A 72,089-nucleotide genomic window follows, 5' to 3' on the forward strand; every position below is an offset into this window, starting at 1 on the left:
ACCGGCACCGGTCTTCACACCGAACATCGCACCAATCTTCATCAAATAGATGTCACACACGCTTTTTGTTCCCAATAAGAAACCTATTCTGAGCAGGATTCGAGGGCAACATGCAATAGCTATATATAGGAGTTGTTAGGTCATTTTTCGGGGAGAAAAACATTAGTTTTAATTAGGGCAACATACTCTTTCATCTTTTCACATAACCTTGGAGATCAAGATCAAGCGTGAGGGAAGAGATTCAAGGAGCCCAAGGGAGAAGTTGGAGCTAAACACTAAAACTTCCTTTCTCTAACTATTCTCCTTTATACTACTTCTTGAATTGGTGGTTTAATTTCTTCATTATATTGCATTAAACTTTTTTTAGGGTTAGGGTTCTTATGAAAGAGATTTGATTGATTCTTTTAATTAAAGTTCTTGTCTTTTGCTATGATTTATCTATCTCACTTTTAATTGCATACTTATGCTTGATCACCATGAATATGACTTTTGGATAGTATTGAATTACGAAAGGAGATATAATCGTGCGCTAGATAGATAGACATATTTAACCTAATATTGCGAGTAGGTTAGGGTTTGTATGATACACTTATATCACCTAAGTTTTTAAACTGTTTAATTGAATACTTGCAACCTTGAGAGAGACATAGGATTTGATTAGGCAGAATTTAGATATATCGAGAGATAATCTAAAATATAACTGTGTGATGCATTCATAGTTTGACAAGAAAAAGAATTGGAAATTAATTCAAACTCTGGATTAAAACCTGAACCCTAGGTTTGCACAACTATTGCTTTCTTACTCCTTATTAGTTTAACCAAATCAATTGCTAGTTTTTTCCGTGATAATACAAATTCTCTACAAATTTAATCTTTTTATAATAATTAAAGTATTAAAAATTAACTCGTCCCTGTGGGTTCAAACCCTGGAATACTTTAAGTAATTTACTACAACGATTGATCATGTGCACTTATAGGAATTCGTTGATTAAGTTTTGGCACCGTTGCCGGAGATGAAACTTAATTTTTCTACTTTAGTTGTTTCTCTTTTAATTTTCGTTTGGATTTTTGTTTTTATTTACTTTATATCTCTCATTCTTCACTTTATCTTCAACCCTCTTGCATAGGAATTTGGTGTATGACCTAATCATAAAAGGATGATTTATTGTATGATTCTGAGATAGAGAAAACTGCAAAATATCATAGGAAACAAGCTCATTTGCATAGGCAAGTAGAACACCTACAATCACCGGGAATCAATAGTGCACTAGAATTAGTAGGGTCAGCAAGTTCAAACGAAGAAACAATGGTGGAAAAGAATCGAGGCAACAATAACAATGTTAACAACCAGTAAATTGTGCCACCAGTAGCTCTACCTGTTGGGTTTCATCTGAGGAATATCCAGTATTCCATCATAGCAGCATCCCCACACTATATCAGGCTAAGTGAAGGGGCCAGAAACTATGAGCTAAAGACCGTGCACTTTAACATGTTACTTGATTTTCACGGTCTGACTAATGAGGACCTGCTTACTTTCACTCGAGAGTTTTATTTTGTAGCATAAATTTTTCCGTTAAATGGTCTATCAAAAGATGAATTGCAAATGAGGTGCTTCCCGTATTACCTTAGGAATCGAGCGAAGTCGTGGCTATTGAATTTACCAGAGGCATCATTGGTAATATGAGAAGATGTGTACAATATCTTCATGACTAACTATTACTCACCACAGAAGACTATTGATTTGTTGAATAAAATATGCACGTTCTCTCAAATGGAAGGAAAACCTATTCATGAGGCCTTTGAAAGGTTCAAACTGCTGCTTGCTCAATGCCCTTATCACTAGTATCCTTTGGCACTACAAGTGCAGTTCTTTTATGATGAGTTGACATTTACTATCCCAAACATGGTAGATTTTGCAGTAGGAGGATACACTAGGAACAAACTCCAAAAGAGTTAGTTGGAATCTATGAGTTGTTGTCTTGCATCTCTCAACAAAAAGTGATTCGGGAAAAGAGAGCAAGTGTACATGAAGTGTCTACACAAAAAGACTTGGGGTCACAAATGGCTAATTTAAGTAGACAGATGCAGCAAATGTAATCCTTGCTTACCTGTAAACCTCAGCAATTGGAGCTTTGTGCTAATTGTAATATGTATGGGCACTTTGCTGCGGGTTGTTATAACAGAGAGCCCTCTACTATGATAGAAATGTGACCTTTGTTGGAGTTTATGGAGGAGGTTAAAGAATGCAGCAAAGAAATGGTCCCTTCTCAAATACTTACAACCTAGGATGGTGCAATCATCCAATTTTTTTCATAGAGAGAGCAAGGGAACAAACCTTTAGGGCTACTAAGGTTCCAAAGTTAACCTCAATAACCATAATATCCTTCCCAACCCGTTCAAGAAAAGAAATCAAGAATAGCGGATGTCATGCTTCAATACATGCAGAAGATGGACTAAATGGTCCAGACCCAACAAGCATCCATTCAGAGTTTCGAAAAACAAGTTGGCCAACTAACATGGGCTATGACTGAGAGGGGACAGGGTAAATTTCCAAGCACCATTGAGGTAAACCCTAAAGAGATTACAATGATAGTTACATTCAATCAGGAAAAATGCTGGATGAACCAGTGCACAAACCCAAGGAAAAAGTAAAGAAGCAAGAAGAGCCGTTAAATGAGGAAGAACAAGACAAGACCAGAGAAAAGGGGCCTAACTCAGCTGATGCAATTTCAAATGATAATATTTTGGTGAAATTGCCTGAAATCAAACCATATGTCCCACCTATTCCATTTCTGCAAAGGCTTAAGAGGAAGGCAAATGAAGGTAGATATCAGAAGTTCTTAAAAATGTTTAAAAAGTTGCAAGTGAACATCCTATTTGCTGAGACCATTGCCAACATGCTGGCATATGCAAAATTTCTCAAGAAAATCTTGTCCAATAAGCAAGGTTGGAAGAATTTGTCACTGTGCTATTAGCTGAAGAATGCAATGCCGTAGTTCAACATCATCTTCCTATAAAGAAACAGGATTCAGGAAGTTTCACAGTGCCTTTTTTTAGGATATTCATGTTAATAGGTGTTTATGTGACCTAGGTTCTATCATCAATTTAATGTCATTAACTTTTCACAAGAAATTAAAATTTGCTGAGATGGTGCCTACAACGGTAGTTCTTCAATTAGCTGATTGTTCAGTGAGATCTCGAGTAGGGGTATTTTTTTATCCAGAATTATATGGTTCTCAGGAACTTTTATTGCATAAACTGCAGTCTCAATTTGCTCAAGCAGGGCCTCAAAATTAGCTAACTTCAGCACTAAAGTTTGTGTTCTGAGTATACTGAATTACTCTTCGTTTTCTCCCTCAGGATTCCCATATACAATAGACTGATAGAGGTCCAAGTCTTTCAATGTCAAGCCTGGAAACCTATGATAACTGGTGGACCATGGATCAACTTTAACAAATGGCCATCTCATTGCTTCTGCAACTTCACATTCCTCCCAACCGTCACCAATGACACAAAACTGTACATTTGGCCTGCTAAATCATTCTCTTATCCATGAAAAGCACAGGAGCTTCCCCACCTCCCATGAGCTATACACATTCTCACAAGCAATCAAACTATCTAGGCAAAAGAGTAAGCATTTGGCAAGGCTAGGAATCAGTGATCCAAAAGTCACTAAGACATTTACATGATCACATCCAGTCCTTGCATAATTAGATCTATGAGTTGAGTCCATAGGGGGGTATGAGGTCTGTGTTCCCAATGGCACAGTGCTCCAAGCACACCCGAGCTGAAGACAACCATCTATCTGTATATCTGTCAGTTGAATCATAGAGAATATCCCGGGATTTCACCATGCTAGGTCAATGATGTTGTGTAACCCTTTTTTGTACTTCTGAGCTATAACTCGATGGCAGTATGCTAATTTTCTTTTATCGACATCATCAAATGGGGGCCCAAAACCATCATGATGGAAATCATAATCAAAGAGGTTTAGGCCATCATCATATTCACACATGACATCCAAATATGGTTGATTGCAGTTTTCAATTTGTTCATAGAAGAAATAATCATCACTTATTTGAAGAATATGATTCTCTCACATCTTCCCCATTTCTACACCATTTTGTACATTCTTTACACCATTGAAAGCTTCAGCAAATGTTCCATTTATCAAAGACTTGAGCAATATTAGAGACTCATCCATGTCCCATATATACACATTCATATTCTGATCTCTTGGTGGATATGCAGAATCTTGAGCCTGCTTGGTTATGGGTGCAGATTGGGTAGGGGTAATTGAAGACATACTCATAAAATTCGGTAAATTTTATTTTCTTGCTAGTTTCTTTGTACTTGAAATGGAAGAAAATCTCAATATGCCGATTATTTTGGGTAAAGCATTCATGGTTATAGGTGGGGTATTAATTGATGTGTGAGAAGGAAAACTAATTTTGAAAGTAGGTGAGGATAGGCAAGAGTTTAACGTGTTTAAGTCATTAAAATGTCCTTTTACCAATGAAACATGTTTATATATTGATGTGTTTAACTCGGTGTTTGATGAAATTGTTAAACATGAATATTATAGTGACCTTATTGAACATACTATTGCTTTAAATCTAAATGAGCAAGTAGAGAATGTTAATTCGTTAAAGTGAGTAAAATGTTTGGAAGGGCAAGGGGGATTATCTCTTGCTAAGAGTCAACAATTTGAAAAAATTACTGCTCTAAGTGACAAATCTTGCCATCAATTAGAACTGAAATCAATACCTTCCCGCTTAAAATATGCTTTCCTTCGTCCTGTGATTATTTCCTCTTCTTTGAGTTACAATGAAGTTAATAAATTATTAAGAGTACTCGGGGATCATAAATCAGCTATTGTCTACAATATCGCTGATATTAAAAGCATTAGCCCCACTATAGTCATGCACAAGATATTGCTAGAGGATAATACAAAGTCTCCAATTAAAAATCAAAAGAGACTTTACCCCAACATGAAGAAAGTAGTAGGAGCAAAAGCAATCAAATTACTAGCTATTGGAATTATTTATCCTATCTCTGACAGTCCTTGGGTGAGTCCTAAACAAGTGGTCCCAAAGAAAGGAGACGTGATAGTGTTAAACAATGATAAAGATGAATTAACACCAACACAAACTATCACTGGATGGCGGGTTTGCATTGATTATAGAAAATTGAACGCCGCCACTAGAAAAGATCACTTATCACTACCGTTTGTGGATCAAATTTTAGAAAGATTGACAGGGCAAAAATTGTACTATTTTTTGGATAGATATTTGGGATATAATCAAACTCCAATTGCTCCAGATGACCAGAAAAAAACTACTTTCACATGCCCGTATGGCACATTCACTTACAGAAGAATACCATTTGGACTCTACAATGCACTTACAACATTTCAAAGGTACATAATGGCTATCGTTTCAAACATGATGAAAGACATCATTGAAGTTTTTATGGATAATTTCTCTGTTTATGATTCCTCTTTTGATGTTTGTTTAAATAACTTAAGTCTTGTCCTGAAAACATATGAGGAGTCCAATTTGATGTTAAATTGAAAAAAGTGCCATTTTATGGTATGAGAGGAGAAAATTTTGGGCCATAAGATTTCAAAAAAAGGTATAGAAATAGACAAAATTAAGATCAAGGTAATTGAAAGATTACCTCTGCCTAACTTTGCCAGGGCTATGAGAAGTTTTTTTGGACATGCAAATTTTTATAGAAGATTGATAAAAGATTTTTCCAAAATAACTAAACATCTATATGGCTTGTTAGCTAAATATGTGACTTTTATTTTTTATGATGCGTGCCTACAAGCTTTTAATAAAATAAAAAAAAAGAGCTTATATCGGCACCTATAATCATTGCACCAGATTGAAATTTGCCTTTCAAACCAATGTGTGATGCCAGTGATTCTGTTGTAAGGGCTATACTAGGGCAAAGAAAAGATAAGAGCTTGTATGTTATATATTATGCTAGTAAAATTCTTAATGACACACAAGTAAATAATACCACCACTGAAAAGGAATCACTAGCCATAGTATTTGCTTTTGAAAAATTTTGCTCTTATCTTGTTGGTTCAACGGTTATTGTCTATACTGACCATTCTGCCATTAAGTATCTTTTGTCCAAAAAGGGTATGAAACCAAATTGATTAGCTGGATCTTGTTTTTCCAAGGGTTTGATTTGAAAATTAAAGACAAGAAGGGTTCGAAAAACTTGGTGGCAGACCACTTGTCAAGGTTACAACAAGGGAATACACAGAATGACACCCCCTATCTAGGATAAGTTCTCAAATGAACCCCTATGATCCATCCAGAAGATCAAAATACCTAGGTATGCTAATTTTGTCAACTATCTTGTTACTAATATTATATCAAATGATTTGACATTTCGGCAAAAGAAGAAATTTTTAATTGAGATGAGACATTATTTCTAGGAGGACCCTCTATTATTCCAGTGTTGTACTGATAGCGTCATACGCAGATGTGTATCAGAGAAGGAAATGCAAGAAATTCTTGATCACTGTCAGTCTTCTCATAAAGAGGTCACCATGTGTTAGAAAGAACAACCGTAAAGGTGCTATAGTCTGTTTTCTTTTGGCCCACATTGTTTAAAAATGTTAGGACATGTATGCTCAAATGTGATAAATGCCAAAGAATGGGTAACATAGGTTGTCATCAAGAGATATCTCAAACAGTATTCTAGAAATAGAACCATTTGACGTTTGGGGTCTAAACTTCATGGGGCCATTTCCACCATCATATGAGAATCTCTATATTTTGTTCGCAGTGAATTATGTTACAAAATGAGTTCAAACAGTGGCCTTGTCGGATAACAAAGGGCCAAAGTGTAGGAAAATTTGTCAAGAAACATATCTTTGCACCCTTTGGGGTGCCCTAAACTATTTTAAGTGATCATAGTGTTGACTTTGATAATAGTCAATTTCGGGAATTATTGACAAAATATGGAGTGAAATTTTGGACAGGGTCATGTATCATCCCCTTACTAGTGGACAAGTGGAAGTGTCCAATAAAAAATTAAAGCAAATTTCGGATGAGATAATAAATTCATCTAGAAGGGATTGGGTAATAAAGTTTGATGGTGCATTGTGGGCATACCGGACTGCATGTAAGAGTCCTTTATGCATGTCCTGGTATCAACTAGTGTACAAAAAATCATGTCATATACCTGTGAAATTGGAGCATCAAGCATATTAGCATGGTCAAAACTCTTAATTTTGACCTCAAAAGTGTCAAAAAGAAGAGGATAATCTGACTAACTGAGCTAGATGAGATTCATTGAAAATCTTACGAAAATGTTCGAATTTATAAAGAAAGGACAAAGCTACGACATGATAAGCAGATAATACGGCACGAATTCAAAGTTGGACAAAGTGCTGCTGTTCAATTCTCGACTCCAGTTATTCCCTAGCAAATTGAAATCAAGATGGTCAGATCCCTTTATTGTCACACAGGTTTGTCCATATGGTGGAATTGAGATTCAAAAGGAAGGACAAGATCTGTTCATAGTTAATGGCCAACAACTAAAACTCTACTTTAAAGGTAATCAAGTTGAAATAGCAAAGCGAATTCAATTTTTTGATTAAAAGAGCAGGCATTTTGTCTGGCTAAAAATGTTAAACTTAGCGCTTTTGGGAGGCAATCCACACTTTATTATTTGTGTTTTTATTTGAATTCACTTCATTAGTAGTGCTAATTTCATTTATTGTTTTGCAGGTAATAAAAAAAAGAGTGGGCATGGCCAGCGTCGATCATAAAACTGGACATGAAACCGGTCATTGCCAGAAAAAAGAAAAAAATATGAGCGCCTTTGAAGAAAGTTTCTGGCAAAGACCGGCGTGGGGTATCACGCCGGTCTTTATCGTTTCAGCACCTTTAAAGCCACTTTCCCACTTTTCTTTTACCATTCTCCATTCTTCTTCTTCCAAACACAAAACCCCTCACTTCTTCATCCTAAATCACATGCATACACAACAGAAGCAACACTATTTTTTGCATTTTATGAATCTCTCATCTTGTTTGTAGGGATTATAACTAACTTTGAGGTATTTAATTAGTGGAATTTCAAGTTCTTGGGGCCAACACACATGAAAATCTAGGTGGTCAATCCGATAAATTGGAATGAATTGGAGGTTTAAAGCAAGGGGCTTTTGCCACAATTAGTGCTTGGAGTAATTTTATTTCCTAATTTTGGCCACTTCAACACCTATGTCAAAATCACAAGTTTAAGCTAGTGTGTTCTTGATGTACTGTGTGACAAATTTTGGTGATTTTTTTAGCGAATTTTGTGAAATTTTTCTGGTTGATTTGGCTCCATTTGATGTGTCGTTGTTATGAATATTATTGCTCAGGAAGTTGTTCAATTAGAATTCAAGTGTGTTAAGTATACTTTTGGTGGACTAGTTGTGATTATCCCCTATTGTTCTTGAGCAATTATCCATTCTACAAGTGTGACAGTGATACTATTGAGTGCCTTTGATGCTCTTTGATTGGTAGTAAAATGGTGAGTGCGAGTTGGTGGGGTGTTTTTGAACCTATACCTTTCATTGAATTATTGGTGAATTGAGTATTGAAAGATGCCTTCTAGAGTTAAAAATGCTGGTAATACAGGGACTTCTCGTAAGCGAGTGAGATCCACTGGAGAAGAGGGTAGTTTGTGCCAACCTTCATTTGATGCTCTTCACTTCTTCAATACGGAGAATGAAAAATGATACTTAGATAGGTTCAACAACACCGTATTGGTGGAAATAAACATGAATGAAACTTTCAATACTCAATATCACTTCCATGATTTATTTGTTGCTATGAGTTGGGTGCAATGCTAAATCTCCCTATAGATTACTGCCCAGGGTTGTGATGCAGTTGAGCACGAGGCTCATGGTGCTCAAGTAAACCCTGTGAAGGTGCCTCAAGACCCAGTGACACGAGCACGAGCTAAGAGATTCAAGGAGTCGCTTTAAGCCTTGGTTCGTGCCGTCCAAGCCCAAGAGAAATCACCCATTGAAGGAATGGAGTTGGAAGATCCTTGCAAGACTACTAAAGTATTGCTGACAATTGAAGTTGTAAGTGCTCAAGCTCCAAACGGCAGATTGGGGCATTGAGCTATACAGGGGTCTCGCTGCCCGGTTAGTGAGTTGGGGGTCCAGGAGGCAGTGATGCCCCCAGTGGGGGTTCGGGGGCAACGCCCCCAAAGCTTACGGTCTATGTATTGTTGGGCCAACTTCTACCAAGTAAAAGAAATGGGCTGGCAGAATTTCCTTATTGTTTTTTCAAGCTTTATTAGGGTTTAGTCAAGGCTATAAATAGCCCTAAGTGATGTTTTACATTCACATTTTCGATATTATTCAATAAAAATTCCAGAATTTCGTCCATTGATTGTGGCAAATACCTTTAGCTTGTGAAAGCTAGTTTGAACATCCTAGAGTTGATCCTAGGTTGTTTATAGACTTATCAATCAAGCGAGCACACTTGATTGTGGCGTCCTCTACCGTTGAATTCGTTCTTGCGTGGTCCAAGTTCGGGTTCAACTCCATCAAATCGTCAATGTGTCCTCTAAGATTCTAAGATAGCTTCCGCGCTCACATCAGGTTGGTTCACCAATTCTATGCTAAGATGGAGCATAAGACCCAGTTTAGCACCTCAGTTGTGAATAGTTTTGTTAAAGGGAGAGAATCTCCCTTACTTGTCAGTTTCTGATAGATCTCGTAGGTGTTAGGAATGAGGGACCACCTTTTGAGCATGGAAAAACCTCAGTTGTCTATGATTCGGAATGGGTATTTAAAATTGCCTTGCATAAGTTCTACTATGGATGGCAGTTTAGAGAATGATTGGCAAAGGGTGGTAGGGCAATCAAGGACCGGTCATATGTAACTATTGGTTTCTTGAGTGATTGGTGCAGTTCGCTAGTTTACTTGCTTAATCATAACATTCTCCCTGTGTCAAGTAGCAAAAATGTTATGCGTGTCGTGGATTGTTATTTCATGGATAAAATGGAAAACGGGTTAGGTGAGATAGCAAGCATACCACTAGCTACCATCATTTTTGGTACCATAACCAACACTATTCGGTATAACCACAAGGATAAGGCATTCCCATAAGCTTGCTTATTGACCTTTGTCTTCTAGAATTTTGGTGTTGATTTTTAGGGTGGGGTTAGTGAGATATATCACCACAACAGAAGCTTGACATTGTCTACTATCAGCCACATAGCCTATGCTAAAGATGCCTAAGGAGATGATAGTGAGGAGAAGACGGATTTTGAGCACTAGGAAGCAGCACATGTGGGAGTAGGAGAAGGACTTTCACAGCAAGTTCTAGCACCAAGCATCCATTAACTACTGCAAACGGTGTTGGCCGAGGTGCAGGATACGCAGGAGTCAGTAGAGTGCTTAGAGGGCCGCATTACGAGCATTGAGGAGGAATTAGTTGGTTGGTGTCCTTATCGGCAGGGCCCCCCATGATTTCCTTTTTCTTTTAGTCTTTTTCTCCTATGTTATTTTCTTCATTTTTGTGCTGGGATTTTTGGTGGTGTTATTTAGATCATGTTTTGCATTTTGATAGGATTTTTGGTGATGTATTGACTCCCATTTGTAATTGTTTGACTTTTACTTTGAAGGATATTGCTAGCGGCGGTTTATTTTCTGCATGCCTCATCTCAATCATTCGTGGTTACTCTTTATCACGTTTCCAGGGAAGTGGCATTTTCTTTTGATTTGCTTTGTTGTTTTCTTTTTTTTTTTTTTTTTGATTTCTTCCCAACATTGAGGACAATATTGTCTTCAGTGTGGGAGGATGTTCTGTGGTTAAAATTAATTGGCTAGTATTGGTGTTGAAAAGCAATGGCTATTTTTCACAACTTTTTATTGGTAAAGTGTATCAAGTGTTGATATATGAACGGCTCAGATTACTTCTCTGGTGAATAGTTGATAATTGAGACTTTTTCACTTTTTGGCTAACTTTTCTAGGTATTGTAAATGTTCTTCTAGCATTTTCTTACAAATTTGGCCTAATTATTAATCTTAATTCTCCATATTATTGGGATATGAAGTAGGCTTTTATATGCATAGTTGTGCTCATATATTTTTTTATTATTTGACTATACTCCACTAGTTATTGTTGCCTAGTAACCGAGTGTTTTCACCTAAAAGTATCAACTTTCGCGTTAAAAAAATAGCGATAACTATGAGTATATGATTCTTTAGCAGTGAAAAGTTGATTAACTAGGCTCCTTCATTGGGGAGATGTTGAAATTCGCATCAAAAGGTTTGAACGGCTGAAAATTAAGTGCATTCTCCGTGTGAAAAATGTGAAGAAACTTAAGTGTGGGGGGGAATTCACAAAAAAAAAAAAGAAAAAATGAGAGAAAGAAAAAATGGGAGAAATATAGCATGATAATAGTCTGTGGATCCATGAGAATAAGTGTTTTAAATTTTGCTTAATGATTGGACCATTTATAGAGAATGCTTGTTGAATATTTTCAATACTTAGTTTGTTAGCCGAGTTGAAAGAGTGATGGTGTTAAAGGCTAATCGGAGAAATGTCTCTTGAGTTTCACTGCTAGCATTTGACACTTGTTTGGTAAACTGCTAATGTTGTAATAGATCTTCAAAATTGCCATTGTAAGCTATTAATCGGGTTTATGCTTGAGGACAAGCATTGATTAAGTGTTATATGCTTAAAGTGAAAGGAAAGCTGCTCATTTGAAGTTATATTGTTGTAGGGATTGAATTGAGTAATTGAAGGAATTGGGTGGAAAAGGTGAGAAGATTTCCAAGTTCGAGGGCCAAAAGAAGAATTTCTGGAAATAATATCAATGATTAACACTGGACATGGCATCGGACTTCACAGCAAACATCACGCTGGTCTTTATCAGATAACTATCACGTGTACTTTTCATCCGCAATAAGAAACCTATTCTAAGGTGGATTTGAGAGGAACATGCAATAGCTATAGATAGCAGTTGTTTAGGTTGGTTTCAGGGGAGAAAAACATTAGTTTTAGTTAGGGCAACATACTCTTTCATTTTTTGACATAACTTTTCTTGGAGATCAAAATCAAGTGTGAGAAAGGAGATTTAAGGAGGGCAAGAAAGAAGTTGGAGCCAAACAGTAAGAAGTTCATTTCCCTCAACTATTTCCCTTTGTACTACTTCTTGAATTGGTGGTTTAGTTTCTTCATTATGTTGCACTAAACTTTTTCTAGGGTTAAGTTTCTTATGAAGGAGATTTGATTGATATTTTCAATTAAAGTTCTTGGCTTTTGCTATGATTTATCTATCTCATTTTTAATTGCATGTTTAAGCTTAATCACCATAAACATAACTTTTGGGTGGTATTGAATTGAGAAAGGAGATACAACTGTGTGCTGGACAGATAGACATATTTAACCTAATCATGAGAGTAGATTAGAGTTTGTGTGACACTTATATCACCAAAGTTTTAAAGGGTTTAATTGAATACTTGTGATCTCGAGAGAGACGTAGGATTTGATTACAATTTAGTTGTATTGAGAGATAATTTAAAATATAATTGTGTGATGCATTCATAATTTGACAAGAAAAGAAAGAATTGGGGAATTAATTGAAATTTTGGATTAAAACTTGAACCCTAGGTTTGCACAACTATTGCTTTCTTATTCCTTATTAGTTTAACCAAATCAATTGCTAGTTTTTTCATGATAATTCAAATTCTCTACAAATTTAATCTTTCTATAATAATTAAAGCAGCGAAAATTAACTCGTCCCTATGAGTTTGATTCCTCAAATAGTCCAGGTAATTTATTGCTACGATTGACCCTGTGTACTTGCAGAAATTTGATGATTAGTTAAAATGACAAATTACCCTCGAAGATGCAATAGAAAATAAGAAACTAACCCATAGCAAGTTTAAACTTAGTTTTCACAATAAAGAGATGCAAGGAGTTGTTTCTACAAGCTCAAGACACTTTATCTATAAAGCCTTGAGTATTTTCAAGTGTTTTTGCTAGTTTGTAACTAATTTTCCATTATCCACACTTGAATAGACATCAATTAAGAGTTTTGAGAGTTATGCTATCATGCCCCAAATCCAAGTCCTAGACCGGATTTGTAATATGGTACGCCATATCTACAAAACCTTACTCCCATAAATACAAAGTATCATGATCATAACTTACAAAATTTTTCTAAAATTTAAATCTTACAAATACCAATGAAATACATACACTTCATTAAATTGCATCCACAAATTGCTTTACTCCAACTTCCTAAAATTTAAACATCTACCTATTTACCTCTCTCACTTATCTTCTAAACATACATGAGTTTGTTTTCTTGATATGCAAGAAAAAAATAATGAGAAGTGGGTTGAGTGACGTAGGTCAAGGACTAAAAAAGATTTCATGCTTTGATCACACAACTTCTTTTTCTTCATTCTTTTCTTTCTTTTCCTCTTTCTCATCAAGCTTTACTCAAGTAGGGAATTTGTCTTTTGACTCGAAAGCAAACATTAGTAGATGAATGCTCCCAGTTACTTGATCAAATCACAAACTCTTGTTGCTTTGTACAGTCTTAATTCTAGTACTATTTTACGCAAAATAGTACTAGAATTAAGAGTGCACAAAGCAACAAGAGCAAAATAGTACTAGAATTAAGAGTGTACAAAGCAACAAGAGTTTGTGATTTGATCAAGTAACTGGGAGCAGTCAACATTGCAAGATGTCCTTTTTTAGAGATTTGCACTAGGGTTTCCTCTCTACGGCTATCGTCATCCTTGGGCAGCACGTCAGTGAAGGATCAGCGTCGCCATGGACGCCTTTCAGCCTAGGGCTGGAGGGCAGCCTCCCTCACCTTTCACAAAGTCGTTCGCCTCTCTCTTTGCAATCGAGGCCCCGTCACCAATTGATCTCAAGAAACCAGCAGCGCACAAGGGCGAGCCTGCGGTCTTCTTCTCTCGAGAGGACATTACGAAGCTGGCTGCTCCATATAAATTCTCGTTGGTCAGTAAGTTTTCTCACAGTAGGCCGAAACTGGATAAGGTTCGCAGATTCTTCACCACATTGGATCTGAAAAATTCGGTTACCATTGGGCGCTTAGATGTTCGACATGTTTTGCTGCGATTCTCTCTGGAAGCAGATTTCGTGCGTGTGTGGACTCGGGGGCTTTGGCATGTTGGGAGGAGTCCTATGAGAGTATTTCGATGGTCACCAGACTTCCATGTCCACCGAGAGTCTTCACTAGCTCCAGTTTGGATTGCGCTTCCATGTCTGCCTATCCATTTTTTCGATAAACATAGTCTGCTCTTCATTGCCAGTGTGGTTGGCTGGCCCTTATTTGTTGATGCAGCCACCTTGTCGCTATCTCGGCCCAGCGTGGCTTATGTGTGTGTAGAGGTTGACCTCTTGGTTCCTCTCTCACAGCGGGTTTGGGTGGGCATGGCTGGTGAAGGGGATGGGTTTTGGCATCCAATTGTGGCTGAGTATCTTTTGAAGTACTGTAACAACTGTTGGCATATAGGTCACGCAAGAGAGGAGTGCAAGGCTGATGATCTGCTGTTTAGAAAGAAAAGATTGGGTCAGGAGCTTTCACGTGAGGTTGTGGCAGAGGTGAAGGAGGATAACAGGACTAAGCAAACTAGGAAGGCAGTTTATGTACTGAAAGTGGGCGTTGTGGAGGGGGAGCGTCTGGGTGAGGGAGATGGAGAAGCAGGTCAGGGGGCTTGGGGGACCAGGTGTTAAGGCACTCGGAACCCAGGGATTTGGATCAGTCGTCGAAGGACCATGCTCAGCAGGAGGACCGGGTGGGTGTCGCGGGTTGTAGGGGTTGTGGGGAAGGAGTTAGTGTAGAGTCACAGGGGTTTCTGGAACTCATGGGTGTGGGAAAATACGATCATGGGGGAGAGGGTGCATGTGGGTTGGCAGCAAGCGAAGGAGAAGAGATGGAGTTGGCTGCTTCCGAGGTTGGAGCTGAGTCTGCAGTTGGTAGTGGCGAGCTGTTGTGGAAGCAGGGGGGTCTGGTAGGCTGCGGAGGGATGCACCTGCTTCTGTGTCACCTTCGCGACCATTGGAGAAGCCTCGGGCAGCTGATAGTGTGCCTGGTGCCGGGGTACAGCAACAGGAGGTTGATCATTGCTCGAACACCAGCAATAAGGAAGAGCTTCAGATGATGGAGGTCCACAGTGCAGTGGAGCTATCCCCCCGACATGGTGGAGGGCTGCCTCGCACGCAGCACAAGGTGGTTTCCTCGATGGCAAGCACACTTGACAGCTCAGTAGCAGTCCGGGTTATGAAACAGAAAGGTATTCGTGCAAAATTTCCATCTGATAGGCTGTTGGACTCTCAGTTAATTAATTCACAGAATTCCTTCCAAGTGTTATTAAATGATTAACGGTATGTTTTGGAATGCTCGGGGCATCTCCAAAGCTTCGACTGTTAGAAGGTTGAAAAATTAATTCAATTGCATAAAATTCATTTCCTTGCTATTTGCGAACCTCGAGTGGAGGTTGAAAGGGCCGAGAAATTTCGTGGTAAATTAAAGTTCCATAGTTTGTTGCATAACTTTGTAGGATCTGTCTGGTTTTTTTTTCATAAGGATTTTTCTGGTAGTATTGTTGGTGAAAGTGATAAGTGAATATTTAACGTACATTTTGTACAAATTTGGCATGAATTTTTGGTATGTTTTGAGAAAATTAAAGCCATATTTGGACTCTTTTGGTGATAATTGCTTAAATATTGTTTAAAGGTTCAAAACTTGATAAATGAGTGGATTAATGCGTTAATTTGGTGAAATTGTGAAGGTTATTGATGTATGAAATTCATGCACGAGCTGAAAGAAATGTAAGGGTTATCCAGAGGACAAAGTACACAAGAAATTGGGAGCAGAAATGTAGAAAATGGGAAGAAGTGAAAAACTGGAAAATTGCTCAACACGGATCCGAGCTCGGATCTGTGTGTACAAGAGGGATCCGAGCCCTCGTCTGTACTTCTGGCGGAGTGTATCCGAGGTCAGGACGATCCGACCTCGGATCCATCATGGGAAGTCCTCAGATCCACTGATCCGAGCTCGGATCAATTTTCAGTCCTCGGATCAGAGACTCGGATCTGTCTCTCTCCTCAGCAAGTGGCACAGCCGTTTTTCTTTACCTTTCTCACAACTTTTCCAGCTATTTTGAGGGCCATAAATCGGTGGCACATGCTTCTGCAACAAAAGAGAAGACCAAATGAGTGTAGAAAAAAAAGAAATATCATATCTTTGACTTCTTTTTACAAAATCTGAGTGGAAGAAATTATGAAGGAAAAAGAATAGACTTTCTACCACCTTTTATGCAGAAACACAGAGGAGAAGCAAGAGAAGATAAATAGCTAGTTTTCCTTCTTGTAACAAGTTTTCTCTCTAGCTAAGAGTTCTTAGAGAAGCATTTGGAGTTTCACTTGTAACCATCTTGTACAAGAACATAGCAGGAATTGGAGAGCTTTACCTTCAATTGGCTAAGCTTTCTTTTACCTTTCTTATACTTGTACTTCATGATGTTTTGCATTAATAAACTTGTGAGTTTGATTGTTAAATCATTCATGAGTAGCTAATTTTCTTTATCTAGGGAGTAGATGAAACTTATGGCTAAATAATATGAATTGAAGGTGATGTACACTTGTTAGATCTTTTATTAACTTGTCTACTTGTGTAGCTGTGATTACTTGTTGTTGATTGATCACCAATAGCTTGTTATTAGTTGTTATTGTTCAATGAGGATTGGTAATAACAATGGAAACACAGGAGTAGAGCTTGAGTTGTATGTTCATGAAAATAGAGATACACTTAGATGGATTATTTTGCATTTCATGAAATAAAACAGAGTAGTAGTAGTATTTCACCATGAAAATAGGGAAATCTATATTGTTCTAGGCCATTTCATCATGAAAATGAGACTTGATAATTTTGGAAATGAATTTCTGGTTAAACAAGAATAATAGCAAGAAGTAAATCCATTAATTTGTGTTGTTTATTGCCATAAGTGGAATCTACATCCTTAGAATCTTCCTTAAGTGAAATTTCGCTATTTGCATTCACCATTTGTTAAACTAGATTTGTAGATCAGGTTTGTAGATTACAGCATTATATTTTCTCTGCTCAAATTAATTGTAAGTCTAAATAATAGAGAAAACAAGGGCTTAGTAATTGTTTAAATTGCTCCTCGTGGGATCGACCCGATACACATCTTGTACTACAATTGCGACCTGTATACTTGCAGTCCAACGGGTGTAAATTCGGAATTAAACTTGCATTGAAATTAAAAATCCCGTCAAGTTTTTGGCGCCGTTGCCGGGGAGCGGCAATATTAGAGCCTAATCATCTTTATTAATTTAGACAGTGTATTTTTATTAGTTGAGCTGATTATATTTAAGTCTACATTGTAATCAATTTTTGACAATTGAAGTTGCATAATATCTCTTATTTCTGTTTGTAGTGTATGCACCGGGTATCTCGGGAAATTACACCTTTCGATCCAGAAATTGAGAGGAAACTACGTAGACAAAGGAGGCATCCACCACAGCAAGAGGAACAAGAGATTTGGCAACCTATAGAGGAAATCTAAATAGATCTACCATTTGAGGAAGAGATGGCCGAAAATGAAGCAAACAGGCGAGTTCTACGAGATTTTGCTGTACCGGGAACACAAGGATCTCAAACGAGCATAGCAAGGCCTTCGGTAAATGCTAATAATTTTGAGATTAAACCATCACTTATCCAAATGGTTCAACAGTCTCAATTTGGAGGTAATGCAGTAGAAGATCCTAATACACACTTAGCTACATTCTTGGAAATTTGTGATACAATTAAAATGAATTGAGTTAGTGATGATGCTATAAGGCTAAGATTGTTCCCATTTTCATTGAGAGATAAGGCCAAACTTTGGCTACATTCTCATGCTCCTAATACTTTCACCGGATGGGATGATTTATCAAGAGCATTCTTGAATAAGTATTTTTCACCAGGTAAGACTGCTAAACTTAGAATGGATATCACTAGTTTTAGTCAATTGGAAGGTGAATCATTATATGAGGCATGGGAAAGGTTTAGAGATTTGCTTCGAAAATGTCCACATCATGGACTGCCGGTGATACGAAATATGGGCCGCTTATGGGCCATGTTTTGGGCTGCAAGAGATTGAATCTTTTAGTAATAGTTAGTAGTTTATTTTCTAGATTTCTATTTTATTTGCTAGGAATAAATTCGGTCCAAGACCTCATGTTGAGTTGGATCCGATTTATAGAGTCTAGGCTCACTATAACTTAAGTTGGTTAATTAGCTTTTATTGGGTTATGTTGGGCCAGCTTAAAGCTTTCATTGGATCGATTATAAGCTGACCATTAGATAGTGGATTTGAGTAGTGGAATCGGGCCAAAGGCCTAGCCTAGCCGATTTAGGGTTTTCAAGTCACTTTAGGTTTTCAAGTTGTAAGGCTATATATAGCCTAGGTTTTCATTCATTAAAGGGAATTCAGATTTTATAAAATATATGTGAGTTATTTCACTCTCTCTTGCCTCAAGAGAATTTCCTTTGAATACTTGAGAATCAATCTCAAGCTGTTCATTGAACTTATCAATCAAGTAGTCTCCTTGATTGTGGCGTTCTTCTATCCATACTTTTGGTTCACTAAATTTGCTAGTCGTGGGTTAAGGAATCTCCTTAGTTCGTGGCTCGTGATTCTAGAAGGGTCAAAGTTCCGCCAATCATCCCAACTTGGTGTTCGTCTAGATCCGTCTCACATCATAATGGGGCTCAGGCACGGGTTGGTTCAAATAAGTAATTTAGGTTCATTATGTCAAAGGAAACACCATTGACCCCACTGCATGAATCTCAATTTCATCATTTATTCCATTGATCTTTCCAAATCCTAACCGTAACTTTCCCCAAAAATTAGCAAGTGCAAGCACAACTAAGGACTTCACCCATTTTTCTCAACAGAACACACATAGACAAAAAACACTCTTTTTTCTCTTTTTTTTCTTTCTTTTTTTTCGTTTGTTTTTTTTCTCTTTTTTGTTTGTTTGTTTTTTTTTGTTTTGTTTTTTTCTCTCTCTCTCTTTTTTTTTTGTTTCAAATACGCCCAACTACATGGGGATATAGACACACTTGCTAACTTCAATCATCTCCTTTCAACCCAATTCGAAATGACCATGCACTGAAATCAAGACATTCCTTTGACACGGGGTAGAAACAAAAAGGGTCGAACACAAGAGATTTAGGGGTGACAAAATGAGTTTTTAAATAAAGAAAAGGTCCAGGCTCAACCATGGTCAAATAGGGAAGATTTGATTTGGCTTGGTCTTTAAAAAGCTAAAAATGGTGAACCTAAGTGCCCTTATCATTTTAATGCATCAAACTCAGGGATGTGACCTTGACATGCACAACAAAGCAAGTTCTAGAACAATCAAATCATGTGTGATATCACTCAATGAAAGAAAATAGAGCAGTTATCAATGCAATGCTCATTGGCTCGACAGCTCACAAAATGGTTACTCATCGCCAAGTCTTGCAAAATTCATCATTCAATTCCATTATCAAGAAGACAAGACATTTAACCAAGTAATATCACTGCTTATGCTTGTAGAGTAATTGCAATCATCATCATAGCATCAAGTTCTAGACATTTTCAACTGTAGCCAAACGAACTCATCATGCATCTATTTTTTCGTTTTTTTGTTTTGTTTTTTTTTTCAATGTAAAGAGCTAGAACTACTCCCCCCATACCAGAAACCTACATTGTCCTCAATGGAGCAAAGAAAAATAAAAACCAAAAAGAAAGGAATTAGAGCTTCCCTAAAGGCCGAAAGAATGCAACGAAAGCACTATAGGGGAGGAGGATGAGACGGCTGAAAGCCAACATGGGCAAACAAGGCTGCCAGATTTTGTGTCTAAATGGAAGAGTGGACTTGCAAGGCTCTTTTTGTTCCTTTCTCACAATAATTGGAAGGCGTGGGCACGCTTTGGAACCCATAGTTTGCTGTTCATCAAACTCTAATCCCAGTAAAACGTCATAGAACACACCCAGGACCTATAATAAAGATTTTCTATCAATAGGAATCCAAAACAACCTGATCTTGAACATGAAAATATGAAATAAAAACACAAAAAATAACTAAAAATTGAAACTATTGGGTTGCCTCCCAAGGAGCGCCTTTCTTTAACGTTTTTGGCTAGACAATACCACGTGCTCAATCTGGATGTAACTCGAATTTCTTTGCAACTCTTGACATCTTGTGCGAATCAAAATTGCAATTGATTACAACCTTCAACGTATCTCTACCATTTAATTCAAACTTTTGCTGCATGAAAGGGTCAATTACATCTATAACAAAAGCAGAATGTGCCTCACTGAAACATTTAATGGCATCACAAGTATTGAATTTTATTATGTCACCATCAAATTCCATTGTCAAGGTTCCTGAATAAACATCAATTTTTGTTTTAGATGTCATTAAAAATGGCCTACCTAACAAAACTGGGGGTGAAACAGAAAAATCATCATCCATATCTAGTACATAGAAATCTACAAGAAAAACCAATTTATCAACTTGAACTGGAATATCCGCCAATATCCCATCAGGATATGCATTAGACATATTAGCAAGTTGCATAATAACACTCGTTTCTTTTAATGGTCCAAGATTCAGAGAATTATAAATGGAACGAGACATAATATTTATTGCAGCTCCTAAATCTATCAATACTTTTTCGACCTTAACATTCCCTATTTTGCAAGGAACAGTAAACATACCTGGATCCTTATGTTTACAAGACAATTTCTGTTGTAGGATCGCTGAAACATTTTCTCCTATATAAATCTTTTCAAAGTCCTTCAACTCAACTTTGCGAAAAATGTCAAAAACTTCTTGCTCTTGCTCCTTTTTCCTGGATTTTGCACATCGACTGGAAAATGGAGGAGGAGGTGTCACTACTACTGGGGGTGTATCTCTGGGCTCTTTTCTTGGAAGGGTTTGAGTTGGAGATTTCATTGTTTCTTCCTCAACTTGCTCTTTAAGATCATGTTTAGATACTGCATTTTGATATTCTTGCAATTCTTTGCCACTTCTCAAAGTAATTGCACTCACATTCTCCATTGCATTGGGAATCACTTGAGCTGGTAGCTTCCTTTTACTATTCTCAAAGTTGCTCAATGAAGACGCCAGTTGTGACATTTGCGCCTCCAAGGTCCTAATGCTTGCGCGTGTCTCTTGTTGAAATCTCTGCGAGTCCTGTTGAAATTTCTGTTGGTCCTGTCGCATTTGACAAGTGCTGTCAGCTAGTGACTTAACCATGTCTTCCAGGGACATACCTGAATCAGATGTGGATGGTTGTTGTACTAGTGGTCTCTGCTGGAATGGTTGTTGAAAACTCGAGAGTTTTGGAGCATAGCTGAAGTTGGGGTGGTTCCGCCACCCTAGATTGTATGTGGGTGCATCGGATTGTTTCTTCATTGGGGTGGTCCAGGCGAACCTCCCGCAGCACTGGCTTGCTCATGGGGGTCTTCTTGAAGGGTCCGGCACATATCGGTCATGTGTTCAGGAGCAGCACATATTCCGCATGCTTTAACTGCCTGTACTTGTCCTATAGCCATTTGACAAACCAAGGCAGTTAGCTCAGTTAATCTATTCGCAAGGTCAGAATGATTTACCTCATTGACCTTTCTAGTCATGCCCACAGATCTGACTCCAAACTGTTGAGAATTCTCAGCCATGTTCAAGATCAGTAGCTTGGCTTCATCTGTTGTCTTATTAACTAAGGCTCCTCCACTAGCTGTATCGACCATGCTCCTATCCATAGGTAGGAGTCCTTCGTAGAAATACTGGATTAACAGTTGGTCAGGAATTTGGTGGTGCGAGCAACTGGCACACAATTGTTTGAACCGCTCCCAGTATTCGTAAAGAGTCTCTCCATTTGCCTGCCTAACTCCATATATCTCCTTCTTGATGTTGATGGCCCTGGAGGCTGGGAAGAACTTCTCAAGAAATTGCCGTTTTAATGTTTCCCACGTAGTGATAGACCCCGATGACAAGTAAACAACCAGTCCTTAGCCTTATTTGCTAAGGAAAACAGAAAGGCACGTAACTTGATTTGTTCCTCAGCGACTCCCTGAGGTCTCATGGTTGAACACACTATATGGAATTCCTTCAAGTGCTTATGTGGTTCCTCACCTGTAACACCACGAAAAGTTGGTAATAAGTGAATCAGCCTAGATTTTAGTTCAAAAGCCTTCTCAGTGTCAGTGTATGTGATGCACAGAGGCTGTTGGTTAACGTTTGGAGTTGCAAGCTCCCTCAAGGTTCTTTGGGCTGCCATTATTTCGTTGGATCCAGGCAAATTTGTTTCCAGTTGGACTGATGAATCACCAACTCCGGAGGGTAAGGCTGCTGAAGTTTGTTGTTTTAGCAACTTAGTCTCCTTGGTTAGCCTCCTTGCTGTTTTCTCAATCTCTGGGTCAAACTCGAGCCTTCCTGTACGGGAAGATCGATGCATAAAACAAGGCTAAACTAGCCTGTGTAATAAATCATTTCAAGCATCAGTTCCCCGGCAGTGGCGCCAAAATTTGGTGGCTGTCAAACCACCAAAAATAAAATTTATATTAGTACCTACTCCCTAAACTGAATGAGTATAGTGGTGAGTAAGATCGTCTCCTCAGCGAACCGGTAGATTTATCATACACAGATGATTTGGGGGATTTTTGGAAGGAATATAAAAGAAACAAATTAAAAATGTAAAGTCACTAACTAAACAATTGCAAGAAGTGCAATAACTAAAGAATGTAATAAACACTTAATTGACACAACCTAGTCAAGGAGATAATCTAGGCACCAGTTCACGCAATTGATCATAGATATCTGAATTAATCCACACGTTCGCAAATAAATTGGTTAAACCAATTCAACAACTGTCGAACCACCAATCTCTCCTTAATTATATGGTAGTCCAAAGACGCTATTAAACTACCCTATTGTAAATTAGATAACCCTAATGATGCTCGAAGGATTTAATCTATTCACAGTTTTAGAAATTAGAGAGATCCAATTCTAGTTAACAAACACACATGCGGGTTCATTTAAACTAGATCAGCTATTCTCACGACCCAGATTAGACTGCTTGCGAGGCAATGAAATTGTGTCGTTCGTCACTAATTTAAAACAATCAAGTGATACGCACCGTTATCCTAATTGGCAGTATACTATTCAGACAATTGAATAATTGGCCACATTGATCCAATAAATTCAAACAATAATAGACTGTTAAAACAGAGAATAATTAAATACTCACAAACGCCGAATTTAGAATAATAAAAAAGATCTCACAATTGTTCGTGCTCCAGGCCTTGATTATTCCTCAACTAGATAAAGGAATTAGCCTTACCGCATAACGACGAAGCAATTTAGAGTTTTCATGAAATTTTGTTGATGAAAAGTAAAAGGGTATCGCAGTCATTCAGTAGTGACAGTAGTAGAAGTGTTCTGTAAAATTGGCTGAACATACTTTGAAATTGTTCTACTGATTTGTTACTTCATTCGTATTGTTGAATAGGGTGATAAATAAAGGAGAAGGTGATTGCATCGAACTTGATAGGTAGGAGAATAGATTATGAAATGACTAAATGAGGCATAATTGACCAGAAACTTTGGTATTGAGGCACACAAATTGTGAAAAGAAAGATTACTAGTACAGTAATTGTTGTGGTTGGACATCATCTTTGATAGTTGTTACACACAGTAAGTCAGAAGTTACAGTAATAGAATTGGTCTGTAAAATTACATCAAGATACTATAAATTTGGTTGCCCCCTATTTCTATTGCATTGGTATTGTACAATAGCATTATAAATAGAAAAAGAAGTTGATTCCAAGTACAACCTGATAGGTAGAACAACAGATTATGTAGATTAGTAGTAGTTGGAATAAATAACAAACTGTGAAAAATGACTTACTCAATGTTGAAAAAATTGTTATAAGTTGTACTATAGCTAGTGTGACTAATATTTGATACTCATATATTATGTTTAGCAGTACTTCATCATATATTATGGCTGTAGCTGGAAATGAAATTTTGGAACTGATGTGCAATTTATTTGTTAAAAACATTAGTTTACATGGCAAGAACGCGAGCAGAAAGCACACTTCAGGAAGCAGACAAAGAAGAACTCGCTGGAACAAGTGGTGGTACAGAACACGGGGCACCACCCAATTCATTGAATAGGTAAGTGGCCAGTGTTTATGTATGGTCATGGCAGGTTAGATTTGTCATCACTATAATGCATTACAATGTTGATTATTCACGAGCCAGATGGGAAGGAAAAGAAGTAATAAAAGGAATGATTGTTTAGGTCGAGAGGAAGAAATGGTTACAGCGGGAACAAGCGAGGTCGCATAATCAGTCCCACCATTGAATCCATGGATGAAATTCAGGTAAGATTATTGAATTTGAGGAAACAATAATGCTACTAAATAGCACAAATAACTTTGAAATTTTGAATGTGGATATGAAAGATTATCAACGCATGGTTTCAGCAAAGGGTGTTAAGTTGACAGAGGTATGCTGTCCTAGCAAAGTAAACACTGCAATCATTGAACTGATGAGCTGCCTAAGGAAAAAATAGTGAAACAAGCAATTATTTTGTGTTTAGTTTAATGTGTCTTTTGACTTTGTTTATTCAATGCAGTACAATGACATTGCTCGGACAGCATATAATAAGTTGAGTGAGGAAGAATTGAAGAAGCGAAAGGAGGAGTATTTGAAAGAGAAAGAAGAGTACAAGAAAGAAATGGAACGTCTAGGAAAGCCGATAGTGCAAAAAGTACGAGTTCAGATTAAGGTAAATACACGTCATGATTCGTCAAACACTTAATGAAAATGTATATTTTTCTAATGCATATATCTAAAAAATGGTGTAGAATCTGAAGTACACTATCCGTTGCTCGCCAAAACAGATGTCAAGTTTAGTTTTACGAATCGATAAAACAAAGAAACAGCAGATTAGAGACATAGGGTTTGGAGGGTTGCTAGCCATACAGTATCACTGGATTCCTAGTGGCATAGCTACCTGGCTTGTCAATAACTTTAATCTGACATTGAGCAGTTTGAATGTATATGGAGATGGTGTGCTGCCTTTAACATCAAAGGATATTAGTTTAATCTTGGGGATCCCAAACGAAGGTCCCGTTCCAGTTGAAGACACTGATACAACCGAGGTTGGGAGAACCAGACCAACTCGCAGGACATACAAATGGAAAGAGCTGTCGAATGAGTTGGTAGCCATGAATGCAGGGGAAGAATTCATATGACTATTTGTTGCATTTGCTTGTGGATGTCTACTGGCTCCAAGCACTAGAGTCAAGCACAAAATAAAGCTTTGAACCTGTATGCAATTGGTTGATAGGGTGGCTACATTGAACTAGGTTGAGTATGTTAAGATCGTACTATGCAATAAGGTGCTAAAGATGCAAAAGAAAAGTAAAAAGCAGCACCAATACATTGGCAGTTGCATCTTCGTTCTGCTGGTAAGATTAGGTAGTTGTAGTCATGATTGAAGCATGCTTTAATGGTTAGATAATGCACCATAAATTAATCACTTTTGAGTGTATGTAAACTACTGTATGCATTTCCATGTTCTGTTGAATTCAATGTGACAGATTGATTAGATTGTGCTCAAATGAATGTGTCTACAATGATGTTCATGGAGGGTCAAGTTTATCTGTAGTTGAATTAATTGCTTTATTGTATTGCAGATTCATTATCTTGACCAGGTGCAAATACTGAAGCATAAAGTGCCAAGGACTACTCCACGAGCAAAGGCATTGACAGATGCTCTGATCTCAGAAAGGGATGCATTGGAGATTAAGAATCTTGGGATTTATGAAAAATGCAAGTTGGTAAAATGTTATTTATTGTTTATCTCATTTCATATAAAAAGTATTGGTGTATGTATTACGTGACTTTGCTATTGAAATGGTTGTTTAATTTGATGTTAAAGGTTGGACGACATGATCCGGAAGAGAATGAATCAGGGGGTGCGTGGCATACTAAACTACCCTCTGATTTGGTAGGGATGATGATAAACAGCGGGCATACCGATATCTGTGTAAGTGGGCCTATTCCATGATTAACAAAATTTATTGTTTGGTTTGACGTAATTACTGCATATTTTGTCAACATTATGGGTCATTGATAGGCCTATCAGTTTGTAACTACATACAATTATATGTTAATATATGAAACCAATCCCAATATTACATTGAATAAATAAGTTATCTTGAATTAAGTCACATGTGTGTAACTACATAAATGTAGTGATCTTTTGGATAATCATGTTATACATAAATGAAAATTCAATCTTCGCGGTGACCATTTTATTTATTGCCATAGAATTTATAGCTATAGAACCTATGCCAGCAGTACAAATGTTAAATTTATAACTTTCACTTAGATGTACTATTGTATATGCTTGTATTGTATTCTATTCTTGAGAGCATGTGACTCAATTATGGATTGGTAATGTCGTCATGTAACTGCAGCCTGAGCTAAATGAGCTATTTAACATTGCTGTTAGTAGCCAACGAAGGATATTCAAGATTGCAGAAATGCTCTCTTCTCAGCCGAGAGCAAAAGCTTCCACTTCTGGGCCTGAAGCATTGGACAAAGGAAAAAAAACCTATACGGGAGGACTATACAATGCACAGGAGTCCTGATACCGAAGAAGAACTGGAATTTCAATCTACCGAAGAAGAGGGCAACGATGACGATAATGATGCTGATGAAACTGATGCGGAAGGGTCTGAAGAAAACGAGTAGAACAAGGAGCAGAATGAAGAAGACGACTGTGACAGCCCGACCTCCCCCTAAGGCGAACCAGAGGGTTCGGCGGGCCGCCTGCCCAGCACTCGCCGGGACTCAGTCGTTCACTACAATCCTCAAATAAATTACAAGAATAAACCTCAAATATTACATCAAATTCTCCAATAATTACATGTCAAAAGCAAAGCGGAAATAATTTCCAACTATACATAAAATGATTTCCAAATCCAAATTATACAAAACATAGGCCATCCAGTCACGTGCACAAGTACTACAAGTCCTTCCTTCGCCTTGAGCCCTGTGGAGGGGAATAAAATATTTTTGGGGTGAGCTAGAAGCTCAGCGAGTAACCAGTAAAATCATTAAACAAATATATTTCACAATGTTGCATTTCGATCATTTTGATGATGTCATGATTCAGAGATCAAATGTTCGTTTAGTGCTCTCGTGAGCCAGGGAAATCATAGCACTTGAACACCCAACGCTCAAATAGATCATTTAACATTAACATTGAGAGGGAGCTCCTTTTTGAGCTCCAGATAAATATGAACATGAACCATAAACAAGGTGGAGACGTTGGTGTCCAGCACAAGACTTTCCCAGAACTCATTGAAGCCAAATCATGTCATGAATCCACATGCAAGCACACATGATATGCAATCAAATAAATAATGCAAGAAACATTTCACAAGTACTTTGGAAATAGTTTAGGGTCACTCACTTCCACGGCTCAGATATCATCCAGCATATAACATTGCCTTGCGCATATCCAAGTCTTAGATCACAAACTCAATGCAAACAAATTCCTTCAAAGTTCGGACAACACTTCCCCTGAATTTGCTAACTTTTCCAGCCATCATGGCTTCATTATTTCCTCATTCCAACCCAAAGGTACACACACAACAACAAGTTCATCCAATAGTCATTCAGCAAGCTCCAAGTAGTACTAGTACAAGTCAAGCTAGGGAAAAGTCCGGAAATGAAAGTTAAGCTCAAAACCAGAAAAACAGGTTTTGACGTCATTTTACGGTAATGGTACCAAAGGCGCTACGATTGTCGGATGAAGGTGTAAGACCCACCGTTTCGAAGCTAAGAGATAGGGTTACAATATTGAAGAAGGTCACTCAACCCAGTTTCGAGTGTAACTAGGTCAAAAATGCAAGATACCATACCAGAATCACAAAAACATATTCACAGAATGCATTCTAGCGGAAACATCATAACTCAGGCTCTCCAAGTCTAAATCTAGAAATTCCAAAACCAGATGAAATGTAAGAAACAGGGATAAATTTCATCAGAAGGCCTCAACAACCAATTCGGAAGCAATTCCAGCCAAAACAACCAATTACAGGCGCAATTCTTACATTCGGGTAAAACCAGAACAGCAATAGTAATTTCGACTTTTCTCACTCTACGCTACTCCGATTGACTTGAAATTTTGTAGGAACCTCTAAAATGTCATTCCCTACAACTTTCATGTTTTAAGCCAAGGCCAATTCGGCCTCTAACTAGGAGCTAAAAATTCGGGCAGAATGTTCCTTCACAAAACCTAATTTTCTGAAATTTCTTCCAAAACAGAAATTGATTGCAATTGTCCACTTTTTCCACCTTCTAGAATCATTATATACCATTTCTAATCATCATAGATAGCCACACAACCATGCTTATATTAAAACAGAAAAATCCCCAAAAATAATAAAACTTCATCACTTCAACCACAAATCAAGAAATAATCCATAATATTGCATCTCATACTACCACTAATCATGATTTAAGCATCAATTAAGGGAGGAGGGTGGTTCTTCACAACTCACCTTAGAAACAAGAGAGAGAGAGCAATAGGTCCTCTTAGCTTTCCAAATAACTCCACAAATCAACTCACTAACACTAATTGAAGAGGTTTTATGGAAGGAATTCAAGATGAAACGGTTAGTTTGTGAGATTGGGCAAGATTGGAGCAAGAAACTTGGAAGCTTTTCTTTCTTTTCTTGTAGGAAGAGGTTCGGCCACGAGGAAGACAAAAATGAGGAATTTTTGGTGAATTTTTGATTTATTTGGTCAATGGTAAGAAAATGAATAGTGGTCTTACAAGTTCCTCCAATCAAATGGTGACACTTGTCACTTATTTAATGCAAGTCTATCACTTTGTTCCCTCTCACATCAATCCAAATAGCTTCCTCTAATTATCTCTTAACACCCGGTAAATTAAACCCAGTATCCGAAACTTAACCTAGTTGGCCGAATTTTTCCGAACTTTTCACACTAGTGGGTCCCACGTCCGGTATATGCTCTTAATTTCTCAAAAACTATTCGATATACTAGAAAAATCATCTAAAAACTATATTTACTCATAAAAATTATCTAGAAAAATTTTCGGATACAGAAAGTGCAGAAAACAAGCCATTGAAGATAAGAAAACCTAGAAAGATAATAAAACCTAGAAAATGGAAAAGTTACGGGTTCTCACAACGATGCTAATACGAGGACAAATATTGAAGCCATCCCGAACCCAGAGCTGAATGAAGATGTAATGGACATGGAGAATCCAATTCCTACCTCATCAGTAGTGCCCGATAACATCAGTCAGGGATTGTAACAAGGGGCCGCCATGACAACAACTGAACAAGGAAGCATTATACACCTTTAAGAGCAGAAGCAATATAGGTCAAATGTCACAGAACCTGCCGAAGGTCAATCTACGGTGCAACCACCTTTGAACGCTAGTGCATCGACGTCACATCTGCATGAGCCAGAAACACCACGTAGGCATATGGTCAAAAGCGGAAAGGTTGGTGCAGTTGTATTATTCATAAGGTTCTAATTCAAGTAACATGACTGTAACAACTATATACATATACGGTAACTGTATTTAAACCGTAATGATACTACCTATATGGGTCTGAATTCTCGCTAGTCATCATCGAAAACTTGTAGGCATACTGTCATAACACACCAATGTCAGCTGCATATGAAGCAGACCTGACAAACTGAATTGAGTATAATAATTAAGTGTGACTTTATTCAAGTTATATCAAGATAAGCCTAATGTCATGTTAAGCCAATTGGGAAGTTACAGTGTGTTTGAAAAACTATTAGTTACAAAATAGTGTTTGAAGACTATTACAAAATAGTTATTGAAAAGTTACAGTGTGTTTGAAGATTGTTACCAAAAAAATTATTTGGAAAGTTACAGATTAAAAATTAATACAAAACTTCATATTTGAAGACTGTTTACAGTGTGTTTGTAGATTGTTACAAAATAGTTATTGAAAAGTTACACTGTGTATTCGAAAACTGTTACAAAATATTTATTTGAAAAGTTACAATTTGAAAATTAATACAAAACTCCATATTTGAAAACTGTTAGTTACGAAGTGTTTGTAGGTTGTTATAAAATAGTTATTGAAAGTTACAGTGTGTTCGAAGACCGTTACAAAATAGTTATTTGGAAAGTTACAATTTGAAAATTATTACAAAACTCCATATTTGAAGACTGTTAATTACGAAGTGCTTGTAGGTTGTTACAAAATAGTTATTGAAAAGTTGAATGTTATTAAAGACTGTTACAAAATAGTTAATTGGGAAGTTAGAGTTTGAAAATTAATACAAAACTCCATATTTGATGATTGCATGTTACAGTGTGTTTGTAGGTTGTGACGACCCCACCTCCCCCTGGGGCGTATCCCAGGGTTTAGCGGACCGCTTGCCCAACTCTCGTCAGGACTCGTTCATTCGCTTCAAACAAAATAAGATATAATCTCGAGAATAAGGGAAATAACAGTCCCCAAATCGGGACCGTATACATACATACATTTCTATCTCAAATAGTAATACAATCCCAAATAAAACAAAAGTTAATACATTCAACCCTAACCAAGAACTAGCGCGAGTACAATCGCAAAATTCAAAAGCACTAGACTAGACTAGTCTGTACCAGTCTCACGCCCTCGTTCGTATCTCCTGTAAGGAAAACAAAACTAACGGAATGAGTTAAAAGCCCAGTGAGGTTCCCATACACATAATCGAGCAATTAAATCCAGAACATTAATCATTTGATAGCAAATAATATAGAAAACATTTAACATATAAAAGCAATAATAACCCACTCATTAAAATGATACATGCTCACGAGGAGCCATTTGTTCATTCGTTAGCCAACTATTTTCCTTATTCCTCCAACATTAGAAAACATTTGCAAGTGAAAACTCCTTCAATGTTCTTGACATTCATTCATTCATTTCGTTTCTCGCCACTAGCCAATTCTCTGGCCAGTCTCCACCAATTTTCGTGGGCATACTCGAGTATACCAAGCATTATCCCAGAGTCACCAATCGCTCGACCGAGTCCACTTCTGGGTCGAGTCGATTGGCAACGAAGGGCAAGGGCCCAATTCAGCCAAAAGACTTACATTCATGCAAAAGTAGCATTTAATAATTTAATTATTAAAAAATTCACATTCATTTAGGTCGAGTGTGATAAAGTACACACTCGCTTAGCAAAATTCATTTTTAGCAATCACTGAAAACATTTAACATATAATCAAACATTCACAATAATTCACAATGTCATTGGAAACATAACGTACAAAGAACACTCACCCGTTTAAACAAAGTAACGTCCAAATTTTCTTCCGGATAATACCCTCAATTACCGACAATCCCTAAGAATAGCCAACAGAAAATATTACGGTTCAACCATCCAAAGTTTAGGTGAATCAAAGAAAATCCGAATAACTACTAGTACAATGTATAAAGATGATTTTTGGAGTGAAAAGAGTACATTTAGACCAAAGGGCATGAGTAAAATATTTGTAAAACTCATGCTCGCTCTTAAAACTTTTGAAATCTCCATTTGAGTCGAAGTGACGAGGAAAACGTATTTCTATTAGTCGTTACTTTCATTTTTTCAAGGGTACAAGTTTCGGCCGAACTCTAGCTTATATACCTCTACAAAAGAGGACTCGAATAACCTAGACAATTCGAGTTAGATTTGTCCTCATATCCTTACTCAAGTAGCGAGTATATCTACCTAACCCTCGAGTGAAAATTTGGGCAACACGCCCTTTATGTTTACCTATTTTTCACCCATTTATGGTTTCATTATTATTCTCAATTCAGCCCCAAAATCTCACATAAATAATCTTACCACAATAGCCTTTCAATAGGCTCAATGTCATTCAATTACAAAACAATGCTAGCAAATTGATCGGAACTAATGTATAAGACAAATAACAAAATAACAGGTTTGATGTCTCTTAGCGTTTCGGTCACAACCGACATTACAGTTATCGGATTGGGGTACACTTTATACCATTTCGAAGCTAAGCCAAAGGGTTACAACTTTCATGAAGACAACTCAACCCAGTTCACAGCTGATCTAGGTCGAATTTGCATATTACAGAACCATAATTTCATTGTCAGTCTGGTTATCAGCACTAGGTTTAAATGGCAATAACTCAAACTATAAAATTCCGATTGAGGCGTTTTTAGATGCGTTGGAAAGCTGAAATGTAGGGTAAAATTTTCGTGTTTTGGCTAAATACTGATTTGATACGGATCAAAGTGAAAAATGAAGCAAAAAATGTGAAACCTCAAAACTGCCCGTGGAAAATAACATTTGGTAGTCAGAGATATTTTGGTCATTTCATATGATACAGTCCTCCGATTGAGTTGAAATTTTACAGGCAGCTATATAACACCATTTTTTACAACTTTCATGTTTTGACCTAAACCTAATTCGGCCTCTAACATGGACGAATGAAGCTGGTCAGAAGCAGGGCAGAATTCTCTACTAAAGCTGAAAAATTCTTAGTTGGAAGCTAAAAGGCATATTAAAGCTAGAAATCTTCATATCAGCTCTCTCAAGTCTATAACAAAGCTGGATATAACCATCTCATGGCTGAAAAAATATGAATCAAAGCTAAAACAGTTCCACCAACTTCACAACCCATGAAATTTTCCATAGAATTTACCACAAACAAGCATTAAATCTACTAACATGCAAGTTAAAAGTGAAGAGATGGTTTCTAAACATGATTACCTTTAAACTCTATGAAAAGAGCAACCATAAGCTTCCTTGCCTCCCCAACTTTCTCCACCGAAAGTCTTCTTCCTTCCTTAGAGTCACTTTCTATGGTTTGGATTACAAGTTTAGGATGAAATCTTGAAGATTCAAGTAAGGGTTGAAGTTGTAGTATGAAACCAAGTTCTTGGGCGCCAAATAGCAGCCAATGAGTTGCATGATGTTCGAGAAGATCTCGCTAATTTAATGAGATGTTCGAGAAGGTCTCGCTACATCAATTGTGTTAGGGTTCGAATCGACCATCTCTATATTCTCATTAGACACTTAATCAAGTATCTAAGAAATTTAATGTGTCGGGCGGAGGAAATTTTGTTTGTGACAAGTGCAATGGCACAAACAAGAGAATGACAAAGGTTCATCATATTTTACCTAGTTGTTATATCACTATTTGAAACACATTGTAATATCACTAGCTGTAATATAGCTCGATTGTAATATCATAAGTTGTGATATCACACACTGCTCGTATCTAGTTATAATTCATACGTTATTAGTTACAACTTTCTACTTTCTTAGTTACAACGTTCAAAGTTTGAGATCCAAGATATACCTAACACTCAGTCCTATCACATGGAGAACAGGATGATATGACAGCATGCAGTTGTTAAACGTGTTCAAAATAAATGTGTACTATGGATGGCACGGATATCCGCTTTCATATCACATAATAACTAAATATAAATATGATGCTATTTATATCACACATAACTAAATATGTTTATATACATACACATATAAACGTTCTAACCACCATCTGCCAAAAAAATTTATACCTCGTTGTTATCCCCTCCCCAATACTTTAGTATACCATCGTTCCTTTCATCGAACCAAAAAGCAATAGGTCTTAGCATAGTCATGCAACCCATTTTTGAAGGATCTCATACAAGCTCACGATCAAATGTTCGGGAAAAAAGACGAAAAGTATCGTCGGGTCCAACCAATGCTCTAAGGAGGTAAGAAACACCAGATGAAAGGATTTTATATGGTGCCAAATGCGATTTTAAGAACGCTCCACTTAACACCAACAACTCTCTGGAACTAGCTGGCCACATTTTCAAAGATAGCGTCCACGAGCACCTACTCTCTGGTAATTACATTCTGGAACATGAACCCATATGGGAGCCTATTCGTGAGCGAAGAATGGAATTAGAGCTATTTTGTCGCTGGCATAACCTCCGCGTCTCGAAAACATGCTCAACGGAGCTTATTACAGGACCAGAAGTGAATGATGCAAGCGTATTACATAGGCTACATCGAGAAGTTATGCAGATAGAGCGTAGGCTACACAGGTTTCATGAGGTTGAGGCCACAAAAAGACATGCTATTGCAAAAGATTTTGATGTCGATAATATTTTAACAGATCTCATGCTTATATCCGCCTCGGACCTATCTGACTTTACTGAATCAAGCGACGATGACTTTCAGAGGTACATACCCGATTGTTTAATGCATGACGGCATTCCCAGGTGTTGTATGGTATACGACAAATGATGAGGGATGTAGTCAGATGTTCGTGAAGGCAGCAAGCAAAAGTTTAATCATTATAATCTCTACTTTAACATTTTTTCCCTATTTGGATATTAATGATGCCTGTTAAAGATCTATCACTAGTTGTAACATATCGTAACATGCACCTAATTGGTTGTAACTCATTCTATACGCTTCGTTATGAATATTTGTTGCATTATAAAACTTAGTTTTAACAAACGGAATTAATTGTCCCCTTGTACTATCATTTTCTTCTGCAAAACTATTACCTTATTGTTGTCGTGTGGTTACTTGATCATAATTCAATTTGGAAGATTCTTGTAATACCTATTGAAGTGCCTGTAATACATCATGTCAATGGTGCGAACCGTTCGTTCTGAAAATGTAACCCATATGTAGTGAATTAAGTAATTTTTTTGGTGACTAAATGGCACATAATAATTCAGCAAGGCATCGTAACAAAATAATAACAATTTGTAACGGACGATTGCTATATGATACATCTAACCATTCTAAGTGCCATCCATGCCAATAAAGATGTTATTTACGATTGCAGCTGAATGATGGACAATGGTATATATATTACGACATTGTTTTTGTTATGGTATTCTATGAAAAATACCATAATCAGAAAGAAGCACGTTCAATGGTATTGTAAAAATGTTACTCTAATTTTCAGTCAACTTTATAAAACCCATTACAGAACAGTTGATGACTACTAACACTGGACATGATTATAATTGTAACCCACTTGTCTAAGTTTGAACAGAGTGAAACATTGAAGGTGCCTGCACAGGCACATGAATAACTTGTAACAACTTATTAACTACTTGTAACGTAGATATGCAGCATTCCCAACCAGGCAGACATGGAGGTCCAATAACAAATGTTCGTCGGAAAACATCGCAAATCTCGTTCAAGACAACTAATGTATGAAAATAAAAAAAAATCTAGTAAGTTATAGTCAACATGCACTAATTCATTTCAATATTGTAGATTAAAAGAAACTGACAATAGGGAAGCGATTGAAACTGAACAATATTTTCAACAGAGAAGTACTAACATCAATAAATGAGGCCAACTTGGTGAATGGATAACCGAAACTCAATAGTTTGGTCAACCACTTAATGTGTCGTTCAAAAATTAGACGTATACATCATTCATCAACTTGCCGCTGAGGGGAGGCGACGTCAATAGTTAGTCGCAATCCTTGGGTGTTATTTCTTTCCTGAAATGTGTAATGATGACAAATCAGGTAATACACCAAATGAAACATAGGTTAATAATATACGATGTCCAAATATCCAATTAACAATACTACATAAATATGTGATGTGACGATAAAAGTTTGTCATCTGCGGTGATGGTGAAAATACATGGTATGTATCAATATCACTGTATGTTAAAATTGCCGCACGCTCCTCCTACATTATATAATATAACTACTCAACTATCAAAAAATCATTATTAGTACCTATATTGCTCACTTCAAAAGATAAATTGGACTAGACATTATAAAAAAATGATATATCAGACCATTAAGATATTTCTGACGGAGTTATTCTTTGAAAAAATAGAAAATTTGGGGTGCATCCATTCTGTAGGGATTGTTGCAGGAGGCCCCTGATTAACCAAATGGTGGACTTTCAGATAATACAAAATAATATGTCATAGAAGCGAATATACGTTAATTACATAATATACATGCTTTGAAGCGTTCAGGTGCCCACCATTACAATCAGCAGAAAAGTAGTTGTACAATACGAACAACAAAGTCTTTATTTTTCCAACCAAATGTATACATACCATTTCACTTTCCTCGATTTCGGGAGTAACAGTTTTTGGAGGGCCATTCACTGATTGGCTCCTTGAATGCATCTACGAGTTTTGAAGGGCCAAATAATTGTATAAGACAGACAAAATAGGTATGTCTGCCGTAACAAAATTAGCACATAATATAACATTCATGCAACATACTCGTAACAAAATAGGTATGTCAGGAGGGATGACAGGCGTAACAAAATTATCACATAATGTAACATCCATGTAACTAATTATGTTGTTAGAAACATCTAAATAAAAGCTTAATCCATATGATGCAGACTTCGCCTGTAGTTTGTCGTAGATGTATCCTCTATAGGCAAAGTAGCTGACATCTTTGTACTGTTGACTTTCCATGATAGAGTAAACAGTAGATGCAGTCTTATAGTTGAATGAAGATGGTGGAGTCACATTGAAAGTTTTTTGTGAAGTTATATGATTGCTCTTACATCTGAAATCACTTGGGTTGTTCAATTGTTTTGTGTTAATGACTTCAACAACATTGAAGCTATTAATTATATAATGATGCACGAATGGTTACCTTAATTGTAGATTGTTACAATTCGTACGTTTTTACTTACAACTTTGTTCGTTCTGAGTTACAAAATTCATAAAATTAAAGGTCGAATTGAAAATCTCTAATAGAACAGAAGGAGCAGAAGGAGGTGCTCACAGAGGTAGTAAATTTGGGTCATAAAATAACCAAAGGCATTTAATTTTACACATCTGACTTTGGGTCAAGAAACTGACCTTCATTGTGAGGTTTTGTACAAAACGTGTTGAGTATCACCGTGTATGCACATTGTGAAAGTAAGGTCACTGATATGTAACTCTGTATTCACATCGGTATCCTTAATGTTGAAGTATAGGTCATTTCATGATAAAAGCTGTAAAGTTTGTTTTATTGTCTGATACTGATTAGCAATATGACGTAACACTTATCAAGAGTATCGGTACTAAAAATATAGTCCAATATTTTTTCGATATTATTCACAAACTATTCATATATGGTTACAATTGGTACGTTTTTACTTACAATTTTGTTCGTTCTGAGTTACAACATTCATAAAATTAAAGGTCAAATTGAAAATGTCTACTAGAGCATTGGAGCAGAAGGAGGTACGAATCGCTCACAGAGGTAGTAAATTTGGGTCATAAACTGACCAAGGCCATAGAGTGTTACACATCTGACTCTGGGCCAAGAAACTGTTGTAGAAGATTTCTTACTTACGTGTAGAGTGTAACTGTGTATGTACATATTGAAAAAGCAAGGTCACTGATGTGTAACTCTGTATGCACATGACCCTTAATGTTGGTGTACATTACATTTCATCATAAAAGCTGAAAAAATGTTACGGAAGTCTGAACTGAATTGACATAGTTCACCAGCTGCATGTGACTCTACAGCTTCTACTGCCTTGACGAAATTGTTGGCCTGGAATGCGTTGGCCTCTGATATTTTAGCATATTGTCAGGGTCCTGCGGACTATAAAAGGGCGCCACATCAGTAGTATATCCCTCAACAACAAAATTTTTCTGTCCACCTTTCATTACTGTTAACACTTTCCATTTTATTCCACTTCACACTTTCCATTTCATTCTACTGAAGGGTGGCACTGGACCCGTGTATGAAATTTATTATTAGTAGTCTTCAACCCCCCTCTAACTTCAATTGCAGTGTCATCAATAGAGTATTCACATAGAAACCAAGTTCTTGGGCGCCAAATAGCAGCCAATGGGTTGCATGATGTTCGAGAAGATCTCGATAATTTAATGAGATGTTCGAGAAGGTCTCAATACATCAATTGTTTTAGGGTTCGAAACGATCATCTCTATATTCTCATTAGACACTTAATAAAGTGTCTATGAAATTTAACGTGTCGAGGGGAGGAATTATTGTATTTTAGGCCTAAAATGAGGAAGGTGAGCCAGATGCTTGAAGGAATTGTGGAAGTTATGGTGCCCCCATGTCCCTATCCTTTTTCCACCAAGAGCTGAGATTTGTTCTTTACTGCTTTGGGCCAATTACTTTGATGTCTGGGAGAGTTTTATGCTGTTTTCCCCATTTTTTCTTTGTTTTTGCATTTTCTGCTTTTTTCCAATGTATTAATAAGATTCTCTTTGTAGGCAAACATTCTATTGTGACGGTAGTACTGTAGTGCTTATCCTGTACATAGAATGGTCAGCTTTCCTGATTTGTGTGTCTAACCTAATATACTTGCAAAGTAATAATACTAGTATTGTGGGAAAGTGTGAATTTAACATGAACGGGCCTAATTATTATTGACTCTCTAGGGTCTTAAGAGTGTGAGCACATATGTTACCGTACGCTATCTTTGATTTAAATACCGCATCAACTACAGTAACTATTTGATAAATTAATAGTCTCTATTAAATAATAATTTTTTTAGTCCCGACTTGGACTAATGAGAAAAATTAATAATTTTGATAAAATAATAAGGTAATTAATTTTTTTTAAAAAAACCTTACCTAACCTTTTGGTCCATTCATATCATAAATTAATAATTTACTAAAATTACATATCATATCTTCCTAAAATATGAATATATTGTTGTTATTTTTTAAAATTTAAATCTACTTGAATCTCATATTTAATTTTTCTTATTGCATTTAAAAGTTCTAGACTTGAATTCTCGTATTGCAAAACAAATTATGAAGAGTTATTGATACTTTGAGCATTTCCTTCCATGTAACAGGCTGTAAAGCTAATATATCTGTAGACAATGAAATTTTAATTAATTTTAAAAATTATTATTAGTCTATAAATTATTTCTTTGATTTCTTTTTATCCAATTAGATATTGCCATATGTCATACACACTTGAAAATTTGACTATTCGACAACTAATCATGTCTCTCCATATGTCAAATTGAGGTGTTCCAACTAATTAACTATATTGAGGGATCTGTGCCAATCAAATTATACCATGTCACATATTTATATGATTTAACAAAATTATGGATAAATATCTAAATGATTATTTTTTTATTAAAGAAATAATATTTAGAGTTATTTAATCCATGTATATGTCTTATATATTGCAACGATTCATCCAATTACATTGTACCACGTCATATATCCTTCCAAGTCTGGCCAATCAAGGAAATATTTATTAATATTATTTTCTTTATTAATAAATGTAAAATGAAGAGATAATATTTAAAGTGGTACAGTGCTAATATGATTGCACGTCTTGCAAGACAAGTAAAGTAGCATACATGTCTTCAGATTCTATCCTATTCTACAACTATAAATAGGGGGTCTCTCCACCAAAGTTCACACATCACATATCTCATATTTCCATATTTTCTTGAAGCTCCATGGCTGTGAAGGTTCTGCATCTTCAAGTTCTTCATGTCTTCCTCATATCAAGACTTGAATTTTCAAGTATTCAAATTCATCGAACTTTTTAAATATTCTATATCAAGATTTGAAGGAATTGACAATCGATCCAAGAACAAACCGCGAAGCCCTTGGATTAACGTTTAAGGAAAAGAGTCAAAGGAAACTCTCTACAAATTAGAGAAAATTTCAGAGATTGTAACTTACATATTTTCTTAAAATTGATATAATTCATATTTGTCATATATTTTTCTTGTTTTGTAATTTTCTTGTGGAATTAAATTTTATCGCGTACAAATTTCTGACATGCCTGGTAGGACCATCTCTGCCTTTCATCTCTTCTCTTTGCAAATTCAACTGCTCACATTAATCAATAGCTCTGAAGAATAACAAATCCATGGATGCTGGTTCTAAGGTTGTTGATACCAAATCTGGTAATGATGCTGCACATGCTACTAGAAATACTTGTGATGTTGGACCTGTGACAAGAAATATGACAAGAGCTTCTACTCAAAATAGTATAGAGGTTCCATCTGCATCAACTCCCATCTTTGGTTCAATATTACTGATGATCTCTTCTCCTTCATTGTGGCCCATGAATGTTCCTGCCTCAATCGAGAAGACTCTTGCCATGCTTGAATTTAGATCTGGATCCAAACTTTCTAATCATAAAGATAACCTATCAAATACTAGATCAGCATCTTCTCATGAAATTGCTCAATCAAAACTCCTTAAAGATTCCGCAACATCTTATACTTTCTCCGCAATGCCTGCTGTGATGAAAAGCACTGGAAGTTTGGAAGAACAAGTCATGAACATGTCTAAAATGATGGAAATGATAATGAAACACATCAAAAACCAAGATGTGCTTATCACTCAACTTCTCAATCAAAAAATTGCGCTCCTAAAGGAAATCACATAAACTCCAAGGAACAATAAGAATGTGAAACTTTCTCATCTAAAGACAAAGATAAAATGAAAAAAGTATACATCGCCACTAACGGAACAATTCCGGTGGAACAACTAAAGGAGTTTGTTGAAGATGTGATCATAGTCAAGAAAAAGAATGGCTTGAGGTCAAGTTTCACTTATTCCAAACCTTATACTACAAGAATTGACAACCTTGTGATTCATGCGGGATATCAGCTGCCTAAGTTTCATCAATTCGATGGAAAAGGCAATCCAAAATAACATACAGCCCATTTCATCGAAACTTGCAATAATGCTAGAACATATAGCGACCTCTTACTTAAAGAATTTGTCTGATCCTTAAAGGGTAATGCATTTGGTTCGTGCAATGATCATGAACCTAGATCTACTAATAGTTACGAGCAACTCGAGCAGTAGTTTTTCAATTTCTTTTATAACATTCGGAGAACTATTAGTATGTTGGAATTGACTAACACCTTCTAATGGAAGAATGAACATATCTTCAACTATATTGATAGGTGAAGAAGTTTGAATATCAACTGTAAAGACAGATTTTTCTGAAGCCTCTGCAATAGAAATGTGTATTTGAGTAATGCATTGGAGGTTAAGCTACATTTTACAAGGCATTCGTCCAAACACTTTTAAAGAGTTAACTACTCGAGCTCATGATATTGAATTGAGCATCACAACTAATTCAACTGATGGTCCTCCTATTCATGTTCCCCATGTTCAACCGACTTGACAAAGCAATGAGAGACAAGAGAATATGAAAGTTATGTGAGCATGCACACTATCCAAGATGATCCAATATGGGTTTGTGCGGGTAAGGTTCCACATGCAAGAGTTAAGAAGTTTAAGTAGGTGTTTCAAGCCTTGGTTCGTGCCGTTCAAGATCAATTTGGAGCTTACAAACAAGTGAAAGGAGTTGGACAAGAATGGAATGATCTCGGAGCATCAAACGAAGTAGGAAAACACATGAAAAAATGATCCGTGACTGGATCCACTGACACTTCGTTTCATCTTCATTTTCTTTTTTGACATTCAGCCACTAAACAGTGGAAAAATCGTCCAGGGAAGTCGGCCGCGATTTCTCATCAGATCAATTTCTAGTAGTTTTCTTATTTTCATTCAATTTGTTTGATTTTTCTTAACTATTTAAGTATTAGTTATTAGCAATAAATGGCAAGCTGAATTATCTATTTGTGCCATTAGAATAGTAGTTTAAGGAAATAAGTAATGCATTCCATATCCAATTCGGACTTGGGTTAGTTTAGGTCTTTTGGCTATAAATAGACTTACTTATGCATTGTAAACAACACTTTAGAGAGAGAGAGAGTTTTCCCAACAATAGTTTCTTGAGTGAAACAATTCTTTTGTCTTGTGAAAACTATCTTTGAACATCTTAGAGTTGTCCTAAGTTGAACATCAACTTATCAATCAAGCAACATGCTTGATTGTGGCGTTGTTCTACCCTTTTTAATCTTTCTTGAATGGTCCATAATTGTTTCAAAACTTCCTATCCCAAACGTTGAACCTAATTCTTGATACGAGCTTGTGAATCTTGTTCTTGATTTTTCTTGAAGGGTCGAGACTTATATCAATTGGTATCAGAGCTAGTTGAAAGGTATCAATGTTGTTTCCTTTGTTCTTGTTTAATTTCTAGGGTTCTTGAGTCGCTCTTAATTCTTGTTGAGTCGGTTGTTATCCTTTTCTCTTGTGTCATTAGGTATTTGCTATTTTTGTTGTTTCTTGATTTGTGTCTTGTTTTCTAGTTTTGATTATTGTTAAAAATAATCATACTATTCATCATTACTGTAGCAATTATTGTTCATCCTGAAGTTACTGTTCATCCAAAAAATTAGCCGCGTGTTCTTGCTTCAAATATGTTCGTGAGTCTTTCTTGAGAAATTTAAAGTTATCTAGGGTTTCATGAAGAAGTTGAGTTCTTGATTAAGGTTTCTTCAAGTCTTGAGCGTTTCTTGACTTGCAAAAGTTGTTTGTGCTTGATTCTTGAAGTTCTTAGAAGCTTTTTGAAGAAATTCCTTGTTGTCTGAAAATTTCCTCGAAGATTTCTTGAGTTTCTTAAAACAAAAGTTTGGAATTCTTGCAGTTCTTGAAATCTTTATTGGTAGTTTTGAAAATCTTGAAATAGTCTGCCATCTTCTTGAAATCAAAGCTGATCCTTGAGCAACTAGAACTAAGGCTAGCGAAAAAAAAATCGAACAACCTTGATTCGTTCTTGAATTTGCTAGCAACAAATCTGAAATTCAGTTTTGGAAACAAGAACAATAAGGCGTGTGCAAGTGTGAAAAGAAAACGCTGCACACAACTAGGTTTCCAAATCAAAATCGAAAACCAACCATCTCACAAATCCTTGTTCATCAAGGAAACGGCTAGCAAATTAGAAATTTTGATCATTCCAAGTTCAAACAGAATCAACTTTGCAATCTAGGAAAAATCTAAACTAGGTTTCTAAATTTGTTTGGTCCAATTTCTTGAGTCTAAACTTCTAAAATTCTCATGAAATTTCCAGCATATTAGTGTTCAAAAATTCTGAAAATTTTCCAGTACATCTTGACCGCATCACTGTCCTTCTTTTGCTACTAAGTCCAAAATTTCTAATTGCTACAATTTAGTGTTTGCGATTGGTGGGTTGAATTTTACCTAGAGGAAAGCTCTAGTTTATTCCAAGGGAATCAAGTAACAACCATTAGAATCTGATTGTGAGCTCATTAGAGTGATTGAGTGAAAATATGAGTGTTGAGAGTAAACACTAATGGAGTATGTAAGGAAATATATACTTGTTTCTTTGCTTACTATTTTTTTAGGTTTCCTTAGTATGTCAAACTAAGAGGAGTCACATATTGCTGACCCTAAACTCTCCGTGGAAGCTATGATGAGTGAGTTTTGATGATTGATGAGATTGGAACTTAAGTCGTTGCATGAATGGATAGATTATCTTGAGACTCTCGCAACAGAAGTAGATCAAGAAATGGAAGGGATAATAGGGACGAAACTGAAGCATCTAATGATGAATTTGAGGAGGAGGAAAGATGGCCTAGGGCTGCCCGAAACAACAATAGGAGAGGTGACAATCCTAGGGTATAAAGCTGAAAATTCCCTCATTTCAAGGAAAATCCGATCCAGAAGCTTATTTGGAATGGGAAGGAAGATAAAAATGATTTTTGAATGCAACACCTACACGGAGAAGCGATAAGTAAAACTTACAGCAATTGAATTCACTTATTACACCATGATTTGGTAGGATCAATTGTGCTTAAGTAGGAAACAAATTCGTGAACGTGCAGTGGAAACTTAGGATGAATTGCGAAGGTTGATGAGGAAAAGGTTACCTAATTATTACCATCATGATTTACATCATCGATAGCAAACACTCACTCAAGAGAACATGTTAGTGGAAGACTATTATATACAGATGGAGATGGCCATGATGAGGGTCGATGTGCACGAAAGACTTGGAAGTAACAATGCTAAGATTTTTTGAAGAGGAAGAGGCTTGAAATGACTGAGATAATTGAACTCCAACATTACATAGATATAGATAAGATATTGGATAGAGTTGTAAAAGTGAAAAAATGCCTCAAGAAGAGGAGTAAAACTCACCCAACACTAATTACCAAGCTGAAATTTGGCAAAATTCCTAGCCAAGGAGGGAGGATCTTGTTGAGACTGTTACTTATGAAGTTCAACCTACATTGGTTCAAAATCAAAAACTAGTTGAGAAATTAGGTGAGAAACCATGTAAGAGTGAGTGGAATAGTGTAAAAATTGATAATGGCCATGAGGTAACATTCAAGGGAAGTGTTCGAGAAAAAGAGGGTGAAAATTCAAAAGAGTTGATTGAGTTAGCCATTAAACTCACTAGAGAGTTGAGTGTCAAAATTAGTGAGAGTGAGTTAGTTTTACAGAATAAGGGAAAAGATTTGTACTATTGACTAACCATCCTTACCTTATTTTATCGAGCATGTTTGTTGATAATTTGCAAGTTAAGGAGTCCTCTAAAGTGTTGCAATTTGTACTTGATCATGGAACGGTAGAGATCAATTCATGTATAAGTGTAGTTGATCCATAGTTTATTGAATCGATCACTCATGGTAAATGGTTACTTGATCCAATAGTTGGTAAAGTCAATACATTGTCTATTAGTTCTTTCTCGATGAGGTAAGATTCTTCTTCACTATAGTTCCTAATCATTGTGGTGGAATTGAAACGTTTGTCTTGCCTAAGGAGGTAAAGTTTCTTCCTAAAATGCCTCTCTGCATTTCAAAGGATATGTTTCTTGATTTGTTGATACGTGGTATAACTCTTGAATTAGTTGGCTTTGTTTTTAAAGTTGTCTATGTATATAATGTAGATAATCAGCTTGTTGTTTTTCATCTTAACAAAATTGTTGGTTTGAATAATATTGGTTATACTAGAGTTAATTTGGGTCTTTCTAAGAATAGTGTTTATCCTTGTTGTGAGAGTCTATTGTTGAATCATTATGTGACCTTTGTTCTCTTTGAGTTATGTGATCATTCTTTTCATATTTATGGTATGTTTAAAGTCCTTGAGTTGATGGTTGATGTACTTAGAGTTGTTTATTTTCTTGATGCTCTTTGTTTGGATACATACATTATCATTGCAATTGGTAGGATGCGTCAACTTGAGTTAATTGCTTTGAAACATTTAATCATTTTGGGGTTCAAGTCTAGCATTAGTGCATGTTCTATTTTGCTTAGTATGTGCGCCATTCCTAGCATATTGTGTAGAGGTTCATTAATTGCTACATATTTTGTAGGGTTTGAAGTACATCCTAGAGAGTTCTTGAATGACGTTGATTTCTAGTCACCTCAATTCTTGTGCATGAAATATAAGCTATGCAATCGACATACAAGATGCATTGTTTTCGCTATGATTTATCCAAGCATGCTTCAATCTAAGAGGATCGACATGGGAGATTTCAACCTCAATGCCATCGATTCTATCTACTTGTTCAAAATGGCTTTTCGATCTAAGTGGAATATGTACAATGTTACTCCCATCAATAACCAATTCCCATCCAGATTTGAGGCAAATCTTCTCAAGAGGAGGGGAATGATGTGAGCACATGCACTATCCAAGATGATCCAATATGGGTTTGCGTGGGTAAGGTTCCACATGCAAGAGCTAAGATGTTTAAGGAGGCGTTTTAGGCCTTGGTTTGTGCCGTTCAAGATCAATTTGGATTTTACAAACATGTGAAAGGAGTTGGACAAGAATGGAATGAATTTGAAGCATCAAATAAAGTAGGCAAACACATGGAAAAATGATCCTTGACGGATCCAATCGATCAAATCTGTCCGTGGACCCGATCTAACACTTCGTTTCATCGTTATTTTCCTTTGTCGACATGCTACCACTAAATCGCAGGAGAATTTGCTAGGGAAACTGGCCGCGGTTTCTCATCAGATCAATTTCTAGCAGTTTTCCTATTTTCATTCAATTTGTTAGGTTTTTGCTTAACTACTTAATTATTAGTTATTAGCAACAAATAGCAAGCTAAAGTAGCTATTTATGCCATTAGAATAGTAGTTTAAGGGAATAAGTGATGTATTCCATGTCCGATTCGAACTTGGGTTAGTTTAGTCTTTTGATTACAAATAGCCTTACTTATGCATTGTACACAACACTTAAGAGAAAGAGAGAATTTTCACAGCAATAGTTTTCCTGAGTGAAACAATTCTTTTGACTTCTAAAAGTTGTTTTTGAACATCTTAGAGTTGTTCTAAGGTGAACTTCGACTTATCAATCAAGCAAAACACTTGATTGCAGTGTTGTTCTACCCTTCATAATCTTTCTTGAGTGGTCCAAGATTGGTTAAAAACTTTTATCCCAAACGTTGAACCTAATTCTAGATCCAGGCTTGTGAATCTTATTCTTGATTTTTCTTGGAGGGTCAAGACTCGTATCAGAAAGGAAGCAAGCCTTACCCAAAGGTCAATAACAGGAGTCTATGATAGTAAATTCGACACCCATGAAGATTGCTACAAAGGTGAGTCGAAAAGTCATCGAGAAATTGTATTCCTCACAAAATAAATCAACAAGAAAGCCCACTCTAAAAGAAATGCAAGAGAAAGATACCCTTTCCTTGATTCTGATTGTAAGGAATGTTTGATCATCTTTACAAGGCAAAACTCATTAATCTTCCCGAGATGAATGTCTTAAGGAACTGGCCGAGTCAACGACCCAAATTATTGTTGTTATCATTGTTTGATTGGTCATTCTCTTACAAAATGTTTTGTTTTTAAAGACAAAATCATGGATTTAACCCGTCAAGATAAAATCCTTCTTGAAGAAGATAAAGTATCTGCAAACCAAACCACAATAATGTTTGGTTCTTTGTACCGTTCAATAGAACTTCCTCTTAGTCAATCTTTATCAAGCAATATTTTATTTGCAAAGGAGAAATTACAAGGAAGGATGGTCTCTCGTTATTCGATGCAAGAATCGCAGGCAAAAGGTGAAGAAAAGCACCCCTCTACCAAAATTCAAAGTTATGAAAAAATAAAACACGAGAAATTAAAAAGGTGATTAAAGTGTCAAGTCTTCCAAGAGATCCATCGTTCCAAAAGGTCTATCAGCCTGTAACATTAAGAGAGTTCATGGTTAAGAGATATTTAAGTGATGATGATGACTATGCATTTAGTAACGTCACCAAACCCCAAAATCTTCAAATTGCACAAATGAATACTAAATTAGAATAAAAACTCAAAAATACTGTTCAATGTGCAACAACCATCATCTTTGATAATGATCATATTTTACTTGGTTCTAAATCCCATAACTGCCCTTTATTTGTTAGTGGGTATGCTTGGGAGCAAAAAATAAATAGAATACTCATCGATGGAGGATCTGCTATCAACATCGTACCTTTACATGTCATAAAAGAGTTTGAAATTTCAAGTTATGAACTCTCCCAAAACTGCCTCACGATTCAAGGGTTTAATCCCGCCCAGTGGGGGGGGGGACAAAGAGCAATTGGTCTCATAAGACTTGAACTGTTTATTGGTGAGTTATATTCAAGTGCGTTTTTCCATATTATTGAAGCCAAAACTTCTTACAACATACTTTTGGGGAGACCGTGGATTCACGAGAATGGAATTGTACAATCTACTCTACATCAATGTTTAAATATTCTTGGGATGGCATTGTCAAGAAAGTTGCAGATGATAAGCCCTTCACTGAAATTAAAGCACATTTTGCTGATGCCAAATTTTATCTCTAAGGTGACACAGGAATAAAAGAATCAGTGAAAGAAGAAATTCAAAAATCTAAAGCACCTATTTGTGTAATTTTCCAAAATAAAAAAAGGAAGGTCAATCTCTTTTTGTTGGTTGTGACACATTTAAAGGATTAAATATTGCACTCACCAAAATTGAGGTCATCAAGAATGATAAGGTTGTCATTGAGGGATTCGTTTGTCCAAAGGAAGAGCCTGTACTGGAATATAATTCATTATCAACCACTTGAACTTACGAAGGTTTTAATCCAAATGCGTACAAACTTCTTGTTAAGACTTGTTATGACCCAAACAAACGAGAAGAATACATTGGACAAACTTCCTCCTGAAGTAACTAGCTAGAAAATTCATGGATTGACTTCTGCCCTTGATCGAGTATGTTTAATTTAATTTAATTTTTATTTAGACAGTAGAACTGACCTAGTCGCTCGTGAAGGCGCTGGTCATCATGTAATAATTCAATTGAACAAGCTCAACCTTGAAAAAGAAATGGTCACAAGGGAAGCATTTCAATTCAAACATACAGCTATCCTTATTACTTTCAAAATTGGGTTATAAATGCACAGTGTTCAAATGACAATACCGCTTAACTAAGAGTCCCACTCAGATTATAGGCACCGCATGTACTACTGGTTCGTGAATATTGAAAAAAGTATATTATAGTTTCATATGTTACAAAGTGACCCAAACCTCATAGGCAAATATTACAACCCTACTTCCTCCTAAAACCTCTTCAAATCCAACGCCTCCCTTTCTTCTTCTCCAACCCAACAACCTCTATTTCTCCTTTCGACCATACTTACTTGAACAACAGAAATTCGCAATTCAGTTGTTTAAAAAGATTAAAAAAAAGAGTTCATAGGAAAACTTATTTGCTTTAATGAATCTACGAACAATGAAACCCAACTTAAAAAAACAATCTGATCACTCCTACCCACTCAAGCTTATACATGCCGGCAAGAATTCACAATCATCATTCTATTGTTTTCTCTTTTTTTTTTTGTCATCCTTTCTTTATGTTGTTCATATATACTAAAAAATTATTAATTTTGTAAAGAAAAATAAAGATGAAAAAATCGACCTAGGACCAACAAATTGCAATCATCATCCTGGCTATGGAGTCAATGGAACATCCAGCTGGGTTGTGGACTTATGGTGGTATTGGCAAAAGGCATACCAAGAATTGTAAAACAAAGTATTGGTGTAAAAGAAAGTTGAGTTACTTTGGGTAAAAAATGAATTAGCAAAATTTAAACATTTGAATTAGCAAACATATCGCAAGAGTCGATTGTCCTTATCTTCAAGGGCAATTTGTAAAATGAGTTTCTAATTTGTAGGACTTTTTATTCTAACAAAATTTGAATAGCAAATAATTGAGACAACATGGAATAAAAGTTCTAGGATAAAAGTTCCAACTCCCAACATTCATTTGGCGAAGTTGTGGTCTATTTTCTTTGGTGTGTGTTAGTAATTAAAAGAACCATGCAATTTTGGCTGACTGACTTCATAATTGCGAGGCTGATATTTCGTTGGATTTATCTTCTTATTTGACAATTCAAAATGTGGTAATCCGCTTTCTCATCCGGATGTCTAATGTTTATTTTTCCAATAGCATCGCGTTTGGCTGCTGTCTTGTTGAATTACCATAGATAGTGAATTCGGCAGTTGTATTTTTCTACTAAAATCATAAATGGTAGTAGAATGTCCACATTCTTCAAACAACAATGTTCAAGAGATGAAAATTTGACATCTTTATGGATTTGGGGCTCGACAAGTTGATTTTTGTATAGTTCAAATTGGTTGATATAATTATTACAACTCATAATATAAAGTTGTACCGCTTAGTTGTAAACTTTAATTTATCAATATATACAATTAAATAGTTATAAAAATTAATTATTATATAAATTGTACGAGCTCATAACAAAAATTATAAAACTTACATAAATTAGTTTGAATTGGACAAAATTCCAACTTGTGAGGCCTCGAATTGCATTTTACATGGTACCCAAGTTTCCACATGGAGTAAAAAGTATATTGTGATAATTCTAATAACCTTTTCTTTTTCGTATAAGTGAGAAGTCTCAAATTTGAAACTTCACCTATACTCCCGTTCTTAGTACCATCGAACCCATCATTCTTTCACTCCTTAATCTCTATATTACTCTTGAATACACCCACCAATACAGTCTTGCCACATCATCAAAGCCACTTAATCTCTATATTACTAATTCTTTCCAAGACCCGCTTCCTTGTTTCCTTTTTTTTCCTCCAAAGGCTGCACCTTATTTCCTTTTTTTTTTTTTGCTCCAAATCTTTAATTCTTTTTTTTTTTTGTTTTTACAAGCTCTTAAAACATCTTTCTACACATGTTTTTCCTTTTTTAAATCATCGTTTTGCCTTTTAAACCATCAACTATTGAAAATACATCAAATCACAAGTTGTAGTGAATAATAACAATTAGCTTGTCCGAATAATCTTGATTCCAAACACACACATTAACAATTGGATGGGGGTCCTCTGCAATTGCGAGTACAATCGCAGAGGACGGTTGGCACTTTTAACAGTCGAGATTAGCCTCTCCAATCTCAGTTGATCTCAGTCATTGATTTGAATTTCGTTTGAAATTCAAGTCAACGGTCAAGATCAGTTCGAGATTAGATTAGCTGATTTGAGCTATTAAAAGTTCTCTACAGTGCACTTGTACCTACAGAGGATTCGCAACCTTAATAGTTACATTTCGCAGGGAATAAAACTAGAGAGGGTCAATCCCCATCTTTATGTCAAAGTTTTGTAGTTTTAGCACTGCTTAAATTAACTAAGTTGACGGAGCAATTGCAACGACCATCAGCTATTGGAAATAAATCACATAATGAAAAAGTTGAAGTGAATCGCAACAACGAAGTTGTCCGGGTAATCTTGAATCCAAACACATACTTTAATAGTTGGATCTGGAGGTGCAATGTAGAGGACAGTTGACACTTTTAATGGCCAAACTCGGCCTATCCAACTTCGGGCTAAGCTCGACCCATCTGACTTCAGGCTGATTGATTTGATTTTCAAATAAAATTCAAATCAAAGGTAGAGATCAACCCAAGATCAGATGGGCCAGTCTCGGCTGTTAAAAGTCCTCTGCGGGTGCATCTTTGTACTTTGAGAGTTCTGATTGATAATGCGATACTCTGGAAATTCTGATGGCTTTATGACCACTTCAATTAGAATTTGATGGTTTGCTGTAATTCTCCAGTGTTGGAGTTTACAACATTGATGTTTAAGAAATTTTGGCATTTTAAATGGTAGACCCAACTTTTAACACGTCGATGAACCTTCAAGGAACCCCACATTGACGGACCCTGGAGCTTGATCACTGGACTAGAAGCAAAGACCATTAATGAGTGCAGCCAAATTCCAAGTATATATGTGGATGTAGGTCCATACGTGTAAAATGGTGATAGAAATGCAAATAGGTGGTCACCAATAAGAGTTGACTCCAAAGCCTTTCTTACCGACTTTTCAACGTATATAACATGCAATGTTTGTTCTCCTTGATGGGACCGAACCATCTATTGCGATGGCATACCTGTGCATACAGCTCATCTTCTTCCTACTTTTCTTCCCAATTTTTGCTTTGGCTCAAAAAAGTGGTATTGTCCTTTGGGCACGTTAACGTTACAGCCCTACTGTCCCTGATGTGACCATTTACCATGAAGTGTGAATTATTGAATTCACTTTAACCACCAAGGAGGAGCTTCCACCTAAACGGTATCAAACAAAATCGATCAGGTGGCCTCAAAGTAAACTACGATCCATTCAAAGAATTTTCATCTCCTCGAATCTGCTCCGGTCTCAGTACCAAGCTCTTCCCTAACAAAATAAGAAATTGATTAATATTATGAATGACCCTTTTGGAACTTGGCTTCATTTCTGGTAGGCCACAGGAACCATAAAATAACAATTGGTAAGATACATCCTAGATGAAAAGTGAATAATTCCCAAAATCCTAGCATAATATCTCCACACGCACTGGGAAGCATCCCCATCAAAAACATATGTCTAATTTGTCTCAACCGAACTACAACATGCACACCTGGAAGCCAAGGTGAAGCCTCGATTTACCAACAACTCATCAACCGGCAAGAATTTACTAAAAATTCTCCAACATAGAAAAAAAAAATTTTAATGGCACTAAACATAGAAATAAGCCTTCTGTTCCTAAGCAAATCACAAGCCGAACAAACAGAAAACCAGCCATTAGAAGAGGCATTCCATCCAGGAAAATTCTCCTCCATCGACCTAAAGGAAACCTCACACACAAAGCAGCTGACCAAGGCGGTAGCCATCGTGCCAACCGCTCTACATTCCAGATGTTATTCGAATAAAACTCTGCTACGAAAATAGGAGTTGGATTTTGCACATCCCGCAGGACTTGAAAAGGTTCCTCCGTAGCCCATTTAACCCTAAAAAATTCCAGCATTCCAGCCCCACGGTTCCAAAAAATATGCTTCTCAGCCCTCTCGAATTCGCAACAGCCTAGCCCATGTCAAAGATCCCACCTTCGTTTGAAACTTAAAAGTGTGTATACCCTAAAGTCAATCAACTTTTAGGATTTAATATGCATTTGAACTATTTATATTATTTTAAATGATATCTTCATCATATTAATTGCTTATATATTTATATAAATATGATAAATTCCTTAGAATAAATTTAATCAATGAAATCATAAGAGTTATAATGGTGAAGTTCAGTCGATTATACATAAAGTTTACTTTTAAATATTTCTAGCCAAAATATTAACAAGAGAGGGTAGTAACATTGTTAATACGGTTAGACTGACATATACTATGACACTTTTATATGAGAAATAGTAGACTTCATCTATTATGATGTGTGAGGCATCTAAACTAGTATATGAGTGCTTGATAAGATAATCAAGTTCCATAGATTGATCTGTATGGAGATATCCTTTAAGTTCCAAAGGATTAATCTCTAAATGTTGTTTGTGTAAGTGATCCTTAGATTTAAAGTTATCAAAGTATCATGAGTACGGATGGTTATACTTTGTTTACTCTACGATTGTTCCTGTAATAGGGAATGCTCATATTATTAGCAAATAAGTATATATTTGAAGTATGGAAAGATGGTGAATAACCTATAAAGATTTACCATTGATAATTGTTATTTTACATATTTTTAAGTATGTTTATTTGTTTACTTTTGGTGTGATTTCAGGGTTTTTAAGGATGAAACTTGCTCTTTTAAGCCTCTATTTTTACAAGTTTCATTTTATAGCCAAAACTTGTATTTGAGCAGTTTAATGTGCAAAACTTGTTGCATTTGTACAATTTGAAAATTAATGATCATTTCGGATCACGGAAGATCCATGCAATAATATTAGATGCGATCAAAGATGATTTGGCGAATACTAGACCAACAAGGGATTACATCTCTACTTTTATCTCCTTGATGAAGGTGGAGTAGAAAAAGACAAATATATACAGGGGAAGCAATATGCACCCTTAATATGCGATCTTGAGCATGCGTATTCTAATCGTACAGCCACTTGCTCAGTTTTCACACAGCATTTTCTGTTCATTTATAGATCAATTTTGGCTGGTTTCCGCAGAAGTAATATTAGAAACTTGAAGAATCATCTTTTGGTAATTTCAAAGCACAAGTTACACAACTTTAACATGATTGATTGGAGATTGATTCACCTATAAATAAAGGTCTTGGAGAACATTTTTCGTAACTATAGAGTTCAGAAAATCTACACAAAATGCAGTTTTTCACTAGAATTTCCTTAGTTCATTAGTTAGGGTAAATTAGTATAGTTTGTTTCATTCAAATTTTGTATGTAACTAAGTATAGATGAGGTTGAGGATGAAGATGGAGAGCTTGGAGCTCATGTGACAAGGGTACATTTCTCCTATCACTTTATTTCTTGCATCGATTCTAATATTTGGTTATAATATAAGTTTGGATCTTGTTTTCATATCTTTCATGTTTTGCTAATTTTTGTACCTAGGGTGCGGATGAACTTCTATGATTGTTGTGTAATCTTTTCATAGTTATTTGAGTAATATTTTTTAACAAGTCATTTAGCATTCTTGCTTTTCTAATCATAATTAACTGGTCATTAATTGTGATAATCTCAAGATGTGAAGTTTATAATGAGAAGTGGGATTTAACACTAGTTTACAGAAGTACTAAAACTAGGGAATTACACTCATGGAGTAAAGGTGAACCTTTGTGATTTTAGTGACTTGTTCCATGTAATTCATAGAAGAAATGAGTTTATAATTAATTTCATAACCACGAGATTAGGTATGGCTGAGTTACAAGTATAGTTGATTCATTACAAGAGTAGGTTTCACATATATTATAAAATTACGCCATAACTAATCATGATAATAATATTCAATTAATCGATAATTTCACTTGTAAGAGTAGTGAGGAATTCCATAGCCGTAGGAGTTTTATATTATTATTTTTATTACTTTTATTTCATGTTTGTAGTGTATATTTAATCTCTTGTATTTGTGGTAGTCTAAATAATAAAGGAGTTCAAAAATCATCGGTAATTGACAATCTTCCCTCTGGAACCGATACCTAATATCTCTTTACTCAACAAACGATCTGTATAGGGCTTGATTCCGACTCACTTACGTTTCGGATATACTTCTAGAAAATAGGGTAAAATTTGGTGCATGGTAGAATCTCATCAACCACCTCTTATGAAAGACAAGTTATTTCATGTTTGACCACTTATAGAAGTATAACTCAAAATTCTTAGTATCAAGTGAAAGATTCTTACAAAGTGTTTCTATCTATTTCTTCATTGGAGTTGTATTTTAGTACAAGAAATAAGCATTAATTACATATTAGAATAAGCATTCCAAGATTATTGTGAGAAAATTGTGGTAAAAGGATGTTAATTACATGGTAAACATTTACTGAAAGGTGAAGTCATCCAATGCCAATCTTGATTTATAAGAATGAGTTGATTGATTAGTAGAATCAATGATAAATTAAAAGAAAATTTAATTTATTTAATTCTTATTTATTAAGAATTATAACTCATAGTTATTACTAACGTATATGAGAACCTAATGGCTCACATACATTAAAAACTTCTTTAGTTGGATTAAGTGGATTTCTAGTTTGGACTTGAAAGATAAGTTTTATAACTTATAGTTTAATTTGTGAGATAGATTAAACTCGAGGGGCTTATAGTGCAAATAAGTTTAAGTCTTCCAAAGATAAGATTTGTATTAGAATAAAGAAACGAAATCCTATTGAAAACTAGTTTCAGGTTTTCATAAGGATGTGGACAACTTATTTTTCTATAAATACTCAATAAGTTTTTGCTAGCAAGACTAATCAATACATAAATTGCCTTGTGAGATTTTGGAGAAAAATCTCGAGACAAAAATACCAAAAATTAGCCCAAGAAAATAAGGGAAAAATTACATCTCTTATTTCTCTCATTGGGCAAATTTTTCATGGTGGAAAACATTTTTCTCAACCAATTTGTAGGAGGTGTCTTGATAATATCTAGCACTAATTTAGTTTAAACTAATTCGACTTCATGGTGGAAAACTAGGTTTTTCTCAATCAATTTGTGGTAGATGTCTTAACAATAGTTAGCACTAATCCAGTTTAAACTAATTCGACCTAGGTGATTATACCTAAAGAGATTCTTGTGGATCACCGTTAGAGGCCGAACATTTGTGTGGTTACATGGATCACTATGCCCCTTTTGCGTTAGATCTCCACCGATTTAAGAAGATTTCCATGGATTAAAATATTTTTTTTGAAACTTATGTCACATGAATTTAATCAAAGCTTGATCTACTAAAAAAAATTTGAAAAAAAATTTAAAATTTTCATGAGATGATTAGACTTTATATACTTAGGATGCATGAAAGTTGCCCAGACTGAATCGTTGGATCTCAACTTCCACCAGAGCTTCATTGCGAAGGAATCAATAACCGTATGAAGTGACCGAAACCCCGAGTTTTCAACAAAGATATATTAAAATAGAAGTCTCCTATTCTTTAAAAATTTGTTCAACTCAATATTTGTATATTGTTATTCAATTGTTGTCAATTTAGTGATTGATTATAGTTTGCCTCCCTGAATGCAAAACTGAATGCAACGAATGCAAACAATATACACTTTACACCTATAGGAATATTCCATTTTGATTGTTAAAAATTGTGAACAATCATACCCTTCCGATAATCTTGAATTATTTTGCATGCACAATTATTGTAAGTCCCTTTATGGCTCCTTTTTTCAAATGTGAAATTTTTTTTTAGTGATCATACCTTTTTTCCTTGATTTCTATACTATGTTATTTTCATTTTTTACTTGTTTTTCTTTCTTTAGATAATAAGTTTACTCTCTTCAAATTCTTTTTGTTCTTTTATACCACAAGTATTTCTATTTTCCTTGATTTTTAGTTACATACTGAAGGCTTCATTTGTCAATTTTTTTTCTTGCACTTTTGTTTCGACTAATTTGAATTTTTTCAATTCTTTATTTGGATATTAATATTTCTAGTCATCAAATTTTTTCTTTCATTTTACTAATTAAAGTACTTTCATTTTTCATTTTTCTTCCTTTAGATATTAAGTTTTTATCTCTCTAAAAATTTTTCTTCCTTTCAACGTATGACTATTCTTTACATTAAATTTTTCTATGATCAAAACCATTCCTTCGATTCTTGCTATGAGTATGTTCAATTTCCATAATTTTTTATTTCTATACTAAACTTTTCTCTCATAAAAAATTTCCCCTTTTTTAAGCTCTAATCATTTTTAAATTTCATGAATTTTGTTTACGTATGCATTCTCCCGTTAGAATTTTTCCTTGTATTTATAGGGTGACTATTTATATTTCTAATTATTTTGTATTCATAAACATAATTTTTTCACTCATTAAATTTTTTATCCTTTTATGCATATGTCTATTTATTTTTTTTGTCTATATATTATCTTTTCACTAATCAATTTTCTTCTTCCTTTTATACCATAATCCTTTTCTATTTATTGGCTTTAAGTTATTTTATTTTGTTTTAACAACAAACTTTTCCACTGATCATGTAGAAATTAACTTTTTCTTTCATTCAATGATAAATTGGCCAAGATTTCATTTTGCAGTGTAATTTTGTCTTTTGATACTATTTTATCAAACAAAGAGTCTTTAACACGACAATTAGAGCAGCGTAGTTTATATCCAAAATTTTTCTTGAATATTTCTAGTTTTCTTGGATGCATTATTCGCAGTACCTGTTGGCTTTTACATGCAAATTATTGTGAGAGCGAAGAATTTCATGCCTTTTGCAGAAAAAATAAGTATATTTCCACAAAAATTATTGTGTACTCTGAGTCTCCTGTGGCGTTCGACACTAATGAAAATGAGCCGTGCTATTATTGTTTGACTAACTTTGAGAGGCTGATTGACAAGTTTTGTCTTGCTCATCCTGATACCCTTATGTCCACTTCAAATTGAACTGACGGTTTGCTGTAATCTTCCAGAGTTAGAGTTTCGACAAAGAAACGGGTGTGGTATATAGTACGTAATTCAAACAACGTTAGTTTTTAAGAATTTTTTGGCATTTTAAATGGTAGATTAAACCAAGTTTTTACACGTCGGTGGACCTTCAAGGAGCCCCACATAGGTGGACCTTGTAGTTGATCACTGGACTAGAAGGCAGGACCATTAATGGCGGTAACCAGATTCCAGCAACATATGTGGTTTAAAACGAGTAATTGGTACTGTATATTCAACTTTATAGGACTAAACTATCTATTGCAATGGCATACCTATGCATAAACCTCATCTTCTTCCTATTTCTCTTCCCAATATCTGCTTTGGCTCAAAAAAATGGTATTGTGCCTTTGGGCAGTACTTTGACCGCAGGTGAAACATCTGCTAGTCCTTGGCTTTCACCTTCTGGTGATTTTGCATTTGGGTTCCGACAATTTCAGGATAAGGACCTGTTCTTGTTTTCCATATGGTATTACAAGATACCAGACAAAACCGTAGTTTGGTTTGTTTATTCAATAGATCTAGTGCCACGAGGATCAACTCTAAAGCTTGATGCTCGGAGTGGGCTTGTGCTCCGTGATCCTCAAGGCTTACAACTTTGGAGTGCCGATGTCAATTCTAGTCAAGTTGATCATGGTTTTATGAATGATACAGGCAATTTTATCCTCAAGGGGAGTGATGATAGCCGGCTCTGGGAAAGCTTTAGATTTCCTGCTGATACAATATTGCCATATCAAGATTTGATACTTGGCGATTCTCTTAGTTCTCGACAGTCAGCAACAAAATTTTCCCAAGGAAGATTTTATCTCCGTTTTCTTTATGACGGGAATCTAGTGCTTGCTACCCGAAGTGTGCCAACCAATGTGTATGATGATGCTGAGTACTATAATAGTCAGACTTCTGATCCTACAGTTTTGTTGAATTCTGGTTACCAAGTTACGTTTGATGGCAGAGGAGCCCTGTACATAAGGAAAAGGAACAACGAGACAAAAGAGCTGAGTCCAGTTTCAATACCACCAGCATTAGAATATTATCATAGGGCCACAATAGATTTTGATGGGGTATTCACATATTATTTCCATCCTAGGACATTTACTGGAAATCCGAACTGGAAGGTTCTTTGGTATTTGCCGGAGAATATATGTTTCATTACTGGAGAAAAGGGGAGCGGAGCTTGTGGATTTAACAGTATTTGCCACCTTGAACACGGGAGACCGGCTTGTTCGTGTCCAGAAGGGTATATACTGCTTGATCCAGACGACAAGTACGGCAGCTGCTTGCCAAACTCTTCTCTCGGCTGTGGTGCAGTAAAGGAGGGCTCTACAGAAAACCTTTATGATTTTGTGGTGATCAATGACATAGATTGGCCACTGTCTGACTTCGAGCAAATATATCCTTCAAATGAAACTGTTTGTGAGCAAGCTTGCTTGCAGGATTGTTTCTGTGTGGTGGCCATTTTCAGAGACAACAGTTGCTGGAAGAAGAAGCTGCCACTTTCTAATGGGAGAGTGGACACTAGTCTTCAGTCAAAAGCTTTCATCAAATATCGCAAAAGTGATGCTCCCTCAGTGCATCCAACTTTTCGTCCAGTTCCAGTTGGATCGATGTCTTAATACTTTAAACCGAGCTAGTTTCTTAATTTAGTTGGTTGTGGGGTAATTAATGCACTGGTCCAATTTAGGTGCACAGAATTATGGCTTTCTTAAGCCTGGATGTTCGATCACATCGATCAGTTTCTTTTTCCTTTGCGTTTGGTTAGTCGGCTAAGTTCCGACGTTGAGAGTCTATAAATATATGTCCTGTATATGATATGAGAGGTGAGGTTATGTGCAATACAGACATATGTATCCAGTTGCCTCCAAACCAGAAGGTCTTCGGCTTGTTTCTATTTCTTTCCTTTCCACAATTTATATGCCTCCGGTTTCTTGTGCCTTGTTTGTTCAAATTGGGTAGGTTTAAAGATTTTCCAACAATCAAAGCCAAAAACCGAGGAATTTTGATAAGCAGCTCTTGTTTAATAAACTTGATATCTGATGCCACTGCTTGTATTGGTACATATATCCAGTTTTTGTGATAATCTTACCTGAACAAATACACGAAAATAAAGAGATAGGTAACATTTTATCCACTAGGCCGCGTGAATTTGTGGAATCTGAAAATTTCCACGTACGCATACAAATACACGAATGGTACCCACTTCTTGGGCAATATATTCCAAGGGACCGATCCCACGGCTCAGGAAATGTAATTTCCAACATTCGAATTTTTATATGCAAAATGCTTTTGAGAAACAATTAACAGGTTGGCATCCAAATGATCAATGGGACCCTAAGGGGCAACCAATTTCTAGTATAGCCACGTTGGGGAAGCCGATTGATGCCCTTGGCAAAGTGTTTGGGAGGGTAATGGTATTGGTTGGCACCCATAGCCAGTTTTCCGGTAAAAAATGACTCTGAAAGTCTTATAGCAACAAAGGAGAAAGAAGAGATGAGTGTGAAGAAAATAAGACTTATATTTATTTGACCAAATCTTATCTATTAAGAGATTGATTAGGCTTTGTCTTCCATTGTTTCCAAGGGAGGGATGACGTGGCAAACATGAGTTAAGACATATGATGAGGCTTGACTCCATCACTTACTCTTCTAAAATAGTTAGAGATTTATAACTAATTGTCTATAAATAATGTTCAAGGAACCAAACACATGGATGAAAGCTCCTTAACTTGTAAAGTCTCCTTAATTAGACTTTTCGTCTTCTCTTTCCATTTGCATTATGTCTTTAGTTTAATTTCCAATTCCTTTAGGTCCGTTTGGTTCACAGACTGGATGAGATGGGATGATGCATCCTCGGATTATTAATTCTGAGTTGAGTCATCCTCGGATCAATAATCCAAATTATCTAGTGTTTGGTTGGTTCTCGAATAGATAGGTTATGTTGAGAAATAATCATATCCTATGTTTAGTTGAAGATTGGATGAGATAGGATTACTATTTTAATAACTAAAGTATCCTTTCATTTGTAGATTTTTTAATAAAAATAATTTAATATTTTATAGAATATCATTAAAATAATTTAATAAAATTTTAATATTTATAACTTTTATTAAAATAGAGTAGTTTGAAAATTTAGAATTATAAAGTAAATCAAGAATTTTGACATATAAAAGTTTGCATTCACTCAAACTCAGCCCATTCGAGACCTTAAAAATAGATTTTGATTGAGTTTTTTAATCTAGATTTGAAATCCAATTAAATGATGGGCCAAGTTTTGGCTAAATTAGAGTTAAATTGATTAAGACCTAACCCATTTAAGAGCTTTAAATGAGCTGAACTAAAACCAATATAGAAGATTTTTCTTTGTGCCAAGTTTAAACTTATTGAAGTCCTCATTTAGAAAGCCCGATTCATAGGATTGTGTATTTATAGAGAATGTGGTTGAGAAAATACGCTTACGATTAAGACCTAACCCATTTAAGGGCTTTAAATGAGCAGAACTAAAGCCAATATAGAAGATTTTTCTTTGTGCCAAGTTTAAACTTATTGAAGTCCTCATTTAGAAAGCCCAATTCATAGGATTGTGTATTTATAGAGAATGTGGTTGAGAAAATACGCTTACGATTAAGACCTAACCCATTTAAGAGCTTTAAATGAGCTGAACTAAAACCAATATAGAAGATTTTTCTTTGTGCCAAGTTTAAACTTATTGAAGTCCTCATTTAGAAAGCCCAATTCATAGGATTGTGTATTTATAGAGAATGTGGTTGAGAAAATACGCTTAGTAAGGGTAATTTAATTCAAGGGCAATATAGTCCTTTTAATATGATGTAGTATGGGCAAATTAGTTAAAAAATTTAAATTAATTAATAGGTGTAAATTAGTAAAAAATTTTAAATAATGAATGGGGGCAAATTAGTCAAGAAATTTTAATATAATTAGTAGGGGCTAATTAATCCATTTATTATCATGTTATTATGTGAGAATATGGTTATACAGTAGTTAGTATGAATTCGTATCATTCACAAGGGAAAATTAGTCCAATTATTAGTTATTGTTATGTTGGTAGTAAGGACATATTAGTCAAAAAACTTCAAAATTAATTAGTAAGGGCAAATTAGTCCATTCATGTTATATTATTGTGTGGGAGTAGGGTTATATAATTATGAGAGTATAAAATTGTATTATTTTTAAGGATAAATTAGTTTAAAATGTTATCATCCTATCTGTTAGTTATTTTGAGATGTCTAATACCACCTCCCCCATAGGATTATTTTATCCCATGAATAGGGGATTAATTCTGTTAGTTGGAATGTGTCATCCAATATATAAAATACAACCAAATATGGGTTGACATATGATGATTAATCTAATCTTGTGTCATCCCATGAACCAAACAAATCATTTTTAGGGCCATTTGGTAAGTTCATGCTCTTCCATTTTTGTTTTCATATAAGAACAAAACAAAACACTAGCTCTATTTTTTTTAAAAAATAAGAACAGAACATAAACATATTTGTTTCATAGAATTGTTTACAAGACAGAAAATGATAAACATATTTGGTTCAACGCTGTTTTTTTTTAATTTCAATTTATCAAAAACTTTAATAATTTTCTTTGTTTGCATATGTTACCGTACTAAATAGTGGTAAATAGACTGTCAAAGCATTTCAATCCGATCAAAAGTTCAAGAACAATAAATTTAGATTAGTTCAAAGTCAAGAGCTACCGCTGAGAAACAACATTCACTACAAGGTAAATAATTCATAGTCAAAAACAGTCTTTCAACTGATACTACTCGTTCCTCAAGTACCGCTCGTCAAGGTGACATGCAAATCAGATCCAGAAACAGTGCTGTTGCACTGATAATGTTAGATACAACGGAGGAGATGTTCCATGATGAATCTTATTCTTAATCTTAAATATTTCCTCCATTCTGCTTTAATGGTCTTGTTTTTTCTTTTTCATTCATCCCAAATTATAGTCTATATTTTCAATTGAAGAGTATAGTTGACTTTTAACTTTTGTAAAATGACCTTATTTAATGTACTTTGTTATCAATAAATATAAACTACCTTATTTATTAATTGCTTTGATTCATACCTTATACGTTGAAACTTTTTATTAATATTGTTGTTACAATTAATGTAAAAGTATAATTATTAGTTATACTACGAATATTAATGTAAGGGTGTAAAACCCACGTCCTGGCTCATTTTTTTTATTAGTTTATTTTGTTCAATTAATTAAAAAGGCAAAATTACTATGGGTGAAAGAAAATAATAATAATATAAAATTTATTAGTAGGATAGGAGAGAGGAGTAATTAGGGTTAGTAAGGAGATGAGGTGAGATAAGAGTTGTGAGGACCCACAAAATTCCCTTATTTTATATTCTTTTATTTTATTTCTTCGTGTGCCATTTTTTTGTTACCTTACCCTATTATATTAATTTACCAGAGATTTTTATAAGAAAGTACAGTTTTTAAATCATTTTTCGAGTATAAATTAGTTTATGGGACATTAGTAGTGTATATTGTACGTGGGACCCGCTAGAGCGTTAAGTGCGGTGAATTTTGACGACTAGGTAAAGTTTTGTATTAAAGGACATTATTTTACCAGGTATTAAGAGATGATTAGAGGTTAGCTAGATTAATTAGTATTGATAGACAAAAGGATGAGAATGAATTTTAAAGAGCCAAGTGTCATTACACTATTGGAGGGTGGACTTTGACCAAGCTTATTTAACTTTCCTAAACTCCAATTTTGACCCAATTTTCTTCCATTTTAAGCTTCCCTTGGCCGGCCCTCTTGAGGAGAAAAACAAGAGAGAGAGCTTCACCTTGTCTTTCAATTTCTTGCTCAAATCTTGAATTCTAACCATTAGTTTTGTAAACCACTCCATAAAAGTGCTCGTCAAGGTAGTTTCCAAGGTAGTTGTGGAGTAAATTTGGGAGGAAGAAGCCTAAGCTACCATCTTTCTTGAGATTTCAAGGTATCTTGTTTAAAAATCTCTCTTTCTTCTTACTAATGGCAAATTATTGACTTGTAGTTGTTGAATACGTTGTTTTGTGGAAGATTTCATGATTTGAGGTAGAGTTAGATAAATTTCAGATTTATTGGTGATTTTTCTGTCCTTATATGATAATTATTGGTTGGCCATGGAATGATAGCTTGATATGGTGTAAAATGGAGCTTTTATATGTTAATTGTGGTTGTTTGTTGAAAATTTCAGTTTGTAGAGTAAAATTTCAGTTTTAGGGTTTCCAAAATTAGGGCTTTACTATGGTTGGTTGTTGAGCTCTTAATTGGCTAAGATTGAAGGGTATTGTAACCCTAATGAGTGTTGAATAGCCTATGATTTGTATGTGTACTTGTGGTTAGTTTTGGAGCTACTAATTGATTGTACATGAAGGGTATTGTGATCCTAATTAAGTGTGTTAAATGGTTTATGATTTGTATGTGGAATTGTGGCTGAATTGAGATGAGATTGGGTGGATGTTAGGTTGGAAAAGTAAAGAGAAACAAGGGAAGTGCTGCTGAAATTTTCGCAGGACCGTTGAGCAGTTATGGGAAATCTGTTATAACTTGATGTAGAAACATCGAAACTGAGTTCCATTTGTTGCGTTTGAAACTATATTCATAGAACTACAAACCATGAAAATTTCAGACCCTAGTTCTATCTGTGTGATTTATGGTGATTTTCCAAAGTTGGCTGAAATTGCATACCTGTTCTGTCTTTTACTGGATAAAACAGCAATTTGAGGCTCGAATTTGACTGACTTGTGATCTGAATCTTATAAATGTTCTTCTGAGAAATTGTACCCCTTTGAGTCTATTTTCCGACGGTATAAATTTTATCAATTTTGGACTTAAGAATCTTGAGACATGATTTTTCAAATGGTGGTGCGTAAAACTGAAAAATCCTGCTTTCCTAGAATTATTCTTACTTTCATTTTGCACCTTAAGTTTGGAGTTAATAAATCATTGTAGGTATGGTTTTGGGTAGAAGCGAAGGGTTTTTGGATCGTTCATGTCTTTAGGACCAACTACTACCTTTTCACTCCAAAACTATACTTTTGTGTTGCATTGGTAATTTACTTGGTTAGGCATATGACTCGTAATCGAGTCTCAATTGTTTTACCTTGGTGGTTTAGGACGTGCTGCTGATCTAAGTACTTCGAGAGGAAACGTTTGAAGTTCTTGTTTTTGAACTGGTGAGTGTACCACTTCCCTAATTTGTTGCTTATCTAGGTTATCTGTGACTTCTGTATACTCTGTATGAAACGAGGGTGTACTTTATCACACTCGTTTCTCTCATCTGTTTATTCTGGTTCCTGTATACTGTGTAAGTCTGTATTTGTTCTCTGTATCTGTTATCTGTATCTGTTATCTGTATTTGTTGATGTCGTTTGGAGGGTTGAGTCCAACGACCATTCTATGACCTTTGAGCTCAAAACCGGGGACTAGTTACTCGAGTCGAGCCGGCAAGGGCCTGGTCGATTAGATAACGAACCACGGTAGTCCACATCTAGGAAATCTTTGGGTATTGGAGACTCTGGATTTCCGGTATACTCGAGTATTACCACCCACTATTACTGTTGAGGTGTTCGGGCTCGACGAGGGGTATGTTTGGTGGACGGAATTGGCATTAAAGTGGTGCTCTACTAGACGGGTTACTTTATTTGAAAGTTGACGGAGTGTCAACTACTATTTGATCAAGCTCCAGTGAAAAAATTGGAATTTTGGCTCCTGAGAGCCACCTGTATCCTTTCCATCTGAGGTGTTTGTTCATTTCCTTATATGTCGTGTATGTGTGCCTTAAAAGTGAAATACCATGATTCGTGATTACTTGTATTTTGGTACCTCATTGAGCGTAAGCTCACCCCCTTCCCATTATCTTTGTTTTCCTTACAGGGAACAATACTTTTGAACCGTGATTTTGAAGAAAAGATCGAGCTAGTGTAAATGTTCTTTTGTAATCAAAACTCTAATTGCCTTTTAATCAAGTATCACGTTTTGATTTGTAAAGTTTTCTATGTATGTATATAAGCGTTTAATCATGTACATTAAGTGTATTCGTTTGAGATGGTACCTTTGGACTTGTTGAAATGCTACTTGTAACCATTGGACGATCGGACGAGCGCGGCGTTTGAACAAGGAAAGAAAATTTCTGGTGGGAACTATTCATCAAATCTGGCCGTGTATCCGGCCAGTTTTTGGCTGGATATCTGGCCCAATTAGCAGAGGATTTTGAAAAATTTTTGGGTTGCTCACTGCCTCGAATCCGGCCGGATTGTGACGTGACCGCTTTCCGTTTGCGTTTTCGTTTTCATTTTTGAGTCCGTTGAGGTGTTTAATCGAAGTACCATGTCACCGTGTGGTTTAGAAATCATGTTTCCAACTTAGTAGTCTCCGATTGTGTGTTTTCTCGTGGATCCATCGCGCATTATGTAGGGTTTTGTGTGATTTGACTCCGTAGTCCTGGCGAGAGTTGGGTAGGCCACAAGAGTTGAGTTAGCTAATTCCTGGGGTACACCCTAGGAGGAAGTGGGGCTGTCACAAGAGTTCATCATAAAGTAAAACTCATATGTAAACCACCTACTAGTGGGTAGTTGCTAGGGTTTAGAATTTTATTAAAGCAATAGAGAGAAAAAAAAAAAGTTAACACCATTCCTACCTCTCCCTTGTCTGCCTCCCCTAAAGCAAGAATCAACTAAGAGTACAGGAGAAGAAGAGGACGTTACCGTCAAACAAACAGACAATTAAACGCCTAGACCTGTAAGTTTCGAATGTACGCTAAAATTCTTTTTCTCTCAAGTCTATTTAATTCCATGAATTATTTTAAAAAATTTCGTGCATATATGCATTATGATATATTTAGGCCTGTAGGAGAAATTTAGGGAGATATATATTTGGATCCATAGAAATAGGGTGCTAAATATTAGTTATGGGGTAGGATGGAATTGAAATCTTCATTCTGTTTAAAAAAAAAAAAAAAAAAAAAGACAAGGGGGTTGGAGCAGCGGCCCCGCTGCTGCTGTTTAAGAGCCGCCAGCGCATGGCTGGCAACATGAAAGGGTTGGCCGAAAAAAAAAAAAAAAAACAAGAGAGGAAGTCGCCAGCACATGGCCGGCGACAGGAACCACTCCACGGCCAACCCGAGAAACCAAAAAAAAAAATAGAAGTCAAGAATTGCGGCGCTGCCAAAGCTTAACAAAAGCCTTGGCAACGCCAAGTGAAGGTAAGAAACGAAAGGGTCGGGCAAGAAGCTGGCCAAGGAAAAAAAAAAAAGATACACTATAATATATATATATATATATATATATATATATATATATATATATATATATATATATATATATATATATATATATAATGACAAGTATATTTGGGTTAGAAATATAGTATAGGCTTAGTAGATATTCAGTAAATAAATTTTAGAAATAACTAGGCCATCTTTTATGGACTAACATAGGAACTAAATTTCAAAACCCAACCTAAAGATAATTTTTGGAGTTAAAAATTAGTCATTTAAGCTTATACTTAATTAATTAAGTCTAGGATACTTAAAAAGAAATCTAAAACATCTTAACCTAGCCTTATTAGATTAAGTTATACAATGTAAGATAAGCTCTAGATTATTGAACGAAATGATTAAAATAATAGTAATAATAAGAATAATAATAATAATATCGATGAAACAAATTAAGGATATAAACAAAAATATAAATATAAAAACAAGTGAAATAAGTTAAGATGATAATTATAATAATAAGTCAATATATATATACATGTACACATAAATAATAATAACACCTACATGTGCACAAGAATGGGAGTAAAGCAAAAGATAATAGTAATTAATTAACAAGTATATATAAATGGTAATAAAATAAAATAGTAATGACATAGACGATAACAATAATAATGAATAGCAATAAAATAATAATAAAAATATATATGTATAGTAAGATAATTATCAAGATAATAAATATGATTATTAATAATTATTTTCTTCTAAATGAGGAAATTTTACAAAAGGGAGAACTTTTCAAATTAAGAAACTTTCTAAAAATAAAAGCTTTCCAATTTAGGAAACTTTCCAAAAGTAGAAATCGTCCAGTTTGAGAAAATGCTATTAGGGTTCATATAATGGTCTAGACATGAATATTCGACTCGCTCAGAGTTTGTATATTTATGCATCTATCGGCAATATCAACTAATTAGGAAACCTATGCATTTGATGGGTATGACACAAGTTTAAAAGACCTAAAGTAGTTCCACTCGAGCAGCCAGACAAAGGTAGGGGGTACTTACTCTTCTGAGATTTCAAAAGTGCAAAGTAAAATTTTTGTTGCCAATCATATTTTGATGTGTTAATTTGAAATGTATTTGATTAAATGATTTACTTGAATATTTATGCAAGTTCTATTTTTACTATACAAAGATGGACCATGTGACTTATTTGAAACTTCTTCATATGTTGTTATATACCAAATGAGCTGTATCTTTTATGAAATAAAAAACTATGCATGTGACGTGTGAAATGAATTTATGTCAAAAAAAGCTCAAAACAGCCATGGAATAGATGGTAAGGGCTATAGTCCTGTCTAATGGTCATGGTAGCCTGGTATAGAATCCGGCCGATTGACAAAGTCATGGTAGCTTGATATAGAGTCCGGCCAAATGACCCATGTATGTAATGAAACCAATCGGTAGTCATGAAACATATTGGTTGCCCACCTAGAAGGGGTTTAATCTCTAGGTTGAGTACTCAGTAGCCGGTCATTACATATACTTGTTATGAACTGATATGAAGAGCCTTATGAATTGATATGAAATGAATTATGACCTTATGATTTTTCATGTATAGTTATCAATAAGATGCTTTTAAATTGCTTGTCACTCGTTACTACTGATTGTTTTATAAACGACGTCACTTTTATGATTATGGATGTGAACGATGTGCAAACGATTTTAATTTATATCTATATAAGTATCTATAAAGTTATGAATCTATGGTCCAACAGAGGGATAGATATTACCTACTGAGCGACTTATCGCTCAACCCACTTTTTATCATCTTTGCAGATTCTGAAGAGCATGAGTTGATTTACGTAGAAGACCCTGAGGACGACTTTCATTAGTTTTTAAGTGAATAGAAGTTAGCAAGCTAGCTATTTGTAGTTGTTAGTTTTATTTATTTTTGTTTCCGCTGTTTCAACCAGAGAATAAATGTACGAACTTATTGGATATTCGTAGACTATCTTTCATATGAGATTTATATCGCACTTTATCTAGTTATATTATTTAGTACTTTTAAAGTTTAGTATAGTATGATGTCGCCTTGTATTCTTGAGCGAAACTTAAGGATACGGCGGATGTCACGTGACTGACACGTGCGGGTTCGGGGCATGACAAAGGTTCTTTTAGAAAAATAGTAGAATAAACTTTTTCAATAAAATTAACTAATTTTTCTTAAACCCTGTAGAAAAAAAATCAAGACTATCAAGACGAAAAGGAGGGAGTATATAAATGTAGGAATTCCACATACTCAAGCTTCTTTTTTTTTTTAATCTTTTTTTGAATATTTTTAATAGAAGAAGGATAGAATTTAAGTTGGACACGAAAATTTAAATCCAGAATCTTTAGGTCCTATCAATCTTAGCCACCTAAGCAAGTTGTGCGGTAACCTATGTAAATTGGGATATTTTTCATTTCCTGGAGGGCATAATGGTTTATTTATTGTGTCCCTGTTATTCTTTACGGTCCATTTTTTAATTTATTTTTTAATATAAGTAAAAAGATTTCGAATTTGAGATCTCTCACTTATCCTCGCTCCCCGACACCCTCCCCCATTCCACCCCACTCCCCCAACCTCATTGACTGCCGGTTTGTCACGCCCTGCACAGCAGTATGACTTTTCAAAGGCCTAATTTCTTCGCTTACCTATTTCTGAGTTTCAATTGAGACCGCCAGTTTTCTTTTGTCGTTCGGTGATGAAATACATATCGCTCCACTAACTTCGAACAACTTTTTATCTTCTTTCTTGTAGCATTTGTCTTCCAGATTCTCTAAAATCATTGATTCCATGTATGCTATGTAATTCTTTGCTAAAATATTTTTGTAGAAGCTATTTTTCCAACTTTGCGCATATGAGGTGTTGCCAATTCACTTTGAAAAGAATCTAAGGCCAAAATTATCTGTGCTAGAGCAGCTTAAGTTGTAGTATATACAATATCTTTACTACAAAGTTAAATAGACCTTTACAAATATTAATCCTGTTGTTATGTTGGTTGGTCAACCTTCACTTTGTCTAATTGACATAATTATAATCTGTGGAACTTCAGTTTTTAGTGTCTAATGTAGTCTCTCATGTCTAACCCAAATTCAAAACATGCTTGTGGAATACTTGCATAAGATTTTGCAACAGTAATGCTGCCTCAATCAATGTTGCCTTGGAGGAAAATGGGTTATGTAGCATAGAGCTTGGGAGAGTTTTGTGCTGTTTTTCCTCTTTTTAATTTCTTTTTTTCTTCTTTTTTCCAATTTATATGATTTTCTTAGTAGGTCCTGTTGGGATGGTTGGGCATAACTGAAGTAAGACAAGCAAAGAAAATGATAACCTTTTTCGGTTTTGCTTATCCAACCTAATATGTAGGAAAGAGAGAATTGCAGTTTTAGTTCTAAATATTTGGGGTTATAAGTGCTTTTAGTCTTTGAAAATCGGATGAAAGTAGGGGAATTCCTTCAATTATTATCCAACAACTAAAAATTCGAAATAATATTATTCTGACAAGGGTAAGGGGTATGAAACTATATCTGTCGGACTCGATTAGCCCGATAGAAATGAATTTTTTTTTTAAATGCTAAACTAAGCCTGGCGTCAAACAAAATTTTCTCTCTCTGTATTGGAGAGAGAAGAAAGATTGAGAAGATGATGATGATGAGGTGGGGTCCCGAACCTTGACAAGCTTTTACACACTGTGCAGTTTCTGCACGGGTAAATTTGTTCTTTTTTTAATTATTTTAAATTTGTTCAATTTCTTTCTTATGATCAGCTTCTTGTTTACTCGCATACAAGGAATCAAAGATGCGCACAAAGGCCATCATATTTAAAATAGAAAAAAATTTCAACGCCGGCAGCCCGGCATTTTTAAAGAAGAAAATTTTCTTTGCCATCGCCAGCAGTCCAGCATTAAAAATTTTTTTTTTCTTATTGGATTGATTAACCTGGTAGGCATAATTTCACACTATACTCATGTCAGAACGACATTGTTTCGACTTTTTATTTTTTGGGCAATAATTGAAGGAATTAGCCATGAAAGTAAAAGTAGTCCACAATGCGTCAATTTCTAAGAGTATTTCGATTCATTGGCTAATTTTTACCAATTGCTATCGGAATCTGATCACTTATTGTCATGTGTCAGCATCTAATTTTCTAAAAAAATTTAAAATATGGAAAAAAAATATTTGTTAGCTATAAATTTAGCATAGAATGACTGATTACTCACCTGTCGATCACATTAGTAATTAAACTTTAGCTCAGAATACAAAAATTTGATTGACAAAAGAATCATAGGTTTAAAACTAATTACTCATGCAATCAACATGTGGGTAATTAGTCAGTCATCTTTTATTATAGATTATGGTTAACAATATTTTATCTTCATTTTAATTTTTTAAAAAAATTAGTCGGTCGCACGTGACTTGATGCTAGTAATAATTGGTAAAAATCAACGTTAGGATTAAATCTACTTAGAAATTGAAACTTTGGATACCACATTTACTTTCGCTCAAACTATAGGGATTAGAACTGCTCATACTCTAAATATTTAGAACCAAAATCTCTATGGAAAAAGTAATAGTATAGAATTATGGAAAAGTGTGGATTTTAGTGTTACCAACATACTAATAATTTTATTAGCACTCTCTATCACCTGAGTGCAGTTTTCTCTTTGCCGCCTATGATTTTAATAACACTGTGTGAAAGAGTATTATATTTAGGGTGCACACAACTAAAATTTATGGATAATATAAAGATAGCACCGTTAGGTTTGTGTGGTTAATTAGATGTTTCACTCGTATCAAATACAGTTAATATTTGCTCTCTTAAAACAAGGATTATAAGTCTTGGTAACTTAAAATGTTGTCTTGGTTTTGATTATAACTAAAATACCTTCATCTAAGAGGAATATTGTTAACACGTACCACCATAACATTTAGTGCCTTTTTTCTCTGATTTTATTTTTTTGTCATTTAACAACCTAGGACAATGCTCTGTTTAAGTTGTTCAGCATTTTAGTAAAAAGCCAAATATGGCGTCTAATTAAGAAAGAGTTTTTGACATTTTAGACCCTAACTGTTAGCTTCTCCAACTCTCTAGTCTCTAACGTCATTTTTCTTCAACTAAAATTGAGAAAATCAAGAACAAGTTTTAGGGAAAAAATAAATTTTGATGGAGAAATTTAGGAACCAACATACATACACCATTGGAATGCTTGCGTCATACGAGGACTCGTTTGATGTATAATTCTTCAGAATTAGATATTGAAATTGACTTCGTTTTTTAAGTGAGAGGACTGTAACCTAAATCCTCTTACTTACAATCCTTTTCATTTTATCATCCAACCCAATCTTCCCTCTATTGAAATTGAACTTGAGTTAACTTTTAACCTTCATTATTGATTTTCTAAATTCTTTGTTAATGTAGGATTTCATATGAT

At 35.5% G+C, this 72,089-nt stretch overlaps 2 protein-coding genes, 1 non-coding gene and 1 pseudogene across 3 annotated transcripts; 1 reads left to right on the forward strand and 3 right to left on the reverse strand.

Moving 5' to 3' along the window:
* Positions 1-3,241: 3,241 nt before the first annotated feature.
* LOC113691237 (protein phosphatase EYA-like) lies at positions 3,242-4,306 on the reverse strand (annotated as a pseudogene).
* Positions 4,307-18,016: 13,710 nt separating this feature from the next.
* LOC113719505 (small nucleolar RNA R71) lies at positions 18,017-18,123 on the reverse strand. Its single transcript, XR_003454907.1, has one exon. It is a non-coding gene; the product is annotated as a small nucleolar RNA R71 (small nucleolar RNA).
* A 2,105-nt stretch (positions 18,124-20,228) lies between these two features.
* Positions 20,229-21,347, reverse strand: LOC113691253 (uncharacterized). Its single transcript, XM_027209353.1, has one exon. It carries the CDS (start codon positions 21,345-21,347, stop codon positions 20,229-20,231), a length of 1,119 nt encoding a protein of 372 aa, XP_027065154.1.
* A 36,288-nt stretch (positions 21,348-57,635) lies between these two features.
* On the forward strand, positions 57,636-58,982 carry LOC113691269 (G-type lectin S-receptor-like serine/threonine-protein kinase LECRK3). The gene has a single exon (XM_027209357.1). The coding sequence runs from the start codon at positions 57,636-57,638 to the stop codon at positions 58,980-58,982; it is 1,347 nt and encodes a 448-aa protein (XP_027065158.1).
* Positions 58,983-72,089: the final 13,107 nt, after the last annotated feature.

The sequence above is a fragment of the Coffea arabica genome, chromosome 1e (genome assembly GCF_036785885.1).
Source record: "Coffea arabica cultivar ET-39 chromosome 1e, Coffea Arabica ET-39 HiFi, whole genome shotgun sequence".
Lineage (NCBI taxonomy): Eukaryota > Viridiplantae > Streptophyta > Magnoliopsida > Gentianales > Rubiaceae > Coffea > Coffea arabica.

Bases quoted from the DNA above. Each gene is read 5' to 3' on its own strand.
- LOC113691269 (XM_027209357.1), top strand. From the start codon at position 57,636: ATGGCATACCTATGCATAAACCTCATCTTCTTCCTATTTCTCTTCCCA.
- LOC113691253 (XM_027209353.1), bottom strand. From the start codon at position 21,347: ATGTCCCTGGAAGACATGGTTAAGTCACTAGCTGACAGCACTTGTCAA.